We start from the raw sequence: 72089 nt of genomic DNA, 5'->3' as shown, positions 1-72089 counted from the left end.
CCCCTTGAACTTTGCGACCTTTTGCCACATTTCAGGCTTCAAACATAAAGATGTAAAACTGTATTTTTTTGTGAAGAATCAACAACAAGTGGGACATAATCATGAAGTGGAACGACATTTATTGGATATTTAAAACTTTTTTAACAATCAAAAACTGAAAAATTGGGCGTGCAAAATTATTCAGCCCCTTTACTTTCAGTGCAGCAAACTCTCTCCAGAAGTTCAGTGAGGATCTCTGAATGATCCAATGTTGACCTAAATGACTAATGATGATAAATACAATCCACCTGTGTGTAATCAAGTCTCCGTATAAATGCACCTGCACTGTGATAGTCTCAGAGGTCCGTTAAAAGCGCAGAGAGCATCATGAAGAACAAGGAACACACCAGGCAGGTCCGAGATACTGTTGTGAAGAAGTTTAAAGCCGGATTTGGATACAAAAAGATTTCCCAAGCTTCAAACATCCCAAGGAGCACTGTGCAAGCGATAATATTGAAATGGAAGGAGTATCAGACCACTGCAAATCTACCAAGACCTGGCCGTCCCTCTAAACTTTCAGCTCATACAAGGAGAAGACTGATCAGAGATGCAGCCAAGAGGCCCATGATCACTCTGGATGAACTGCAGAGATCTACAGCTGAGGTGGGAGACTCTGTCCATAGGACAACAATCAGTCGTATATTGCACAAATCTGGCCTTTATGGAAGAGTGGCAAGAAGAAAGCCATTTCTTAAAGATATCCATCAAAAGTGTCGTTTAAAGTTTGCCACAAGCCACCTGGGAGACACACCAAACATGTGGAAGAAGGTGCTCTGGTCAGATGAAACCAAAATTGAACTTTTTGGCAACAATGCAAAACGTTGTGTTTGGCGTAAAAGCAACACAGCTCATCACCCTGAACACACCATCTCCACTGTCAAACATGGTGGTGGCAGCATCATGGTTTGGGCCTGCTTTTCTTCAGCAGGGACAGGGAAGATGGTTAAAATTGATGGGAAGATGGATGGAGCCAAATACAGGACCATTCTGGAAGAAAACCTGATGGAGTCTGCAAAAGACCTGAGACTGGGACGGAGGTTTGTCTTCCAACAAGACAATGATCCAAAACATAAAGCAAAATCTACAATGGAATGGTTCAAAAATAAACATATCCAGGTGTTAGAATGGCCAAGTCAAAGTCCAGACCTGAATCCAATCGAGAATCTGTGGAAAGAACTGAAAACTGCTGTTCACAAATGCTCTCCATCCAACCTCACTGAGCTCGAGCTGTTTTGCAAGGAGGAATGGGAAAAATTTTCAGTCTCTCGATGTGCAAAACTGATTGAGACATACCCCAAGCGACTTACAGCTGTAATTGCAGCAAAAGGTGGCGCTACAAAGTATTAACTTAAGGGGGCTGAATAATTTTGCACGCCCAATTTTTCAGTTTTTGATTTGTTAAAAAAGTTTGAAATATGTCGTTCCACTTCATGATTGTGTCCCACTTGTTGTTGATTCTTCACAAAAAATACAGTTTTATATCTTTATGTTTGAAGCCTAAAATGTGGCAATAGGTCGCAAAATTCAAGGGGGGCGAATACTTTCGCAAGGCACTGTATATGCAATGCAATTTCGATAACTTTTGGAAACAAAGCAAGTTTTATAAGGAAGATGGGATCTACCCAAATCATTTGGGTTCCTGGATCCTTTCACAGCACTATAAGGCTGAGTTGAGACAATGACTTATCAATGACCCAAGCCCAGTTTAGATAATCCCTACCATTGTGTTGCTGAGTTGTCATAATTCTTCAGCAAATGTATATTATCACAGGGGCGTTGGTAGACACAATGTAAGTAACCTAATTTATTTCCTTCTAACTGCCCTGAACGCCTCTGCTGGTCCTACAGCTATTGTATGCAGTAATCATGTGCCTATGAACCAGAGTTATACTGTTAGCACTGAGGCGGTGTGCCCAGGTAGGAAGTCCACTGTGTGCAGCTCACCCTGCACTAACAGAAATAACATGAGAATATCTACTTCTGATAAGCTTCCCAGCAAAGCAATGAAAACAATCAAGCATCCCAGAAGAAAAGTACTCAAAATAGCCCACGTTAACATATGTAGCTTAATTAAGAAGCAAGGTTCATGAAATCAATCATTTGCTAGATGACATTCATATTCTATCTCGGACACTCACTTAGACAATACCTTTGATGATACAGTGGTAGCAATACACGGTTATAACATCTACAGAAAAGACAGAAATGCCAAAAGTGGAGGTATTACTGTTTATATTCAGAACCACATTCCTGTAAAGCTTAGAGACGATCTCATGTTAAATACGGTTGAAGTAATATGGCTACAGGTTCATCTGTCTCACCTAAAGCTCATTCGTGTGGGAAGCTGTTATAGACCAGGAAGTGCTAACAGTCAGTATCTGGATAATGTGTGAAATGCTTGATAATGTATGTGATATCAACAGAGAGGTATATTTTCCTGGGTGATTTAAATATGGACTGGCTGCCCACTCAAGAAAAAAGCTTCAAACTGTAACCAGTGCCTGCAACCCTGTTCAGTCAACCTACCAGGGTAGTTACAAACAGCACAGGAATGAAATCATCAACATGTATTGATCACATCTTTTCTAATGCTACAGAAATGAGCTTGCAAGATGTATCCAGATCCATCGGACGTAGTGATCACAATATAATAGCCATATCTAAGAGAACCAAAGTTCCAAAGGCTGGGCCTAATATAGTGTATAAGAGGATTTATGTAAGAAGTTTTGTAGTGAACACTATGTTGTTGATGTAAAGAATATTTGTTGGTCTGTGGTGTGTAATGAGGAGCCAACAGACGCTGCACTTGATACATTTATGACATTTCTTATTCGAGTTATTAATAAGCATGCACCTGTAACCGATGTGAAACGGCTAGCTTAGTTAGCGGTGTTCGCGCTAAATAGCGTTTCAGTCGGTGACGTCACTTGCTCTGAGACCTCGAAGTAGTTGTTCCCCTTGCTCTGCAAAGGCCGCGGCTTTTGTGGAGCGATGGGTAACGATGCTTCATGGGTGTCAGTTGTTGATGTGTGCAGAGGGTCCCTGGTTCGCGCCCGGGTATGGGCGAGGGGACGGCCCAAAGTTATACTGTTACACACCCATTGGGGCGGCAGCGTAGCCTCGTGCTAAGGGCATTGGACTAGTAACCGAAAGATTGCAATAACGAATATCCGAGCTGACAAGGTAAAAATCTGTCGTTCTGCCCCTGAACAAGGCAGTTAACCCACTGTTCCTAGGCCCTCATTGAAAATAATAATTTGTTCTTAACTGACTTGCCTAGGTGAATAAAATAATAATAAAATAAAACAATTACTGTAAAAACAGCTAAATCCCAGTGGATTGATGAGGAATTGAAAAATGGTATGTTTGAGAGGGATGAGGTAAAGGAATGTTAAATACATCTGGCTGCGCAAACGTATTGAGAAATGATGTGACTAAACTGAATAAAAAGAAGAAGAAACTACACTATGAAACAAAAATAAATGACAAAGAATAATAGTAAAAAGCTTTGGAGCTTCAATGAAAAGTCAGACTCAGGTCCATCCTTCATTAAATAAGATGGCTCATTCCTCACAAAACACACTGATATTGCCAACTACTTTAATGATTTTTTTCATTGTCAAGATTAGCAAATTTAGGCATGAAATGCCAGCAACAAACGCTGACACTACACATCCAAGTATATCTGACCAAATTATGAAAGACAAGCATTGTAATTTTTAATTCTGTAAAGTGAGTGTGGAAGAGGTGAGCATGTTTTGTTGTATATCAACAATGACAAGCCACCGAGGTCTGACAACTTGGATGGAAAATGACTGAGGATAATAGTGGAAGATATTGCCACATCTTCAATCTAAGCCTACAATAAAGTATGTTCCCTCAGGCCTGGAGGAAAGCTAAAGTCAATCTGCTACTACTGTTCAGTAGTGTGGTCAGGTGCCACAAAAAGTGGACTTAGGAAAATTGCAATTGGTTCAGAACAGGGCAGCACGGCTCAGAACAGGGCAGCACGGCTGGCCCTTGGATGTACACAGAGAGCTAACATTAGTAATATGCATGTCAATCTGTCCTGGCTCAAAGTGGAGGAGAGATTGACTTCATCACTACTTGTATTTGTGAGTGGTATTGACGTGTTGAATGCACCGAGCTGTCTGTTTGAACTACTGGTGCACAGCTCAGACACCCATGACTACCCCACAAGACATGCCATCAGAGGTCTCTTTACAGTCCCCAAGTCCAGAACAGACTATGGGAGGCGAACCGTACTACATAGAGCCACAATTACATGGAACTATTCTACATCAAGTAACTGATGCAAGCAGTAAGAATGTGATTTTAACCCTTGTGTGGTCTTAACATTCTGTATACTCCCCTTGTGTAGTCTTAACATTCTGTATACTCCCCTTGTCCTAAGCGTCAAAAATTTACCCACCTTCACTAAACCCCTAAAAAAAACAACCTGTCATTCATCACAAACTTAGTGAATATCTGTGTTTTCCCTCTTCACGATGCAGACAGACTGCATTTAATCAGTGGACACTACTCATTTATATTACAACACACCTGTCATAATAGTTTTCTTTACTAAAGTAGAGGTTTATTGTTATTATTGCTAAATGTACTGCATAGGTGTAAACATACATTCTTTTGCAAGAGATCGCCTAAGAACACTTGTATCGCCTAAGAAAGTAGCAGAAATGTGCAGAAAGTAGTTTTGAATGCATTTTATTGAAAGGGAAACAATAACAGTCTTTTTTTTGGCAAAATAGTGATATATTCTCATATACTGTAATTAATTGTATAACTGCCTTAATTTTGCTGGACCCCAGGAAGAGTAGCTGCTGCCTTGGCAAGAACGAATGGAGATCCATAATAAATACAAAAATGCGTAGGCTTAGCTGAGCAGGGTAATGTGAGAGTGTTTGTTGTGGCTGTTCTCTGACTCCAACCCTGTTCTCCAGGTTATATAAGCTTCATGACAAGAAGTGTGAGCCCATCGCCATGACAGTACCTAGAAAGGTAAGCCTCTATCTCTTTCTCTCTCCTCATCTCCCTCTCTCCCCTCCCTATATTTACAGCTTGTTAAAACTTTCCCTCCCTCTCTTCCCCCTCTCCTCCGCATCACTATCTCTCTCTCCCCTTCCTACCCCTACCCTCCCTCTCTCTCCCCCTCCACCCTCTCCTCCTCCCTCCATCCTTACCTTCCCTCTCCTCCTCCCTCCATCCTTACCTTCCCTCTCTCTCCCCCTCCATCCTTACCTTCCCGCTCTCTCCCTCTCCATCCTTACCTTCCCTCTCTCTCCCCCTCCACCCTCTTCCTCCTCCCTCTCTCTCCCCCTCCATCCTTACCTTCCCTCTCTCTCCCCCTCCACCCTCTTCCTCCTCCCTCTCTCTCCCCCTCCATCCTTACCTTCCCTCTCTCTCCCCCTCCACCCTCTCCCTCCTCCCTTTCTCTCCCCCCTCCATCCTTACCTTCCCTCTCTCTCCCCCTCCCCCCTCTCCTCCTCCCTCTCTCTCCCCCCTCCATCCTTACCTTCCCTCTCTCTCCCCCTCCACCCTCTCCTCCCTCCATCCTTACCTTCCCTCTCTCTCCCCCTCCCCCTCTCCTCCTCCCTCTCTCTCCCCCTCCATCCTTACCTTCCCTCTCTCTCCCCCTCCACCCTCTCCCTCCTCCCTTTCTCTCCCCCCTCCATCCTTACCTTCCCTCTCTCTCCCCCTCCACCCTCTCCTCCTCCCTCCAGTCAGACCTGTTTCAGGATGACCTGTATCCAGACACGGCGGGTTCAGACCCGGCTCTGGAGCCAGAGGAGTGGCTGGAGGGGCGAGACGAGGACCCCACCCTCCAGTCCTTGAGAGATGGCTACGTTCCCCCTAAGAGCCGCGAGCTCAAAGTGGCCAAGAAGAACGTTCTGGACTCCAGACCCACCACCAGACGCAGCATGTCCTCCTGCGACGGCTCAGCCAACCTGCCTGTGAGTCACACTCTGTCTGTCTGTCTGAACCTAACCACCAACCTGCCTGTGAGTCACTATGTATATAATCATCCCTTTATCAACCCTCATTCTCCAATGTCTCCTCTCCCTCTCTCTCTAATTTCTCCTCTCTCTCGCTCTCATTAGGCCTCATTCTGATCTTTAGAATTTCTGACTACTGTTATTTTCCTGTTGTTTTCCTGTAGCTGCCTGTTGCTTTGCTGTTGTTTTCCCATAGATGCCTGTTGTTTTTCTCCTTTAGCTGCATGTTGTTTTCCTATAGTTGCATGTTGTTTTCCTGTTGTTTTCCTATAGCTGAATGTTGTTTTCCTGTTGTTTTCCTGTAGCTACATGTTGTTTTCCTGTAGCTGCATGTTGTTTTCCTGTAGCTGCATGTTGATTTACTGTAGCTGCATGTTGTTTTCCTGTTGTTTTCCTGTAGTTGCATGTTGTTTTCCTTTGTTTTCCTATAGATGCATGTTGTTTTCCTGTAGCTCCATGTTGTTTTCCTGTAGCTGCATGTTGTTTTCCTATAGTTGCATGTTGTTTTCCTGTTGTTTTCCTATAGCTGCATGTTGTTTTCCTGTTGTTTTCCTATAGCTGCATGTTGTTTTCCTGTAGCTGCATGTTGTTTTCCTGTAGCTTCATGTTGTTTTCCTCTACCTGCCTGTTGTTTTCCTCTACCTGCCTGTTGTTTTCCTGTACCTGCCTGTTGTTTTCCTGTAGCTGCCTGTTGTTTTCCTGTAGCTGCCTGTTGTTTTCACCTACCTGCCTGTTGTTTTCCTCTACCTACCTGCCTGTTGTTTTCCTCTACCTGCCTGTTGTTTTCCTCTACCTGCCTGTTGTTTTCCTCTACCTGCCTGTTGTTTTCCTGTAGCTGCCTGTTGTTTTCCTCTACCTGCCTGTTGTTTTCATGTAGTTGCCTGTTGTTTTCCTCTACCTGCCTGTTGTTTTCCTCTACCTGCCTGTTGTTTTCATCTACCTGCCTGTTGTTTTCCTCTACCTGCCTGTTGCTTTCCTCTACCTGCCTGTTGTTTTCCTCTACCTGCCTGTTGCTTTCCTCTACCTGCCTGTTGTTTTCCTGTAGCTGCCTGTTGTTTTCCTGTAGCTGCCTGTTGTTTTCCTGTAGCTGCCTGTTGTTTTCCTGTAGCTGCCTGTTGTTTTCCTCTACCTACCTGCCTGTTGTTTTCCTCTACCTGCCTGTTGTTTTCCTCTACCTGCCTGTTGTTTTCCTCTACCTGCCTGTTGTTTTCCTCTACCTGCCTGTTGTTTTCCTCTACCTGCCTGTTGTTTTCCTGTAGCTGCCTGTTGTTTTCCTGTAGCTGACTGTTGTTTTCCTGTACCTACCTGTTGTTTTCCTGTACCTACCTGTTGTTTTCATCTACCTACCTGTTGTTTTCCTGTAGCTGCCTGTTGTTTTCCTCTACCTGCCTGTTGTTTTCCTCTACCTGCCTGTTGTTTTCCTGTACCTGCCTGTTGTTTTCCTGTAGCTGCCTGTTGTTTTCCTGTAGCTGCCTGTTGTTTTCATCTACCTGCCTGTTTTCCTCTACCTACCTGCCTGTTGTTTTCCTCTACCTACCTGCCTGTTGTTTTCCTCTACCTGCCTGTTGTTTTCCTCTACCTGCCTGTTGTTTTCCTGTAGCTGCCTGTTGTTTTCCTCTACCTGCCTGTTGTTTTCCTGTACCTACCTGTTGTTTTCCTGTAGCTGCCTGTTGTTTTCCTGTAGCTGACTGTTGTTTTCCTGTACCTACCTGTTGTTTTCCTGTAGCTTCATGTTGTTTTCCTCTACCTGCCTGTTGTTTTCCTCTACCTGCCTGTTGTTTTCCTCTACCTGCCTGTTGTTTTCCTCTACCTGCCTGTTGTTTTCCTCTACCTGCCTGTTGTTTTCCTGTACCTACCTGTTGTTTTCCTGTAGCTGCCTGTTGTTTTCCTGTAGCTGACTGTTGTTTTCCTGTACCTACCTGTTGTTTTCCTGTAGCTTCATGTTGTTTTCCTCTACCTGCCTGTTGTTTTCCTCTACCTGCCTGTTGTTTTCCTGTAGCTGCCTGTTGTTTTCCTGTAGCTGCCTGTTGTTTTCCTGTAGCTGACTGTTGTTTTCCTGTACCTACCTGTTGTTTTCCTGTACCTACCTGTTGTTTTCCTGTACCTACCTGTTGTTTTCCTGTAGCTGCCTGTTGTTTTCCTCTACCTCCCTGTTGTTTTTCTCTACCTGCCTGTTGTTTTCCTGTAGCTGCCTGTTTTCCTCTACCTGCCTGTTGTTTTCCTCTACCTGCCTGTTGTTTTCCTCTACCTGCCTGTTGTTTTCCTGTAGCTGCCTGTTGTTTTCCTCTACCTGCCTGCTGTTTTCCTCTACCTGCCTGCTGTTTTCCTCTACCTGCCTGTTGTTTTCATCTACCTGCCTGTTGTTTTCCTGTAGCTGCCTGTTGTTTTCCTCTACCTGCCTGCTGTTTTCCTCTACCTGCCTGCTGTTTTCCTCTACCTGCCTGTTGTTTTCCTCTACCTGCCTGTTGTTTTCCTGTAGCTGCCTGCTGTTTTCATCTACCTGCCTGTTGTTTTCCTCTACCTGCCTGCTGTTTTCCTCTACCTGCCTGTTGTTTTCATCTACCTGCCTGTTGTTTTCCTGTAGCTGCCTGTTGTTTTCCTCTACCTGCCTGCTGTTTTCCTCTACCTGCCTGCTGTTTTCCTCTACCTGCCTGTTGTTTTCCTCTACCTGCCTGTTGTTTTCCTGTAGCTGCCTGCTGTTTTCATCTACCTGCCTGTTGTTTTCCTGTACCTGCCTGTTGTTTTCCTCTACCTGCCTGTTGTTTTCCTCTACCTGCCTGTTGTTTTCCTCTACCTGCCTGTTGTTTTCCTCTACCTGCCTGTTGTTTTCCTCTACCTGCCTGTTGTTTTCCTCTACCTACCTGTTGTTTTCCTCTACCTGCCTGTTGTTTTCCTCTACCTGCCTGTTGTTTTCCTCTACCTGCCTGTTGTTTTCCTCTACCTGCCTGTTGTTTTCCTCTACCTGCCTGTTGTTTTCCTCTACCTGCCTGTTGTTTTCCTGTAGCTGCCTGTTGTTTTCCTCTACCTGCCTGTTGTTTTCCTCTACCTGCCTGTTGTTTTCCTCTACCTGCCTGTTGTTTTCCTCTACCTGCCTGTTGTTTTCCTCTACCTGCCTGTTGTTTTCCTCTACCTGCCTGTTGTTTTCCTCTACCTGCCTGTTGTTTTCCTCTACCTGCCTGTTGTTTTCCTCTACCTGCCTGTTGTTTTCCTCTACCTACCTGTTGTTTTCCTCTACCTACCTGCCTGTTGTTTTCCTCTACCGGCCTGTTGTTTTCCTCTACCTGCCTGTTGTTTTCCTCTACCTGCCTGTTGTTTTCCTCTACCTGCCTGTTGTTTTCCTGTAGCTGCCTGTTGTTTTCCTGTAGCTGCCTGTTTTCATCTACCTGCCTGTTGTTTTCCTGTAGCTGCCTGTTGTTTTCCTCTACCTGCCTGTTGTTTTCATCTACCTGCCTGTTGTTTTCCTGTAGCTGCCTGTTGTTTTCCTCTACCTGCCTGTTGTTTTCCTCTACCTGCCTGTTGTTTTCCTGTAGCTGCCTGTTGTTTTCCTGTAGCTGCCTGTTGTTTTCATCTACCTGTCTGTTGTTTTCCTGTAGCTGCCTGTTGTTTTCCTCTACCTGCCTGTAGTTTTCCTCTACCTGCCTGTTGTTTTCCTGTAGCTGCCTGTTGTTTTCCTCTACCTGCCTGTTGTTTTCCTCTACCTGCCTGTTGTTTTCCTCTACCTGCCTGTTGTTTTCCTCTACCTGCCTGTTGTTTTCCTCTACCTGCCTGTTGTTTTCCTCTACCTGCCTGTTGTTTTCCTGTAGCTGCCTGTTGTTTTCCTCTACCTGCCTGTTGTTTTCCTCTACCTGCCTGTTGTTTTCCTGTAGCTGCCTGTTGTTTTCCTCTACCTGCCTGTTGTTTTCCTCTACCTGCCTGTTGTTTTCCTCTACCTGCCTGTTGTTTTCCTGTAGCTGCCTGTTGTTTTCCTCTACCTACCTGTTGTTTTCCTGTACCTGCCTGTTGCTTTCCTCTACCTGCCTGTTGTTTTCCTCTACCTGCCTGTTGTTTTCCTCTACCTGCCTGTTGTTTTCCTGTAGCTGCCTGTTGTTTTCATCTACCTGCCTGTTGTTTTCCTGTAGCTGCCTGTTGTTTTCCTGTAGCTGCCTGTTGTTTTCCTGTAGCTGCCTGTTGTTTTCCTCTACCTGCCTGTTGTTTTCCTCTACCTGCCTGTTGTTTTCCTCTACCTGCCTGTTGTTTTCCTCTACCTGCCTGTTGTTTTCCAGTTTTTTTCCTGTAGCTGCCTGTTCCTGACCTATCTTTCCTCTTTTTCCTTGTTTCTTCCTTCCTTTCCATCTCCTACCCTTTTCTCCCCTTCCTTCTTTCCCTTCCTACCTTCCTCTTTCCCCACTCTGCCCCTCCCTTACCCCTCCCTCCTTCCCTACCCCTCCCTCCTTCCCTACCCCTCCCTCCTTCCCTTACCCCTCCCTCCTTCCCTACCCCTCCCTCCTTCCTTACCCCTCCCTCCTTCCCTTACCCCTCCCTCCTTCCCTACCCCTCCCTCCTTCCCTTACCCCTCCCTCCTTCCCCACCCCTCCCTCCTTCCTTACCCCTTCCTCCTTCCCTTACCCCTCCCTCCTTCCCTTTCCCCTCCCTCCTTCCCTACCCCTCCCTCCTTCCCTTACCCCTCCCTCCTTCCCCACCCCCTCCCTCCTTCCCCACCCCTCCCTCCTTCCTTACCCTTCCCTCCTTCCCTTACCCCTCCCTCATTCCCCTACCCCTCCCTCATTCCCTTACCCCTCCCTCCTTCCCTACCCCTCCCTCCTTCCCTACCTCCTCCCCTACCCCTCCCTCCTTCCCTACCTCTCCCTCCTCCCCTACTCCTCCCCTACCCCTCCCTCCTTCCCTACCTCTCCCTCCTCCCCCCTACCCCTCCCTCCTTCCCTACCTCTCCCTCCTTCCCTACCCCTCCCTCCTCCCCTACCCCTCCCTCCTCCCCTACCCCTCCCTCCTCCCCTCTCTCCAGCCTCAGTTGTTAGAGCGGTTGTTGGAAGAAGTTCAGAATCTCAAGGCAACAGTTCTGTCTCAGGAGAAGAGAATCTGTGACCTTGAGAATAAACTCTCCAAGTACACCAACGGCACAGCCTAACACACACACACACACACACACACATACACATACACCACGACAACACTCTGTAACAGCCCACACACACAATTCCACTATCCACATACATCGCCACACCCCTACACAATAGCCTTACTGCCTTACATACACAGCCAGGCCAACATTCAATCTAAGCTGTTAGCAACAAGCACACTGCACTTGACTTTTAAAGGTAATTTACGATTAAGGTGAAATCCACGGGTATATACCATGAATGTGATCTCCGTGAACAACTGTGAAATTGTCTTTTGAAAGGTGCATTGTCGTTTGTGTAGTTCGCAGCTCTGCAACCTGCCTTTGAATAAATTCCACGCTAGCAACCCCAATAACTCCTAACTTCAAACACATATAACCCCCACCCCCCTACACACACACACACACACACACACACACACACACACACACACACACACACACACACACACACACACACACACACACTCACATGCACTCACAGACACACACACAACCCCCTCCCCCCAAACAAATGCTCAGTACCTAGAGAGAGTGTCAGTTAAAAAATGATGTTTGAGTCGGGTTGTGAGAGAGTGAATTGTTAGTAGGATTTCTGGAAAACTTTGACATTTTGTGAAAGTTACTGGAATTTTGAAAACCTAGTTGAGAGTACAAACAGTATCATAGGCTACACACACGCACTGTCCCCATCCCTCCATCCATCACCGACCAACACTCAGTAATAACCATCTCTGGATCTCAGTCAACCTTCTCAAAATGTAAATAGTGCGATAAAGCGAAAAAGTGTGGGGGGGGGGGTTTTAAAAATACCCACATTTGTGAAAAAAAATCTAATCTAAGAAGACTTTAGTGTGTTCTGTAAAGGATTATAGATGAGACACATGATGACATCAATTAAAACAATCTTTTTTTTTAACGGGTTGGACTCAACTTTTCCTTTTCTTGTGCCATGGAGCTGCTTTTATTTTCTATGTAATGTTTTCTTGGTGTTTTACAAATGTTCCATCCTGAGAATAAATCACTCTTTTCCCTGTGCAACCTGTTATTTCCCACCAAAACCGTAAGTGTAATTCTAAAGCATACAAAGCATATAAATATCTCTGGATTTGATTTCAACTGATCAGAATTAACATTCAAGCCCGATGCTACCTGAGCCAAATGAGCCCTACATTAGACATTTTATGAGCCCTACATTAAAGCCAAAAAAAAAAAAAAAATGATTGTGCCATTATGCAATACATACAGTATCATAGGTTACGACACCAAAGAAAAACATACAATTATTCTCTCTTGGGTAAATAAATGAAACAAGCTCCAGTAATATTTTCGACTGGGAGCTGTATTATATGGACTGGAATTACACACCTCGTTCAAACTATGAAGCTGGGAGAGAAGATGTGATGCTGGTGCAGGACACAACCTACAATTTTATATTTTAAAACATATATAATAGGGCATATTTTACATTTTATAATTAGTAGACTGATACATGAGTCTACCTTTCATCATATTTCCCCTAATGTTATTAGCATGCCTTTCATCATATATCCCCTAATGTTATTAGCATGCCTTTCATCATATTTCCCCTAATGTTGTTAGCATGCCTTTCATCATATTTCCCCTAATGTTATTAGCATGCCTTTCATCATATTTCCTCTAATGTTATTAGCATGCCTTTCATCATATTTCCCCTAATGTTATTAGCATGCCTTTCATCATATTTCCCCTAATGTTATTAGCATGCCTTTCATCATATTTCCCCTAATGTTATTAGCATGCCTTTCATCATATTTCCCCTAATGTTGTTAGCATGCCTTTCATCATATTTCCCCTAATGTTATTAGCATGCCTTTCATCATATTTCCTCTAATGTTATTAGCATGCCTTTCATCATATTTCCCCTAATGTTATTAGCATGCCTTTCATCATATTTCCCCTAATGTTATTAGCATGCCTTTCATCATATATCCCTTAATGTTATTAGCATGCCTTTCATCATATTTCCCCTAATGTTATTAGCATGCCTTTCATCATATTTCCCCTAATGTTATTAGCATGCCTTTCATCATATTTCCCTTAATGTTATTAGCATGCCTTTCATCATATATCCCCTAATGTTGTTAGCATGCCTTTCATCATATTTCCCCTAATGTTATTAGCATGCCTTTCATCATATATCCCCTAATGTTATTAGCATGCCTTTCATCATATATCCCCTAATGTTATTAGCATGCCTTTCATCATATTTCCCCTAATGTTATTAGCATGCCTTTCATCATATTTCTCCTAATGTTATTAGCATGCCTTTCATCATATATCCCCTAATGTTATTAGCATGCCTTTCATCATATTTCCCCTAATGTTATTAGCATGCCTTTCATCATATATCCCCTAATGTTATTAGCATGCCTTTCATCATATATCCCCTAATGTTGTTAGCATGCCTTTCATCATATTTCCCCTAATGTTATTAGCATGCCTTTCATCATATTTCCCCTAATGTTATTAGCATGCCTTTCATCATATTTCCCCTAATGTTATTAGCATGCCTTTCATCATATATCCCCTAATGTTATTAGCATGCCTTTCATCATATTTCCTCTAATGTTATTAGCATGCCTTTCATCATATTTCCCCTAATGTTATTAGCATGCCTTTCATCATATATCCCCTAATGTTATTAGCATGCCTTTCATCATATTTCCCCTAATGTTATTAGCATGCCTTTCATCATATTTCCCCTAATGTTATTAGCATGCCTTTCATCATATTTCCCCTAATGTTATTAGCATGCCTTTCATCATATTTCCCCTAATGTTATTAGCATGCCTTTCATCATATATCCCCTAATGTTATTAGCATGCCTTTCATCATATTTCCTCTGTTATTAGCATGCCTTTCATCATATTTCCCCTAATGTTATTAGCATGCCTTTCATCATATTTCTCCTAATGTTATTAGCATGCCTTTCATCATATTTCCCCTAATGTTATTAGCATGCCTTTCATCATATTTCCTCTGTTATTAGCATGCCTTTCATCATATTTCCTCTGTTATTAGCATGCCTTTCATCATATTTCCCCTAATGTTATTAGCATGCCTTTCATCATATTTCTCCTAATGTTATTAGCATGCCTTTCATCATATATCCCCTAATGTTATTAGCATGCCTTTCATCATATTTCCCCTAATGTTATTAGCATGCCTTTCATCATATATCCCCTAATGTTGTGCGACGTGTATTTTACCTCCTTCATTCCTTCCTTGCTCTCCACAATTACAATTGGAGTCAGATGTTTGCATACACCTTAGCCAAATACATTTAAACTCAGTTTTTCCACAATTCCTGGCATTTAATCCTAGTAAAAATTCTCTGTTTTAGGACAGTGTGGATCACCACTTTTATTTTAAGAATGTGAAATGTCAGAATAATAGTAGAGAGGATGATTTATTTCATGATTTATTTCAGCTTTTACAGAAGTTTACATACACTCAATTGGTATTTGGTAGCATTGCAATTTAATTTTTTTAACTTGGGTCAAATGTCTCAGGTAGCCTTCCACAAGCTTCCCACAATAAGTTGGGTGAATTTTGGCCCATTCCTCCTGACAGAGCTGGTGTAACTGAGTCAGGTTTGTAGGCCTCCTTGCTCGCACAAGCTTTTTCAGTTCTGCCCACAAATTTTCTATGGGATGGAGGTCAGGGCTTTGTGATGGCCTCTCCAGTACCTTGACTTTGTTGTCCTTAAGCCATTTTGCCACAACTTTGGAAGTATGCTTGGGGTCATTGTCCATTTGGAAGACCCATTTGCGACCAAGCTTTAACTTCCTGTTTGATGTCTTGAGATGTTGCTTCAATTTATCCACATAATTTTACTGCCTCATGATTCCACCTATTTTGTGACGTGCACCAGTCCCTCCTGCAGCAAGGCACCCCCACAACATGATGCTGCCTCCCCTGTGCTTCACGGTTGGGATGGTGTTCTTTGACTTGCAAGCCTCCCCCTTTTTCCTCCAAGCCATGGTCATTATGGCCAAACAGTTCTATTTTTGTTTCATCAGATCAGAGGACATTTCTAAAAAAAAAGTTTTAAAAAACGATCTTTGTCCCCATGTGCTGTTGTAAACCGTAGTCTGGCTTTTTTAATGGAGGTTTTGGAGCAGTGGCTTCTTCCTTGCTGAGTGACCTTTTAGGTTATTTCGATATAGGACTCATTTTACTGTGGATATAGATACTTTTGTTTCCTCCAGAATCTTCACAAGGTCCTTTGCTGTTGCTCTGAGATTGATTTGCAGTTTTTGCACCAAAGTACGTTCATCTCTAGGAGACAACGCGTCTCCTTCCTGAGCGGTATGACGGCTGCGTGGTCCCATGGTGTTTATACTTGCGTACTATTGTTTGTTCAGATGAACGTGGTACCTTCAGGCATTTGGAAATTGCTCCCAAGGATAAACCAGACTTGTGGAGGTCTACAATTTCTATTCTGAGGTCTTGGCTGATTTCTTTTTATTTTCCCATGATGTCAAGCAAAGAGGCACTGAGTTTGAAGGTAGGCCTTGAAATACATCCACAGGTACACCTCCAATTGACTCAAATGATGTCAATTAGCCTATCAGAAACTTCTAAAGCCATGACATCATTTTCTGGAATTTTCCAAGCTGTTTAAAGGCACAGTCAACTTAGTGTATGTATACTTCTGACCCACTGGAATTGTGAGACAGTGAATTATAAGTGAAATAATCTGTCTGTAAACAATTGTTGGAAAGATTACTTGTGTCATGCACAAAGTAGATGTCCTAACTGACTTGCCAAAACTATAGTTTGTTAACAAGAAATTTGTGGAGTGGTTGAAAAACGAGTTTTAATGATTCCAACCTAAGTGTGTGTAAACTTCCAACTTCAACTGTAAATAGAATACCCTTTGTTATCCTAATCTTCTTCATTGTAATGACATGTTTGCTTGAATAATATAGGACTAAATTAGATGCAGACGGCTTTCACTTCTATTCAACGAGAATGAATGCTTATGGGTCGGACTAAATAACTAAATAACGCCATCGCGTGTTCTCTTCTTTCAAACTCCCCGCCAGCTCTTTGGCTGCTGTATTTAACACAAGAGCAGGATTGCTTCCCTCTTCCTATTAGTATAAGAAATGCAAGAAGAATAAAAAAGTCCAAGCTATTCCAGTGTATCTTTTCCTGGGACTCCACAAGAGCTTAGGAGAGAAGCCAGTGGAGAGCAGGCGTCTATTGCGCAAGAGTGAAGACAGAGGCTAAGTTTGGAGCTTATGCATATCAACCCATCATTCGTTTGCTAAATATCAGGCTAATACTGCATTGGATGTATTACCTAAAAGAGGTAAGCTAGGACATCATATATACTGTAGCTATATATCTATAGTAACAGTCAAAAGTTGGAATACACCTACTCATTCAGGGTTTTTCTTTATTTTGACTATTTATACATTGTAGAATAATAGTGAAGACATCCAAACTATGAAATAACACATATGGAGTCATATAGTAACCAAAGAGAGATTCTTCAATAAAGTCAACCTTTGCCTTGATGACAGCATTCTCTCCACCAGCTTCATGAGGTAGTCACCTGGAATGCATTTCAATTAACAGGTGTGCCTTGTTAAAAGTTAATTTGGAGAATGTCTTTCCTTTTTAATATTTTGAGCCAATCAGTTGGGTTGTGAGAAGGTAGGGGTGGTATCCAGAAAATAGCCTTATTTGGTAAAAGACCAAGTCCATATTATGGCAAGAACAGCTCAAATAAGCAAAGAGAATCAACAGTCCATCATTACTTTAAGACCTGGAGGTCAGTCGATGCGGAACATTTCAAGAACTTTGAACGTTTCTTCAACTGCAGTCACAAAAACCATCAAGCGCTATGATGAAACTGCCTCTCATGAGGACCGCCACAGGAAAGGAAGACCCAAAGTTACCTCTGCTGCAGTGGATAAGTTAATTATAATTACCAGCCTCAGAAATTGCAGCCCAAATAAATGCTTCACAGAGTTCAATTAACAGACACATCTCAACATCAACCATTCAGAGGAAACTGTGAATCAGGTCTTCATGCCCTTTGGTCTGATGAGTCCAAATTGGAGATTTTTGGTTCCAACCGCCATGTCTTTGTGAGACACAGAGTAGGTGAATGGATGATGTCCGCGTGTGTGGTTCCCACCGTGAAGCATGGAGGAGGAGGTGTGATGGTGCTTTGCTGGTGACACTGTCAGTGATTTATTTAGAATTCAAGGCACACTTAATCAGCATGGCTACCACAGCATTCTGCAGCGATACGCCATCCCATCTGGTTTGAGCTTAGTGGGACTATCATTTGTTTTTCAACAGGACAATGACCCAACACTCCATGCTGTGTAAGGGCTTTTTGACCAAGAGGGAGGGTGATGGAGTGCTGCATCAGATGACCTGGCCTCCACAATCACCTGACCTCAACCCAATTGAGATGGTTTGGGATGAGTTGGACCGCAGATTGATGGAAAAACAGCCAACAAGTGCTCAGCATATGTGGGAACTCCTTCAAGACTGTTAGAGAAGCATTCCAGGTGAAGCTGGTTGAAAGAATGCCAAGAGTGTGCAAAGCTGTCATCAAGGCAAAGGGTGCTACTTTGAAGAATCTAAAATGTAAAATATATTTTGATTTGTTTAACACTTTTTTGGTTACTACATGATTCCATATGTGTTGTTTAATAGTTTTTATGTCTTCACTATTATTCTACAATGTCGAAAATAGTACAAATAAAATAAAAACCTTGACGGGGCGGCAGGTAGCCTAGTGGTTAGAGCTTTGAACTAGTAACCGAGAGGTTGCAATATTGAATCCCTAAACTGACAAGGTAAAAACAAGGCAGTTAACCCACTGTTCCTAGGCCGTCATTCAAAATAAAAATGTGTTCTTAACAGACTTGCCAAGTTAAATAAAGGTACAATTTAAAAAAAATGACTAGGTGTGTCCAAACTTTTGACTGGAACTAAATATTGTATATCTATGAACAGGATTATCTATTTTGGATGCAATTTGAATGGAATTGATGGAGAGAGAGAAAGACAGAGAGTGGTCACATGCGCACTGATTTAAAGCAACGAAATTCGAGTGAGAGGCATTTTTAAAACTCTGCAGCTGCAATTAAAAAATAAATGATCTTTACATTTAAAAAATTATGTGACCTCTGAAAGCCAGATGGAGATGTGTAAATGAGGAGATGTGCTTTCAAACATATGATTCCCTTTTGCTGTAGCATAGGCCATGAAATGTGCTATCTGTCCCCACCCTTAGCGTTGATGAGATTATCCATTCATTGTCCTCGCTCGCTATGAAATGTGCTATCTGTCCCCATCCTTAGCATTGATGAGATTATCCATTCATTGTCCTCGCTCACTATGAAATGTGCTATCTGTCCCCACCCTTAGCATTGATGAGATTATCCATTCATTGTCCTCGCTCGCTATGAAATATGCTATCTGTCCCCACCCTTAGCGTTGATGAGATTATCCATTCATTGTCCTCGCTCGCTATGAAATATGCTATCTGTCCCCACCCTTAGCGTTGATGAGATTATCCATTCATTGTCCTCGCTCGCTATGAAATATGCTATCTGTCCCCACCCTTAGCATTGATGAGATTATCCATTCATTGTCCTCGCTCACTATGAAATGTGCTATCTGTCCCCACCCTTAGCGTTGATGAGATTATCCATACATTGTCCTCGCTCGCTTGGAAAGGGCTATCTGTCCCCACCCTTAGTGTTGATGATTGATCATGCAGATAGCAGAGCAGGCCGTAGAGAAGACAGATTTAGACATTGCATATCATTTAACAGTTCCATTTCACATCTTACTTTTAATATAAATATTTTATTATAATTTAACTGTTTTCTCGCAGTTATTTATCCGGGGAAACTGGAGTGAGTTTGGGCGGAAAATCTGTAAATTTCGATAACCTGGTTCCTGCTATTAAAACCCTTTCCTGCAGTCCAATGACCAAATCACCCTCTAGTGGTCTCATGTGTGGAATGTTATTAATATTTTTCATAATTAATAAACATTAAAAAAAACAATTATGACAAAAATCCGGTGTTTCTCAAAATTTGAACTGTATATCTGACATGCTACAGGTGTCTTCTTTTTAATCCCATAACCACGTGTGTGAGGTGTATACTGTTGTTTCAAAATAGATTTGTTTAAGACTTCCAAGAAACACTGATTTAGCCGCTCACTGGAGTTAAAGGTTAAATCCTGCTGGCTATTTGTGTAGGTATTAAGCCAGAAGGGGGCACCAAACCACCTAGTATCTCTTTTCTACTCCCCCCTGTTACCGTAGCAAATGTCGGCCGACCTGTCTGTCACAAGACAAAAAGTGACCATGATGAGCTGATAGGTCTACATGCATTGTGAACTGCGCTCCATACTGAGATGGTCTGTTCTCACCCTGAGCGTTGATGATTCATCATGCAGATACCGTGGAGAAGACAGATTTAGACATCAGCATATCATTTCACAGTTCGTTGATGATTCATCATGCAGATACCATGGAGAAGACAGATTTAGACATGGCGTATCATTTCACAGTTCGTTGATGATTCATCATGCAGATACCATGGAGAAGACAGATTTAGACATGGCGTATCATTTCACAGTTCGTTGATGGTTCATCATGCAGATACCGTGGAGAAGATAGATTTAGACATGGCGTATCATTTCACAGTTCGTTGATGATTCATCATGCAGATACCATGGAGAAGACAGATTTAGACATGGCGTATCATTTCACAGTTCGTTGATGGTTCATCATGCAGATACCGTGGAGAAGACAGATTTAGACATGGCGTATCATTTCACAGTTCGTTGATGGTTCATCATGCAGATACCGTGGAGAAGACAGATTTAGACATGGCGTATCATTTCACAGTTCGTTGATGGTTCATCATGCAGATACCGTGGAGAAGACAGATTTAGACATGGCATATCATTTCACAGTTCCATTTCACGCCATGCTGTTCATATAAATAATTTACTATAATCTTCCGGTTTCTTGTAAGTTATTTATCCCGGGAAAAGGGACGGATTTTGAGAAGTAAATCCTGGTAAATCTCAGTAACGAGGTTTCCGCCATTCAACCCAAGACCTGACCTCAGAGCTATTGTAAAGTCCCCGTATTTGTGGACCCTATTTGATTTGTTTTATTCAGTTTGGTATGAGAACAGTAGCCCCTATCTACAAAAGCAGGGTGTCTGCGGAAAAGATGAGTATCTTGGCTATTGATCGGTGCCTTCAAATCTTACAACTACAGTGCCTTGCGAAAGTATTCGGCCCCCTTGAACTTTGCGAACTTTTGCCACATTTCAGGCTTCAAACATAAAGATATAAAACTGTATTTTTTTGTGAAGAATCAACAACAAGTGGGACACAATCATGAAGTGGAACAACATTTATTGGATATTTCAAACTTTTTTAACAAATCAAAAACTGAAAAATTGGGTGTGCAAAATTATTCAGCCCCTTAAGTTAATACTTTGTAGCGCCACCTTTTGCTGTGATTACAGCTGTAAGTCGCTTGGGGTATGTCTCTATCAGTTTTGCACATCGAGAGACTGACATTTTTTCCCATTCCTCCTTGCAAAACAGCTCGAGCTCAGTGAGGTTGGATGGAGAGCATTTGTGAACAGCAGTTTTCAGTTCTTTCCACAGATTCTCGGTTGGATTCAGGTCTGGACTTTGACTTGGCCATTCTAACACCTGGATATGTTTATTTTTGAACCATTCCATTGTAGATTTTGCTTTATGTTTTGGATCATTGTCTTGTTGGAAGACAAATCTACGTCCCAGTCTCAGGTCTTTTGCAGACTCCATCAGGTTTTCTTCCAGAATGGTCCTGTATTTGGCTCCATCCATCTACCCATCAATTTTAACCATCTTCCCTGTCCCTGCTGAAGAAAAGCAGGCCCAAACCATGATGCTGCCACCACCATGTTTGACAGTGGGTATGGTGTGTTCAGGGTGTTGAGCTGTGTTGCTTTTACGCCAAACATAACGTTTTGCATTGTTGCCAAAAAGTTCAATTTTGGTTTCATCTGACCATAGCACCTTCTTCCACATGTTTGGTGTGTCTCCCAGGTGGCTTGTGGCAAACTTTAAACGACACTTTTTATGGATATCTTTAAGAAATGGCTTTCTTCTTGCCACTCTTCCATAAAGGCCAGATTTGTGCAATATACGACTGATTGTTGTCCTATGGACAGAGTCTCCCACCTGAGCTGTAGATCTCTGCAGTTCATCCAGAGTGATCATGGGCCTCTTGGCTGCATCTCTGATCAGTCTTCTCCTTGTATGAGCTGAAAGTTTAGAGGGACGGCCAGGTCTTGGTAGATTTGCAGTGGTCTGATACTCCTTCCATTTCAATATTATCGCTTGCACAGTGCTCCTTGGGATGTTTAAAGCTTGGGAAATCTTTTTGTATCCAAATCCGGCTTTAAACTTCTTCACAACAGTATCTCGGACCTGCCTGGTGTGTTCCTTGTTCTTCATGATGCTCTCTGCGCTTTTAAAGGACCTCTGAGACTATCACAGTGCAGGTGCATTTATACGGAGACTTGATTACACACAGGTGGATTGTATTTATCATCATTAGTCATTTAGGTCAACATTGGATCATTCAGAGATCCTCACTGAACTTCTGGAGAGAGTTTGCTGCACTGAAAGTAAAGGGGCTGAATAATTTTTTACGCCCAATTTTTCAGTTTTTGATTTGTTAAAAAAGTTTGAAATATCCAATAAATGTCGTTCCACTTCATGATTGTGTCCCACTTGTTGTTGATTCTTCACAAAAAAGTACAATTTTATATCTTTATGTTTGAAGCCTGAAATGTGGCAACAAAAGGTCGCAAAGTTCAAGTGGGCCGAATACTTTCGCAAGGCACTGTATATGGGCATACTTTATTTTTTATTTATTTTTACCTTTATTTTACTAGGCAAGTCAGTTAAGAACAAATTCTTATTTTCAATGACAGCCTAGGAACAATGGGTTAACTGCCTGTTCAGGGGCAGAACGACAGATTTTGTACCTTGTCAGCTACGAACATATAAGGGAAAGCCGAGCCGATGACCTCATTTCAAGACGGCTGCAACCTACATCCGGGTTTTCGTTGTGAAGCATAAACAAACACGGACTATCTTGATACACACCGAAAGCCGGGCCTCCACAGATCATGAGGAGATCTTACTTGTCTGCCATTATTGATCATCACACTATTATTTTACACAACATTTTCACCAAACAGCAAACATTTTCCGAGGTACGATTCAGTTTGGTCTGCTTTGGATCAATAGCTACATGGGGGGTATCAAATGAATCCCGAGGTTGGTAGGAACAAATCTAGCAATTTGTTATCTGATGATGTATGACTTAATAAATGGCAACATCAAATGTCTACCGAATGACTAGGTTGACAAAACACTTGGATATCAACTGTATGTCCTCTGCCACCATCACGATGTTTAAGAGAGGTTGGTGTTGTAGAAATGTTGTTTTTATAGTGAACAATAACTTTTAGGCACATCCAGTGTGCAAAAACAGTGCAATTACCTCATTCAGACACTTTGGAGAGGTTGAAAGGACACTTGAATGCACCCTGGATACCCCATAACACCACCACAATGTTTGAGTGAGGTTGATATAGTAGAAATTGTATTTTTATGCAGAGCAAATAGCATTCAGGGATTTCAAATACGCAATAGCCCTGGAAAATATAATTTACAGACATGCCACTTTGGAGAGGTTGAGGGACACTTGAAACGTCCCATGACCACACCTGACACCACTTACTAAAACATCTGCCCATTTCTAGTAGTTAGGTCTATCAATCTCATGTATATACAGTACCAGTCAAAAGTTTGGACACACCTTTTCTTTATTTTTACTATTTTCTACATTGTAGAATAATAGTGAAGACATCAAAACTATGAAATTACACATATGGAATCATGTAGTAACCAAAAAAGTTTTTAACAAATCAAAATCTATTTAACATTTTAGATTCTTCAAAGTAGCCACCCTTTGCTTTGACAGCTTTGCACACGCTTGGTATTATCTCAACCAGCTTCACCTGGAATGCTTTTCCAACAGTCTTTAAGGAGTTCCCACATGTACTGAGCACTTGTTGGCTGCTTTTCCTTCACTCTGCGGCCCAACTCATCCCAAACCATCTCAATTGGGTTGAGGTTGGGTGATTGTGGAGGCCAGGTCATCTGATACAGCACTCCATCATTCTCCTTCTTGGTAATATATCCCCTACACTGCCTGGAGGTGTGTTGTGTTGGGTCATTGTCAGGATGAAAAACAAATGATAGTCCCGCTAAGCACAAACCAGATGGGATGGCGTATCGCTGCAGAATGCTGTGGTAGCCATGCTGGTTAAGTGTGCCTTAAATTCCAAATAAATCACAGACCGTGTCACCAGCAAAGCATCATCACACCTCCTACTCCATGTTTCATGATGGGAACCACACATGTGGAGATCATCCATTCATCTACTCTGCGTCTCACAAAGTCACAGTGGTTGGAACCAAAAATCTCACATTTGGACTCAGATCAAAGGACAGCTTTCCACCAGTCTAATGTCTTTTGCTCGTGTTTCTTGGCCCAAGCAAGTCTCTTCTTCTTATTGGTGTCCTTTAGTAGTGGTTTCTTTTCAGCAATTCGACCATGAAGGCCTGATTCATGTTGAGATGTCTGTTACTTGTATTTGGGATGCAATTTCTGAGGCTGGTAATTCAAATGAACTTATCCTCTGCAGAAGAGGCAAATCTGGGTCTTCCTTTCCTGTGGCAGTCCTCGTGAGAGCCAGTTTCATCATAGCGCTTGATCGTTTTTGTGACTGCACTTGAAGACACTTTTGAAGTTCTTGAAATTTTCTGGATTGACTGACATGTCTTAAGTAATGATGGACTGTTGTTTCTCTTTGCTTATTTGAGCTGTTCTTGCCATAATATGGAATTGGTCTTTTACCAAATAGGGCTATATTCTGTATACCACCCCTACCTTGTCGCAACACAACTGATTGCCTCAAACGCATTAAGGAAAGAAATTCCACAAACTAACTTTTAAGAAGGCACAACTGTGAATTGAAATGCATTCTAGGTGACAACCTCACGGAGCTGGTTGAGAGAATGCCAAGAGTGTGCAAAGCTGTCATCAAGGCTACTTTGAAGAATCTCAAACATAAATTATATTTAGATTTGTTTAACACTTTTTTTAAAAGTTACTATATGATTCCATATGTGTTATTTCGTAGTTTTGATGTCTTCACTATTAGTCTATTAAGTCAGAACAATAGGCTAAGTTATAAGGGGGAAAGGGACCAAATTAATAGGTTGAGGCACATGGGCTACGAACAGCTTACTTCACAACATTCACTTATGTATACTGTAGCTAAGAAAGTAATACTATCTCCCTGGCATATTACATAATTTACCGAAAGGTTGCAAGATCGAATCCCCGAGCTGACAAGGTACAAATCTGTCGTTCTGCCCCTGAACAGGCAGTTAACCCACTGTTCCCAGGCCGTCATTGAAAATAAGAATTTGTTCTTAACTGACTTGCCTGGTTAAATAAAGGTAAAAAAAATAATAATAATCAGCTAAGAAATAACTGAGGCATAATACAAGATTGCAGTAAGACTTTGCACCAACAGCGTCGGACTGGTCTATTCCAGGTGCTCCTGACGACCCAGACAGAGGTGAAGGTCCAGAGGTCTTCGTGGGTTCACGCCAGCTACTGCAGGATGATGCTCCACAATCCAGACAAAGATGTACCAGCTGATGGATCGTCATAGGCGACCCCAGTGGCCATGGGAGGACCAAGACCAGACTCTACGCATCATGTTTTTTTGGCTTTCGTGGTCAGACTTCTCATTGCTGCTGTTGTATGGGCCCCGGGACAAGAGATGATGTGCAGGAGCTTCCTGCAGGAAGTTGTAGTCTTGCTGAGGTCTTCTCTGTTGCTAATTAGCATTTTTTTTTATTAGAGTAAATTGAGGCGAATACACTGATAAAACTCCCCTTGTCCGAGAGAGAATTCGATGGTTATCAAAACGTCATGCCAGGGTAAGCATACACCAAACACAGACCTTATATGAAGTAGTTTAAAATCCCAGATGCAAAAATGGTGAAAAAAAACTATTGGAACCATTACTGGGTTTCACTGCTAGGTTTTAAATGGTACTATGATGCGTCCACTGTGCCGAACTATTCAGAATTGTTTAGAATTTTTGGTTCGCTGCAAGGTGTTATGGGATAGCCTCCCTGGAAAATTCATTTAGCAGACACCCTTATCCAGAGCAACTTACAGGAGTAATTAGGTTTAAGTGACTTGCTCAAGGGCACATCAACAGATTTTTCACCTTGTCGGCTTGGGGATTCAAACCAGCTACCTTTTGGTTACTGGTCCAACACTCTTAACCGCTAGGCTACCTGTCACAATACTACAGACCAACCACAGATTACTGCAAGATTGTTCTCATATTTGCACAACAATAAAGACAACTTTAACACAAGAGCTAGAAATAGTGTGTCATCAAATTGTGTGCCTAAAAATCTAGACGTATGGACCAAATAAGATCATGATGACAGTATAAAGAAACCACACCATTCACATAAGGAGAACAGGGTTTACTTCCATTTTTTAATACAGTTGAGAATTTCATTTCATTCTGTTTGGCAATGAAAAAAACTGTCCATAGAAACCATAAAATAACCCGTTCCAGGCAGTTAATTTTAATGTGACGACAACCTTGTTAAATTATCACGTAATTTAGCAGTCAGTGACGTTCAAAGCTTTCAGTTACAGCTATACTGTATCCTTAGAATTCAAATTCAACTTATAGTTGATATTGACAATCCAATCAAATATATTTATAAAACCCTTTTTACATCAGTAGTTGTCATAAACTGCTTACACAGAAACCGAATCTAAGCCAGAGAGCAAGCCATGCAGATGTAGAAGCACGGTGGCTTGGAAAGACTCCCTAGAAATGCTGGAACATAGGTTTCTTTCTATGTTATTAACGTTGGTTATTAAATTATGGGTGCGGCTCTCCATTTTTCTTATACATTTTCAATAACATCAAGACGAGTGGACAACATATGGAGGTTATTAAAAAGAAAGCAAATTGAAAAATAAAAGACCAAAAAAAAGACATGCTTTGAAATCAATGAAAAAAGAAGAACGCAACAACGCAGGCTCTTTCAGGAAGAAGACAGACAAGCTTCACTCTCACCCCTTTGATTGGGTACACAACTAGGAAGGAGTTGTGTGATTGGCATAGAGAGAGAGAGGTCTCGTCTTTGTACCTGTGCCATTATAGCGTCTTTGACAGCATGGGCTGAGCCATTGAGCAAACTAAAAAAAATTCCTTTGTGATTGGCTGATCCCTCCTGATGACCCGGTTGAACATGACTCACTGGACACTTTAATAGATGGATCACTAGTCACTTTAAACAGTGCCACTTTCGTGATGTTTACATATCCTACATTACTCATCTCACATGGATATACTGTTTTATACCACCTACTGCACCTTGTCTATGCCGCTCGGCCATCGCTCATCCATATGGGTCGGGGCGGCAGTGTAGCCTAGTGTTTAGAGCGTTCGACTCGTAACCGAAAGGTTGCAAGATCGAATACCCGAGCTGACAAGGTACACACATGTCGTTCTGCCCCTGAACAAGGCAGTTAACCCATTGTTCCTAGGCCGTCATTGAAAATAAGAATTTGTTCTTAACTGACTTCCCTAGTTAAATAAAGGTAAAATATACATACATATTCTCATTCACCCCTTTAGATTTTTTGTATTAGGTAGTTGTTGGGGAATTGTTAGATTACGTGTTGGATTTGTGTGTATTAGGTAGTTGTTGGGGAATTGTTAGATAACTTGTTAGATATTACTGCACTGTTGGAACTAGAAGCACAAGCATTTCGCTACAGTCACATTAACATCTGATAACCATGTGAATGTGACCAATAACAATTGATTTGATTCCACTCCAACCAGGTCATCGGAAGGGTTCAGCCAACGAAGTTGAAAGTCCCACCCAATTGACTACATTAAAATGGTCTAAGTCCTCAAATGGCACTGTTTAAAATAATCTGTTTGAATAGCTTGGGTGTTATTCTGAAATTGCTTTTATGCGACTTGAGCTTGGCTTAGCGTTATTAAATAAATGGAGAAACAGTCCAGCACCCAGGCTATTCGAGCAGAGCAAAAACCAAAACATGCTATGCTGCTACCAAAACAAGCCCTTCGAGGAAGAATGAGGCGGAAGAAAATGGCACAACCACAAAGCAAAAGTAGCAGACCAACATCCTAAAGAACAACAACATGGGTAGTTTGAGGAATGTAATGACAGCATCAACAGCCTGGGTTCGAGATGGGAGGATTGAACAGCACACCTATACAGGACTTTGTGTCTTTGACCACTCGGGTGAAAAATTCCAGTTGGTCCAGAACAGAGCGGTACGTATTGCACTTAGATGTACACAGAGGGCAAATGTCAGTGGTACGCATGTCAGTCTCTCCAGGCTCAAAGTTGAGGAGAGATTGACTGTATCGCAACTATTGGTCTTTGTGTTAAGGTGTTGATGCGTTAAAATGTACCAAACTGTCTGTTCAAGCAGTTGGTACACAGGTCGGACACTCAGTACAACAGAAGACATGCAATCAGAGGCCTCTTCACAGTCCCCAGGTCCTGAAGAGAGGCTGGGAAACGCACATAGAGCAATGATGACTACATGGAACTCTGCCAACCCAGGTAACTCAAGATAGCAATAGAAAAAGACTTTAAAAACCCAGATAAAAGAACATCTTACGGCATGATGGTTACTGTGAAGAGACAGACTTTTTTAATATATATATTTTGCATTGTATTATGTAGTACTAGTGGTGGAACTTGAAATGGTAGTTGCCGCCGGACTCAAGTGGAAGTGGAAGGGCCATCCCTGGCCACCCTGACCCCCTCCTCCACCCTGCAGGCTCACTGGGTCCAGGGATCAAACTTCTGAGTCAAACTTCTTACGCATTTCTACAGGGGAATGGAGAGACATGCGAATAAACAACAAGTTTTTCTTGTTTCCGGCTATGCTTTCAACACATTTTGATTGCTGAAAACTTTTGACAGGATGTCCTCATACTCCAAACAGGTCACAGCTTCCTAAATACAATCATACTAGGCTTGATCAACATTATCAGGTGCATATACATTACAGTACCTGGGTCAGTGAGCACCTTTCTTGCAGAGGTGATGTCAATGAACCTTTTCCCTGCCTTCCTCTTCTCCCAATCCGTTCTGTACTTGTCAGGATGCCACTTTGTGGCCTGCTGCCTGTATGCATGGATTATTTCCTCTTTGTTGGCACTCCTGGAGAAAAATAACATAAAGGTAAAAGCTTGTTTGATTACAAGGAGGAAATGCATTCCAATATCCCTGAAGTGATCACAGGAGGTTGGTGAAAAGCATAGCATAGAATTTCAAAAGAATGAACTTTTCCCTTGTCAAATCGCTTGTAGATCACAGAGACAGATCACATAGAGACAAATCACACAGAGACAGATCACATAGAGACAGATCACATAGAGACAGATCACATAGAGACAGATCACATAGAGACAGATCACATAGAGACAGATCACAGAGACAGATCACATAGAGACAGATCACACAGAGACAGATCACAGAGACAGATCACAGAGACAGATCACACAGAGACAGATCACACAGAGACAGATCACAGAGACAGATCACAGAGACAGATCACAGAGACAGATCACAGAGACAGATCACAGAGACAGATCACATAGAGACAGATCACATATAGATTGGAATTGTGTTTTGAAGAAGTATTTGAACACGATTCCATTCTCTAGGTCAGACATACCTTTCAACACCTAGGATCTTGTAATAGTCTTTCTTTGGGGTGAACTTGAGCAGTTCCTGGGCTCGCTTTAAACCATCCCTGATCTCATTGTTCTCCATGTCAAACTCCATCGCTTCCTCGTAGTCTTCCACCGCTAAGGAGGGGTAAAGAAAAATAGGCAGAGAATTTGGCTGTGCAGTAATTAGGACTTACATTTACATTTTAGTCATTTAGCAGATGCTTTTATCCAGAGCGACTTACAGTTCAATTAATCTATGTGGTTGTCTCAGCATTCATCAGGAGAGACAACCACATACTGTATCACGGTCAGAGTAAGTACATGTTTCCTCAATAAAGTAGCTATCAGCAAAGTCCGAGCTCGTCAGGGTGGAAAAAAAGTCAAGTGCAAGTGTCAGTTCAGGCTCCTGGTTATAAACACGGGGTTACATGGCAAGTGTGGGAGTCCCTGAGCTACAACAAGCCCACAAGTAAATAAAGCCAGAGTACTTGAGGATAGTTAAAAACAATGTGACAAAGTGCTTTCATTCCATGTCATCGTTCCCTATGCTACAGTGATAGCATAGTGAAAGTACCTTCACCGTAGTCCCGGTTGAGGATGAAGGCCTCAGCTCTGTCTCGAAGGATGTTGATGTTGCGTGGATCTCTCTGGTGGGCTTCAGAGCAGATGTCTATTGCCTTAGCAGCCATCTTTTTCTGGTGGAGAATAATGGAGCAACGTACGTATATAAAGCATTATAACTGGGTGGTTCGAGCCCTGAATGCTGATTGGCTGACAGCCGTGGTATATCAGACATGTATTTTTACTGCTGTAATTACGTTGATAACCAGTTTATAATAGCAATAAGGCACCTCGTGGGTTTGTGATATTTGGCCAATATACCACGGCTAAGGACTCCGTGAACACTCCCTCCCCGTCGTGCTTAAGAACAGCCCTTAGCCGTGGTATATTGGCCATACTATATACCACACCATCTCGGGTCTTATTGCTTAATTATTAGTGGTTCCCAGTCCATTTGTAATTACTTAATCATTAAGTAATATAATTTAAAAAATGTTTTTGAAATCAGGAGCTGTGAAAGTGGTTCTGAGAATTTGATCACACTATCAATTAATTTCTGAATTTAGAACAGGCCAAGCTATTTCTATCAAATGACTATGGCTGAGGCCATAGCAACAGCACAATCCATCTGTTTCTATGTGATGGGACCCACCTTGACCAGGCAGAAGCAGATCCTCTCTTTTGCCTTATTGGTGTAGTAGGGGACATTAGGTTCTGTCTGCATCACTGACTCATAGCTGGATATGGCCATTTGATAACTGAGAACAAAATATTCAATAGTACATTTTCATTTTAGGGCAAGAAGAATTAAACAATAGTCATAACTAAAAATCAATCAAAGCGGATACAAATAGAATAAGTTTAGTGATAAAACTGTCAAAGAAACCTGAGAAGAAACCTAAAATATAAAACTGTCAAAGGAACAAAAAAATAACTGAAATATAAAACTCACATAGGGACTGACACACAAGTCCACATTTAGGGTGGCCCTATCGCCTGGGGCAAGTGAACTGAGCAGTCATGGAATTTGAGCCTGCTCTGACGTTGCCCCATTGCGTAGGTGTAAAAAATAAAATAAAACGAGTGAAAACAACCAAACTGCAAAGAATTCCAGTAGCCTTAAAGGGATACTTCGGGATTTTGGCAATAAGGCCCTTTATCTACTTACCCAGAGGCAGATGAACTGATAGGCACCATTTTTTATGTCTCTGTGTCCAGTATGAAGGAAGTTGGGACATATTTTTTTGAGCCAATGCTAACCAGCATTAGCACAATTACTGGAAGTCTATGGGCATCTAGCATTGGCTCGTAAAACTACCTCTAACTTTCTTCATACTGGAAACAGAGACATAAACATTGTTAAACTGATCTTTCTGGTTCTTCCCCATTCTTCAAGTGAAAGACAAACAACATATGGCATTTATGGCAGTCGGGGAAGAGTTTCGTCAGATAAAAAGAACTCCAGTTTTGATCTTTCCTATTTCTCCCCTATGTGTAGGTGAAAGGCAGAGCGTGTTGTACATTGACTGTACAAAACATTAAGAGCTTTCCATGACAGACTGACCAGGTGAAAGCTATGATCCCTTATTGATGTCACTTGTTAAATCCACTTCTATCAGTGTAGATGGGAGGAGACAGGTTAAAGATGGATTGTGTATGTGTGCCATTCAGAGGGTAAATGGGCAAGACAAAAGACCAGTGTACCGGTTAGAGTTTGTCAAGAACTGCAAGGCTGCTGGGTTTTTCACACTCAACTGATTCCCGTGTGTATCAAGAATGGTCCACCACCCAAAGGACATCTAAACAACTTGACACAACATTTTCGGGCAAGTGATCATACTCTTCAGGCAACCAAAAGACAACTGAAATGTCCATACTAGATGCAGTAGTACGGACCTCTCCTCCTTGATATGCTCCTCGGCAGAGTGCAGCTGCTTGATGAGCTTCTTCACCTGTTTGAAGTGGGACAAACACTTCTTGTCATCCTGTTTCAGCTTCAGACACTCCCGGACGTGACTGCAGAAGGAGAGGAAAGAGATTTACACAATGTACACTAGTGTTCAAAAGTTTGGGGTCACTTAGAAATGTCCTTGTTTTTTAAAGTAAAGCACATTTTTTGTCCATTAAAATAACAGAAATACAGTATAGGCATTGTTAATGTTGTAAATGACTATTGTAGCTGGAAACGGCTGATTTTGTTATGGAATATGACCTGATTATTATTATTTGACCCTGCTGATCATCTATGAATGTTTAAACATCTTGGCCATGTTCTGTTATAATCTCCACCCGGCACAGCCAGAAGAGGATTGGCCACCCTTCAGATCCTGGATCCTCTCTAGGTTTCTTGATAGGTTCCAGCCTTTCTAGGGAGTTTTTCCTAGCCACCGTGCTTCTACACGTGCATTGCTTGCTGTTTGGGGTTTTAGGCTGAGTTTCTGTACAGTACTTTGTGACATCGGCTGATGTAAAAAGGGCTTTATAAATACATTTGATTGATTGATTAAGGGTACATGTCAAATTTCAGTAAAAACAAAATACATTTGCAAACATTTCTAAAAAACTGTTTTTCCTTTGTCATTATGGGGTATTGTGTGTAGATTGACTTAAATGTTTTAAATTTAACCTTTATATAACTGGGTAAGTCAGTTAAGAACAAATTCTTATTTACAATGACGGCCTACTGGCCGAACAGTGAGTTAACTGCCTTGTTCAGGGGCAGAACATCAGATTTTTATCAGCTCGGGGATTTGATCCAGCAACCTTTCGGTTACTGGCCCAACGCTCTAACCACTAAGCTTCCTGCCGCCCCAAATTGATAAGGGGGAAAAAAACAATTTAATACATTTTAGAATAAGGCTGTAACGTAACAAAATGTGGAAAAAGTCTAATGCACCGTTTTCGAAAGACAGTGTGCATTCTTTACCAACTGTCAAACTTCAAGTGTCCCAAAACCTCTTAATTTATATGTATTTTCTTGATAAATGTGGGTGGTTGTTTGTTTAATCACTCTTCCCTATTACTAATACAAATTCCTAGTGAGCGTACTCTAATGACTCCTTGTTCTCCCCCAGGCTATAATGCAGGGTACTGAGCTTGAGGAAGGCAGCACGGTTGTCATTCCTCAGCCAGGCGGTGGGAGTCAGGTCCTGGATGGCCTTCCTGGTGTTTCCCAGGTGGATGTAGCATTCAGCCCGGAGCTCCAGAGACTCAGGGTCCCAGGGGGACAGCTTTTGGAAAAAGGAAGGTAGGGTCAGTGGTGTGAATTTGACCTTTTTATAATTTGATACAAAGACTGTTGAAGTATAATACAGCACTGTTTGATGATGAAGGTATTGTTTAGGAAAATAGGCCTTACTTTCCATCCTCCGACGAGGCCCTGTGTCTAACCTGTACCTCCACCACCAGGCCCAACGACTAGGCACTGTGGCAGAGCTAACGCCTACCTCCATGACCAGGCCCAATGCCTAGGTCAACGCTAACCTGTACCTCCACCACCAGGCCCAACGACTAGGCACTGTGGCAGAGCTAACCCCTACCTCCATGACCAGGCCCAATGCCGAGGTCAGCGCTAACCTGTACCTCCACCACCAGGCCCAACGACTAGGCACTGTGGCGGAGCTAACCCCTACCTCCATGACCAGGCCCAATGCCTAGGTCAGCGCTAACCTGTACCTCAACCACCAGGCCCAACGACTAGGCACTGTGGCGGAGCTAACCCCTACCTCCATGACCAGGCCCAATGCCTAGGTCAGTGCTAACCTGTACCTCCACCACCAGGCCCAACGACTAGGCACTGTGGCAGAGCTAACCCCTACCTCCATGACCAGGCCCAATGCCTAGGTCAGCGCTAACCTGTACCTCCACCACCATGCCCAACGACTAGGCACTGTGGCGGAGCTAACCCCTACCTCCATGACCAGGCCCAATGCCTAGGTCAGCGCTAACCTGTACCTCCACCAGCAGGCCCAACGACTAGGCACTGTGGCGGAGCTAACCCCTACCTCCATGACCAGGCCCAATGCCTAGGTCAGCGCTAACCTGTACCTCCACCACCAGGCCCAACGACTAGGCACTGTGGCGGAGCTAACCCCTACCACTAAAACCCGATCCAACACATTGATGGTGGTCTTGTAGTCTCTTTTGTGGTGGGTCGCGTGGGCCTTTTCCTGCAGCTCCTCCAGCTCGTTGGTCCTCATCAGCTGGTGCCGCACCTCATCCTGGTCAGGGGAGCGCAGCAGCTGAGGAGGAGAAAAATAAAAAAAGGTCAAGTTTCTGAAGCAAATATAAATAAATACATAATAGCACACAACTCATATATCAAGTTTCATATAACCCTTCAGATTTCCTTTACTTTGCCCACATCACATAACTGCAACTACAAAAGGATAATGAATGAGAAAAAAAATGACAGGCAATATGAGACAGCAAGAGGATGTGATGGTGGTATGAGCATTGGAAAAAATATACAGCGGGGAGATTTTGATTGACAGAGGGATAAGGTGCATCTAGACATAGAAAAATAATATTATTCTAGTAGTACCATTCTAGTAGTTCTATTTCTATGTATCAAGACTTACCACAGCCTGAAAGTTCTCCCGGGCCTTCTGGGTGTTGCCCATCTTTAGGTGGATATTCCCCATCTGCAGTCTGGCCTGAAAACATGGAGAGGGGGAGAAATAGAGAGAAAAAGAGAGGTGGTAGTGGTAGTGGTGGTAGAGGCAGTAGTAGTGGTAGTAGGGGTAGTGGTGGTAGTAGTTGTAGTGTTGGTTGTAGTAGTAGTAGTAGTAGTGGTAGTAGTAGTGGTAGTGGTGGTATTAGTGGTAGTTGTAGTAGTAGTATTATTATTAGTAGTAGTGGCAGTAGTAGTGGCAGTAGTAGTAGTAGTAGTCATAGTAGTAGTAGTAGTGGTGGTAGTAGTAATAGTAGTGGCAGTAGTAGTAATGGTAGTGGCAGTAGTAGTGGTAGTAGTAGTAGTAGTGGTAGTGGCAGCGGTGGTAGTAGTAGTAGTAGCGGTGGTAGTAGTGGTAGTAGTGGTAGTAGTGGTGGTAGTAGTAGTAGTAGTAGTGGTGGTAGTAGTGGTGGTGGTAGTAGTAGTAGTAGTAGTAGTGGTGGTAGTAGTGGTGGTAGTGGTAGCGGTGGTAGTAGTAGTAGTAGTAGTGGTAGTGGTAGTAGTGGTAGTAGTAGTAGTGGTGGTAGTAGTGGTAGTAGTAATAGTAGTAGTAGTGGTAGTAGTATTGGCAGTGGTGGTGGTAGTAGTAGTGGTAGTGGTGGTGGTAGTAGTAGTGGTAGTGGTAGTAGTAGTGGTAGTGGTGGTGGTGGTAGTAGTAGTAGTAGTAATAGTAGTGGTAGTGGTAGTGGCAATAGTAGTAGTAGTAGTAGTAGTATTAGTAGTGGTAGTAGTAGTAGTGGTAGTGGCAGTAGTAGTAGTAGTAATAGTAGTGGCAGTAGTAGTAGTAGTAGTAGTAGTAATAGTAGTGGCAGTAGTAGTGGTGGTAGTAGTGGTGGCAGTAGTAGTAGTAGTAATAGTAGTGGTAGTGGCAGTAGTAGTAATAGTAGTGGTAGTGGCAGTAGTAGTAATAGTAGTGGCAGTGGTAGTAGTAGTAGTAATAGTAGTAGTAGTGGTAGTAGTAGTAGTGGTAGTAGTAGTAGTAGTGGTAGTGGCAGTAGTAGTAGTCGTAGTGGTAGTAGTAGTGGTGGTGGTAGTAGTAGTAGTGGTAGTGGCAGTGGTAGTAGTAGTAGTGGTAGTGGCAGTAGTAGTAATAGTAGTGGTAGTGGCAGTAGTAGTAATAGTAGTGGTAGTGGCAGTGGTAGTAGTAGTAGTGGTAGTGGCAGTAGTAGTAGTCGTAGTAGTAGTGGTAGTAGTGGTAGTAGTAGTAGTAGTAGTAGTAGTAGTAGTAGTGGCAGTAGTAGTAATAGTAGTGGTAGTGGCAGTAGTAGTAATAGTAATAGTAGTGGTAGTGGCAGTAGTAGTAATAGTAGTGGTAGTGGTAGTAGTAGTAATAGTAGTAGTAGTAGTAGTAGTAGTAGTAGTCGTAGTAGTAGTGGTAGTAGTAGTAGTGGTAGTAGTAGTAGTAGTGGTAGTAGTAGTAGTAGTAGTAGTATTAATAGTCGTGGTAGTGGCAGTAGTAGTAGTGGCAGTGGTGGAAGTAGTCGTAAAGTGAGTGAGTGAGTGAGTGAGTGAGTGAGTGAGAGAAAGACAGATACAGGTAAAAAGGCAGAGATAGATGGAGAAAGAGCGTTAAATAACAATACCACAACATAGTTGTCCATAACCGTGACTTGTCATGAAACAGAGATTACGTTATTGTTGACAATTGTCCATGTCCACTCACAATGAGGTCATCTGGTTTGAGTCGGATAGCTCTGGTCAGGTCCGACAGGGCTGACTTGGACTTCCCCATTGCCAGAAACACAGCTGCCCGCTCAAAGTAGGTCAGGTAGAGATGTTGGATCTTGATATGAACCATTTCATTGCAGGAGGAAATTGATCCTGCAGCAGGAGGATTTTAACGGTCTATTTAATATTTAGAATCACGGCTAGGGAGCTGCTGTAAGTGATGTTTTACAGGTCCACTGGGCATCAGTTCAAGTAGCCTATGTAGGCTACATGTGTCTCATGTGAATTAAAATAAGGGGTAGGAGGTATTTTTCATTAGGGATTTGTTTTTTTGTTTTTTTTTGTACAATTGGTTTATCATATGTTCAAGGCAAGCAATAGGCAAAATACATGAATACGTGTCTCAGTCCCTGAGTGGTCCAGTGGGTACAGTCAATGACAACGGCACACATATGTCAGGGTATGCATGGGTTCGAATTCGAATCGGGCCCACTGCCCTTTTTGGAGGAACTAGTACTTTTCTAGTTACTCTCAGTGGGCTGTACTTGTACTCTTATGTAATTTATGAAGGAAGTAACTTACCTTTTACTCCGTTAGATTTGACCAAATCACTTCAGTTTCATAGATTTCTATTATTATACCATTGCTGTCGGATGAAAACCTTTTTTTTTTTTTTCATGAATCGATACTATTGTCCCCTTTCCGTCTACATGAATGTTTCGCAACGCCTTGACCAATGAAATGGATTATAGCTTTTAATAGCTTTTCAAAACTTTTAAGTCCATTGGCTCGCAAAGTTGTCAGTCAACCCCAGTTTTTTGACGTGAAGCACATCATATTTTTGTCTTAATATGTTTGTCTTGGGTTCTTAGCCAGAGACACTTTAATTATCTTCTGCCTTTGTAATACTATATTTCTGGAGTAAGATAAGTATTTATAGATATAATTCTGCTCTAGAAATTGTGTTGAGGACAAATACAAATCAAATCCTTCACGACTGGACTAAAATGTCATCTGCTCGAGGGGGTACTCAACTGGCCTCTCCATCACGACTTCCCATGATTGCCCATCTGCTAGCCGCGGCCCGCTAGCTGCTAGCCGTGGCCTGCTAGCTGTCTAGAGAACATTGGACTGTCAGCTGTCAGCTGTATAGATCCACCTGCCAATTTCTTTGACCACTAAACCTATTTTGCCAATTGGACTTGGACCCCTCTGCTACTCGGAACCCTACTAATCCATGGTCTATCGACGTCACCGCACACGGAGGCTAAAACAGACTTTCTTCCGTCGAGACGTCCCTCTAAGGCGCTTCTGCTGGCTTGCTAGCCCAGGCCTGCTAGCTGTCTGAATCGCTGTGTCTCCAGCCAGCCCAACCACTCACTGGACCCCTATTGATCTCCCTAATATCAATATGCCTTGTCCATTACCGTCCTGGTTAGTGATTCATGTCTTATTTCACTGTAGAGCCTCTAGCCCTGCTCAATATGCCCTAACCTACCATTTAGTTCCACCTCCCACATATGCAGTGACATCACCTGGTTTAAACATCTCTAGAGACAATATCTCTCTTATCATTACACAATGCACAGGTTTACCTCCACTGTATCCACATCCTACCAAACCTTTGTCTGTATATTATGCCTTGAATCTATTCTATCGCGCCCAGAAACCTGCTCCTTTTACTCTCTCTTCTGAACGTAATAGACAACCAGTTCTGATAGCATTTAGCCATACCCTTATCTTACTCTGTTTCTCTGGTGATGTAGAGGTTAATCCAGGCCCTGCAGTGCCTAGCTCCACTCATACTCCACAGGTGCTCTCATTTGTTGACTTCTGTAACCGTAAAAGCCTTGGTTTCATGCATGATAACATTAGAAGCCTACTACCTAAGTTTGTTTTATTCACTGCTTTAGCACACTCTGCCAACCCGGATGTCCTAGCAGTATCTGAATCCTGGTTTAGGAAGACCACCAAAAACCCTAAAATTTCCATCCATAACTATAACATTTTCTGACAAGATAGAACTGCCAAAGGGGCGGGTTGCAATCTACTGCAGAGATAGCCTGTCTTCCTATCCAGGTCTGTACCCAAACAATTCAAGCTTCTATTTTTTAAAATCCACCTTTCCAGAAACAAGTTTCTCACGGTTGCCACTTGCTATAGACCACCCTCTGCCCCCAGCTGTGCCCTGGACACCATATGTGAATTGATTGCCCAACCATCTAACTTCAGAACTTGTGCTGCTAAGTGACCTGTGACATGCTTAACACTCTGGGCCATCCTACAATCTAAGCTTGATGCCCTCAATCTCACACAAATTATCAATGAACCCACCAGGTACAACCCCAAATCCGTAAACACGTGCACCCTCATAGATATCATCCTACCCAACTTGCCCTCCAAATACACCTCTGCTGTTTTCAACCAAGATCGCAGAAATCACTGCCTTATTGACCGCCCCTCATCACTGTCAAACGCTCCCTAAAACACTTTCAGCGATAAGGCCTTTCTAATCAACCTGGCCCGGGTATCCTGAAAGGATATTGACTTCATCTTGTCAGTAGAGGATGCCTGGTTAATCTTTAAAAGTGCCTTCCTCAACATCTTAAATAAGCATTCCCCATTCAAAAAAATGTAGAACCAGGAACAGATATAGCCCTTGGTTCCCCCCAGACTGACTGACCTCGACCAGCACAAAAACATCCTGTGGCATTCTGCATTAGCATCGAATAACCTCCGTGTTATGCAACTTTTCAGGGAAGTTAGGAACAAACATACACAGGCAGTTAGGAAAGCTAAGGCTAGCTTTTTCAAGCAGAAATGTGCATCCTGAAGCACAAACTCAAAAAACGTTCTGGGACACTGTAAAGTCCATGGAGAATAAGAGCACCCCCTCCCAGCTGCCCACTGCACTGAGGCTAGGAAACACTGTCACCACCGATAAATCCACTATAACTGAGAATTTCAATAAGCATTTTTCTACAGCTGGCCATGCTTTCCACCTGGCTACCCCAACCCCGATCAACACCACCTAAAGCAACTCGCCCAAGCCTCCCCCATTTCTCCTTCACCCAAATCCAGATAGCTGATGTTCTGAAAGAGCGGCAAAATCTGGACCCTTACAAATCAGCAGGGCTAGACAATCTGGACCCCCTCTTTCTAAAATGATCTGCCGAAATTGTTGTAACCCCGATTACTAGCCAATTCAACCCCTCTTTCGTATCGTCTGAGATTCCCATAGATTGGAAAGCAGCTGCGGTCATCCCCCTCTTCAAAGGGGGAGACACTCGAGACCCAAACTGCTACAGACCTATATCTATCTTACCCTGCCTTTCTAAGGTCTTCGAAAGCCAAGTTAACAAACAGATTTCCGACCATTTTGAATCCCACCGCACCTACTCCGCTATGCGATCTGGGTTGCGAGGTGGTCATGGGTGCACCTCAGCCACGCTCAAGGTCCTAAATGATATCATAACCGCCATCGATAAGAGACATTACTGTGCAGCAGTATTCATCGACCTGGTTAAGGCTTTAGACTCTGTCAATCACAAAATTCTTATTGGTAGACTCAACAGCCTTGGTTTCTCAAATGATTGCCTCACCTGTGTCACCAACTACTTCTCTGATAGAGTTCAGTGTGTCAAATTGGTCGGGCTGACTCTTTTCTTTGTATATATCAATGATGTCGCTCTTGCTGCGTGTGATTCCTTGATCCATCTCTACGCAGACGACACCGTTCTGTATACATCTGGCCCTTATTTGACATTGTGTTAACAAATCTCCAAACGAGCTTCAATTCCATACAACCCTCCTTCCGTGGCTAGACTGTAAACATCCTTCCAGACTCATATTAAGCATTTCCAATCCAAAATTAAATCTAGAATCAGCTTCCTATTTCGCAACAAAGCCTCCTTCACTCCCATTTCCAAACATACCCTTGTAAAATTGACTATCCTACCAATCCTCGACTTCGACGATGTCATTTACAAAATAGCCTCCACACTATATTCAACAAATTGGATCCAGTCTATCACAGTGCCATCCGTTTTGTCACCAAAGCCCCATATACCACCCAAACTGCGACCTGTATGCTCTCGTCGGCTGGCCCTCGCTACATATTCGTCGCCAGACCCTCTGGCTCCAGGTCATCTACATGTCCATGCTAGGTAAAGCTACGCCTTATCTCAGTTCACTGGTCACCATAACAACACCCACCAATAGCATGCGCACCAGCAGGTATATCTCACTGGTCATCCCCAAAGCCAACACCTCTTTGGCCGCCATTCCTTCCAGTTCTCTGCTGCCAATGACTGGAACGAATTGCAAAAATCGCTGAAGTTGGAGACATATCTCCCTCACTAACTTTAAGCATCAGCTATCTGAGCAGCTTACCGATCGCTGCAGCTGTACATAGCCTATCTGTAAATAGCCCATCAAACTTCCTACCTCAAACCCATATGTTTTTATTTACTTTTTTTGCTCTTTTGCACACCAGTAATTCTACTTGCACATCATCATCTGCACATCTATCACTCCAGTTAATTTGCTAAATTGTAATTACTTTGCTACTATGGCCAATTTATTGCCTTTTCTCCTTATGCCATTTGCACACACTGTATTGACTATGCTTTTGTTTATTCCATGTGTTACTCTGTGTTGTTGTTTTTTGTCGCACTACTTTGCGTTATCTTGGCCAGGTCGCAGTTGTAAATGAGAACTTATTCTCAACTGGCCTGCCTGGTTAAATAAAGGTTAAATAAAAAATAAATAAAATATATATAGAGAAAAGAGTAGGCCTGAGAATTGAACCCTGTGGCACCCCCATAGAGACTGTCAGAAGTCCGGACAACAGGCCCTCCAATTTGACACACTGAACTCTATCTGAGAAGTAGTTGGTGAACCAGGCGAGGCAGTCATTTGATAAACCAAGGCTGTTGAGTCTGCCAATAAGAATGTGGTGATTGACAGAGTCGAAAGCCTTGGCCAGATTGATGAAGACGCCTGCACAGTACTGTCTTTTATCGATGGCAGTTATGATATCGTTTAGTACCTTGAGCGTGGCTGAGGTGCACCCATGACCAGCTCTGAAACCAGATTGCATGCATAGTGGAGAAGGTACAGTGGGATTCAAAATGGTCAGTGATCTGTTTGTTAACTTGGCTTTCATGTGTGTTGGTGTGTGTGTGTGTCTCTCTAAATGTCAATCTGTTTTCATGACATGTTTTTGTGTCTTTCAATTTACAGCATCACAACCGAGAGGGGAGGAGACAAGAAAAGAGAACACCCTTTAAAGTGGAAAGGAGTGGTTCAGAACAGGAGGGTCAATCCGGTTTTGTTTAGAAGGGATACAGCTTTTGTCAAAAATGTACTTTTAGCATTAGGTTAGGAGAATTAACGTAGCAGGTTAGGAGGAGTAGGTTAAGAAAAGGGTTAGGGTTAGTTGAAATACAACAAAAACATGTTTCTACATCAATTTAATTCCATTGTCTGATTTACATACTATTAACAGGATCGATAGTCACATTTCAGGAGTGATCGTTTGACTGTTGTAACACTTACCTGTTCATTCTGATTTCAACAATGTAACGTCACACTTGGTGTATATATTTTTTAATGCATTCACCATCACAGGTACTTGAAATTATAGTGACATTTATTGTCAATAATTGTTATTGAAATTGTACAATTATTCCAATGTCTCAAATACCATATACCTTTTTATGAAATTGTGCTACTGGCATATCCTTATTAATCCTTGTCATATGAAGATAATAATGAAGAGAAATTAGAGAAAAAACGTATCAGTGCTCATCGGCTATAAACATTACACAACAAGTTGGAAATCGCAAATTCAACAATGAATGGTTTGGAAGGAATCAGTGGCTAACTGCAAGCATTGCAAAGCAATAACTAGCTTGCTATTCAGTGGGAGTGGCTGTGTGGTCCCAAATCTGGGAATAAGGGTATCTTTTCCAAGCTTAAAATGATAAACATTCAACATTGGCCATGCTGTCAATGAAGCATGATTTGTGCCGTGTTCAAAACAACTGTAAACTCTGAACTGGGAAATCTGACTGCAGTGTGTTCAAGACAACTGGGAACTTGGGAAAAAGCAAGCTCTGACTGGGAAAATACATTTTGACAACTCAGAATTCTAAAATCGGGAACACTGGCCTCTTTTTAGAGCTCCGACCTGAAGATCACTGACGTCATCATGATTCCACCTTGTTTTTTTTCCTGAGTTTCCAGTTGTCTTGAAAGCACCAAAAATACAGAGAATGCCAGACATTGATTCCAAAGTTTTATGACAAAATTTGCCCACGAAGGACCGCCGTGCCACCTTCCTGTTCAAGTGAGCACAGCACAACAAGGTGAGTCCAAACTTGTATTCTATGCTGCTGCATAAATTATGTAATATGCCAGGGAGATAGTATTACTCTCTCCACTACAGTATACATAAGTGTATGTTGTGTAGTAAGCTGTTAGTAGCCCATGTGCCTCACCCTTATAATTTGGTCTAGTTTCCCCTCTTCATTTTGCCCCCCCTCCCTTAATTTTGCCTACTTCTGACTTGCTGGTGCACATGTAGCCTATAACCTGTTTTAGAGAAATGTAATCATTGAATATTGTAAGAGCTTTCATTGTCTGCTTATATGCCCCCTTTATTTATCCTACGGTTCTGACTTGGTGTACAGGGAGAATGGCCCATGTTCTGAATTCTGTAGCTGTACATTTCAAAAGTGCTTAACAAATAGTTATATTGACTACGTCCTTCCTAGCTCGCTCATTAATGTCTTAATCCAAATTACGGATTTCATCTTGTCCTCTCGTCGTCCCCTTATGCCATAGTTTGTACATCTCAATAGTCAGTAGAAACCACATTTGTTTAAGCAATTCAGCCATATCAGCTATGTTTTTTTAAAGGCAGTAAATGAGGCTAAAATGTTTCACTGCCAGACAAGGCTCTGCTGAAAAATCTAATGTATTTATATAGCCCTTCTTACATCAGCTGATATCTCAAAGTGCTGTACAGAAACCCAGCCTAAAACCCCAAACAGCAAGCAATGCAGGTGTAGAAGCACGGTGGCTAGGAAAAACTCCCTAGAAAGGCCAAAACCTAGGAAGAAACCTAGAGAGGAACCAGGCTTTGAGGGGTGGCCAGTCCTCTTCTGGCTGTGCCGGGTGGAGATTATAACAGAACATGGCCAAGATGTTCAAATGTTCATAAATGACCAGCATGGTCAAATAATAATAATATACATTATGCCAGGTGCAGCAGTGATAAGTGATACGATGTTGGGACTGCTGTTGGTCTCTGCTGTTGGGACAGCTTCACAGTAACAGTTTGTGGGCACCGTTTGTCACCGTTATAGTGCAATTGATGTATTGTTAAGTGTTGTGTAGTGGCTTTGCTGGCAATCATCCCACATTTGGTTGTTTATGCCCCATCAAGATGTACATGCTAAAATCACCACAGGTGTCTGCTATGGTAATTTGTTATAAAGAAAAAAGATATATTGTCACGGCTTTCGTTGTGGGAAGGAGGAGCGGACCAAAATGCAGCGTAGTTGTGACTCATTTTATTGAATACGGAAACTATACACGATAAACTAACAAAATAACAAACCTACGAAAACCGAAAATAGCCCTATCTGGTGCAAAACACAGAGACAGGAACAATCACCCACAAACACACAGTGAAACCCAGGCTACCTAAATATGGTTCCCAATCAGAGACAATGACTAACACCTGCCCCTGATTGAGAACCATATCAGGCCAGACATAGAAATAGACAAACAAGACATCCAACATAGAATGCCCACTCAGATCACACCTTGACAAACCCATACCGACAAAGTAGGCCTATATGTACATGCTGAAGGCAGTGGTCCTAACTGCTAGACTAGACCATCCCAGGGCAATGATTGAACTACATTTTGACAGTTCATTTACAACCTTAGGATACACTAGACACGTATGTCGTAGCCTAGTGGAGACCAATAACAATGGGAAAGTCATTCTGCTTTGAAAGTTGATAAACTTGTAAGCCAACTTTTGAGTAAAGGGCCATTCTATGTTTTGGTAAACCTACTGGAGAAATCTTTGTCTCCACCCATTCAGCATCGTTCCCACCCTCTTAAGCCTCAGCCCCGCCCATCTCTTTAAGGATTCACATGTGAGGCCATGTACTAAACAACCAAAGATGTCAAGAAGAAACGTGGATTTATACTAAGTCTATTATACCACCCCCATCTACTATCTCAGCCAATCACGGCTAGCGGGAAGGTTGCTGTCTTTTTCCGTGGCTAAACCAACTAGGATCCTAATTTAACCATTTTATATGTATTTACAGACGGCATACAAGTTTCTTATTAAGGCACATAAAAGTTAACATGTTCCAAAAGGAATTTCTGTGAAAAAAACGCAATTTGATTTAAAAAATTACGTTTATGTTCAACTGCCTCTCCTGTGAGGTAGTGACGCGCGACATACTCCTAGTTTCCTGAAACGAGTCACATTTTTGTAAATTTGAAGTTGCAGTAATAGGACCTAGGCCTATAGCATTTGTGGGAGCAAGAGAGAACATTATTTTAAGATAGCGAATCCTGATCCCAATCCCACTCGACTGCCCCCGAATAGAGAGAAAGAGAACTGCTCATTTGAATTTCCAGATGCACGAGGAAAATTCTCCTCACACAAAAGAGTGATAAAATTAAGATCCAACATCTGTAGTTTTAAGTCTCCCTCTGAGGGAAGGCATAGGGTTAAACACAGTAGGTTATCACATAGTTTTTATATCTAGCTATTTTCATGTAGCTATATTGATTATATGGCTATCCATCGACTGAAAGTGTGTAGGTTTAAATGTTCAATGTGTTTATCTAAGTGAATAGATGAGAGTGAAGGGAGAAAGACATCAGAAAGGGATGCATGAAAAAGTCAATGTACAATGATCCATCCTTTGGAGAGACTTATGCAACACGGTAGCAGCCCGAGAGCGTACAGACCGAGGGAGAGAGGCACAAACAGACTACAAGCAGACATCTGAAGACGTTGGCGCTATGATGATGTGTGTCTGATTGGTAACCTTACCCACTGCAGAGTGGTAGTGGGACAGGGCCCCAGCAAGTTGACCAGATTCCAACAGTTTACGGCCCATCTCACGGTGTTTCTCAATCTCCACGTTGTCCCCCGAGACACCTGAAACACAATAGTTTGTGTGAGCCTCTTTGGAAGCCCACAAAGCAACACATATAGCTAGTCCAGCTAACCACATAGAAACAGACTTTAATGCAGGAAACATAGTGTGTTCTGGAAACCTATTGCCATTTTAACTGTAGACATGCATTCTTCCCTCTAGATGTAAATCAAGGGCTTTGTTTGTAAAGGGAATATTCAAAAGACAAGTGGAAAAACAGCAATAGCAAAAGGGTTTGGGTAAAGTTAGTAGCAAGCAATGAGGGCACACAGCTAGCTTTGGGACGCAACATCGGGAGTCTGTGTATTGGTTTGACTCGCCGAGTTCTGCATCGTTCTGGTGTGTGGCAATGAAAAACAACCCTACCAAAACATACCCAGCTTCACCAACAAAAAAACATTTCCTGTCAACAAATGCATATGTATAATCTCTGGAAACTCTACTTGCCAGACGTAAAGTGAAATGTGTCCCTCGCTATCAAATAAACATTTGAATACAACTTCTGTCCAAACCACATTCCTGCTGTCTAAACAAAGGTAGGAAGTCTCGTGAGTAGTCTAATGACAGCCCACTGTCTCACTGTAGGTGTGGTTCGGAGAAAACTTGGATTCTGACGTTTATTTGATAGCGAGATTATACATATGCTTTTGTTGACAGGACATTTTTTGGTGCAGACGTCTATATTGTGGTATGGTTATTTTCAGTGGTGTAAAGTACTTAAGTAAAAATCTTTAATGTACTACTTCAGTAGGTTTTTTTTGGTATCTGTACTTTACTGTTTATATTTTTGAAAACATATACTTCACTACATTTTTAAAGAAAATAATGTAATTTTTATACCATACATTTTCCCTGACAACCAAAAGTACTCGTTACATTTTGAATGCTTAGCAGGACAGGAACATTGTCAAAGTCCCGCACTTATCAAGAGAACATCCCTGTTCATCCCTACTGCCTCTGATCTGGCAGACTCACTAAACAGAGAACATCCCTGTTCATCCCCACTGCCTCTGATCTGGCAGACTCACTAAACAGAGAACATCCCTGTGCATCCCTACTGCCTCTGATCTGGCAGACTCACTAAACAGAGAACATCCCTGTTCATCCCTACTGCCTCTGATCTGGCAGACTCACTAAACAGAGAGCATCCCTGTTCATCCCTACTGCCTCTGATCTGGCAGACTCACTAAACAGAGAACATCCCTGTTCATCCCTACTGCCTCTGATCTGGCAGACTCACTAAACAGAGAACATCCCTGTTCATCCCTACTGCCTCTGATCTGGCAGACTCACTAAACAGAGAACAACCCTGTTCATCCCCACTGCCTCTGATCTGGCAGACTCACTAAACAGAGAACATCCCTGTTCATCCCCACTGCCTCTGATCTGGCAGACTCACTAAACAGAGAACATCCCTGTTCATCCCTACTGCCTCTGATCTGGCAGACTCACTAAACAGAGAACATCCCTGTTCATCCCTACTGCCTCTGATCTGGCAGACTCACTAAACAGAGAACATCCCTGTTCATCCCTACTGCCTCTGATCTGGCAGACTCACTAAACAGAGAACATCCCTGTTCATCCCCACTGCCTCTGATCTGGCAGACTCACTAAACAGAGAACATCCCTGTTCATCCCTACTGCCTCTGATCTGGCAGACTCACTTGTGACGAACCGGCTCAAAGCCCGTAACAAAGGGAGACAACGTGGAGATAAGGAGTAACAAAATATATATTTATTAACCAAAGCAACTAAGGAAAATATACAATGGTGTGTGTAATCAGTAATCAGTAGTGTAAGTGAGTGTTTTGCATGCATGAATGTGATAATGCAGGGTATTGAAAGGTGCCAATGCAAACAAACAAAAGGCCACCAAGAACCACAACACAATCTACAAAGGTGTCTGCATGGAGAGAGTCTCTTCCATGAATGTAGAAGAGGTCTATTTATCCTGGGACACACCTGGCCCAGGTGTTTCCCATGTAGCTGACGACCCTCCCCAACTCCGCCCACCGGTATCCTAATAAGGAAACAAGAACAAAGACAATACGGCAGACAGAGTGGGAGGGTCGTCACTCACTAAACAGAGAACATCCATGTTCATCCCTACTGCCTCTGATCTGGCAGACTCACTAAACAGAGAACATCCATGTTCATCCCTACTGCCTCTGATCTGGCAGACTCACTAAACAGAGAACATCCATGTTCATCCCTACTGCCTCTGATCTGGCAGACTCACTAAACAGAGAACATCCCTGTTCATTCCTACTGCCTCCGATCTGGCAGACTCACTAACAGGGTTGTCATGTCTAGCTACATTTTGAGACCAATGACCACTCAAAACCCACCCAAAAAGCCTGAAAACTAGACCAAATCAACAAAATAAATCACAGCAAGAGTTGCCATATTTATACAATAAACTCCTTTTTCGTTATTAAGAAGGAATATATAACGATGTTAGAAGCAAAATGTGGATTTAATTAAAATAAATATTGCTGGCTATGAGATGATGTAATGAAGGAACTTGAATATGTCTCAAGATAAAAGATAATTCACCCTTATTAATTCTTAAAAGTCTGTTTTAAGATAGCTAATTGATCCATAGTATGACTTGTTTGATTTGAATTTTAGGACCCCTTAAAGAATAAAAAATATATATTTATGCAGTACCAGCAAGCAAAGTAGTGTGACAAAGAACAACAGAGTTACACAAAAACAAACATACAGTCAATAACACAATATATATTTTTTTATATATATACAGTGTGTGTAAATGCAGAAGAGTTGGGAGGTAAAGGCAAAAAATAGACCCTAGAGGTGAAAATAATTACAATGTAGCATTAATACTGGAGTGATAGATGTGCAGATGATGATGTGCAAGTAGAGATACTGGGGTGCAAAAGAGAAAGAGGGTCAGTAATAATATGGGGATGAGGTAGTTGGGTGGGGTATTTACAGATTGGCTGTGTACAGGTACAGTGATCGGTAAGCTGCTCTTACAGCTGATGCTTAAAGTTAGAGAGGGAGATATGAGTCTCCAGCTTCAGGGATTTTTGCAAATCGTTCCAGCCATTGGCAGCAGAGAACTGGAAGGAAAGGCGGCCAAATTAAGTGTTGGCCTTGGAGATGACCAGCGCACTATACCTGCTGGAGTGCGTGCTACGGGTGGGTGTTGCTATGGTGACCAGTGAGCTGAGATAAGGCGGGGCGTTACCTAGCAAAGACTTATAGATGACCAGTAGCCAGTGGGTTTGGCGACGGATATGTAGGCCAGCCAACGAGAGCATGCAGGTCGTAGTGGTGGGTAGTATATGGGGCTTTGGTGACAAAACGGATGGCACTGTGATAGACTGCATCCAGCTTGTTGAGTAGAGTGTTGGAGGCTATTTTGTAAATGACATCGCCGAAGTCAAGGATCAGTAGGATAGTCAGTTTTACTATGGTATTGTGACAAAAACCGAAAAGGATCAGCACACTCCCTCTACATGGGAAGACAACTCTGCTACAGGATATCCAGGGGACCTCATGGAACCATGGACTACACCTACTGATACTGGACACCAGGGGGAGACAAAGGAGACACCAATCATAGACTTCTCTCAGCTGAGACTTGAAACACCACCCCCAACAGTGGAAACAACCAGCTGGTATCACCAAGTGGAATCTATCAGAACACGGAAGCAGAGCTATGGGCGTCAGTACTCTGTGACTTAGACTTAGAAGGGTGAATCAGAATGATGTAACAAGAGAGCTATGAGTGTGCAGTCTAACAGAGCTAACATTGTGCAGTGTTGTCCAGCACTTTGCAGACTTCCCCCGTAAAAAGGTATATAAAGAGAGCAAAGCTCATAAGGAGGCATGAATCTCACTGACATATGAGACAGACCACATATGGAGAATCATCACAGGTAAATGTACTATTGCACTATACTCTCTTTGACAGACTTAAACAATATTCAAGAACTGGTTACATGTTGCTTAAGTATTAATTGGATCACTAACTGCCTGGTTAAGCTCTGTGAACCCGAAACTGAGTCTCTGAAACACAGGGGTCTAGACACCTCTTGATCACAGACAAAGCGGCATTCGCACAGTGACACATCAGGTCCAGAAGTGATTAACAATTTAAAGAAACGGCCAAATACCAGTCATAGTAATATTGAGTCTATACACAGAGTTGGAAGTGAATAGTGGTAAGGGATTGGAATTCAGAATCTAGTATTATTACGGAGAGAATACCAATCACGGGAAAGTGGCCAAGGGACTGAGCATTTAAGGTAATTGAACTATTTTTGCTATTTAGTCAATATTATTAAAAGTGTTAACGCATTTAATGTTTTGCAATATTATCTGGCATAGGGGCGGCTAGCCTAGTGGTTAGAGCATTGGACTAGTAACCGGAAGGTTGCAAGTTCAAACCCCCGAGCTGACAAGGTGCACACATGTCGTTCTGCCCCTGAACAGGCAGTTAACCCACTGTTCCTAGGCCGTCATTGAAAATAAGAATTTGTTCTTAACTGACTTGCCTAGTTAAATAAAGTTTAAAATATATATATATATAGCATTATAGATTGATTGAGCATTATTGTTGTATTAAGAAACTGTATAACCATTGAATTGTATTGTATAAGACAAAAAAACAGAGTGACTTAATAAAAGCTTGAAACTTTGACAACTAGGCCAGATTAACGGTTGAAGAGCATGCATTTAGTTCTACTAGCATTTAAAAGCAGTTGGAGGCCACGGAAGGAGTGTTGTATGGCATTGAAGCTCGTTTGGAGGTTTGTTAGCACAGTGTCCAAAGAAGGGCCAGATGTATACAGAATGGTGTCGTCTGCGTAGAGGTAGATCAGAGAATCAGCAGCAGCAAGAGTGACATCATTGATATATACAGAGAAAAGAGTCAGCCTGAGAATTAAACCCTGTGGCACCCCCATAGAGACTGCCAGAGGTCTGGACCTAGGCCCTCCGATTTGACACACTGAACTCTATCTGATAATTAGTCGGTGAACCAGGCGAGGCAGTCATTTGACAAGCCAATTGACAGTCCCACAAACCCAAAACAGATGGGATGGTGTATCTCTGCAGAATGCTGTGGTAGTCATGCTGGTTAAGTGAACATTGAATTCTAAATAAATCACTGACAGTGTTGCCAGCAAAGCACCCCCACACCATCACACCTCCTCCTCCATGCTTCATTGGGAACTACACATGTGGAGATCATCCACTCACCTACTCTGCATCTCACATAGACCCGGCGGTTGGAACCAGAAATCTCCAATTTGGACTCCAGATCAAAGAACAAATTTCCACCGATCTATTAACCATTGCTCATGTTTCTTGGCCCAAGTAAGTCTCTTCTTCTTATTGGTGAGCTAACTCTGGGTCTTCCTTTCCTGTGGCAGTCCTCATGACAGCCAGGTAACTCTAATGAACTTATCCTCTACAGTAGAGGTAACTCTGGGTCTTCCTTTCCTGTGGTGGTCCTCATGACAGCCAGGTAACTCTAATGAACTGATCCTCTGCAGTAGAGGTAACTCTGGGTCTTCCTTTCCTATGGTGGTCCTCATGACAGCCAGGTAACTCTAATGAACTGATCCTCTGCAGTAGAGCTAACTCTGGGTCTTCCTTTCCTGTGGTGGTCCTCATGACAGCCAGGTAACTCTAATGAACTGATCCTCTACAGTAGAGGTAACTCTGGGTCTTCCTTTCCTGTGGCAGTCCTCATGACAGCCAGGTAACTCTAATGAACTTATCCTCTACAGTAGAGGTAACTCTGGGTCTTCCTTTCCTGTGGTGGTCCTCATGACAGCCAGGTAACTCTAATGAACTTATCCTCTACAGTAGAGGTAACTCTGGGTCTTCCTTTCCTGTGGCAGTCCTCATGACAGCCAGGTAACTCTAATGAACTTATCCTCTACAGTAGAGGTAACTCTGGGTCTTCCTTTCCTGTGGTGGTCCTCATGACAGCCAGGTAACTCTAATGAACTGATCCTCTACAGTAGAGGTAACTCTGGGTCTTCCTTTCCTATGGTGGTCCTCATGACAGCCAGGTAACTCTAATGAACTGATCCTCTGCAGCAGAGCTAACTCTGGGTCTTCCTTTCTTGTGGCGGTCCTTATGACAGCCAGGTAACTCTGGGACTTCCTTTCCTGTGGTGGTCCTCATGACAGCCAGGTAACTCTAATGAACTGATCCTCTGCAGTAGAGGTAACTCTGGGTCTTCCTTTCCTGTGGCAGTCCTCATGACAGCCAGTTTCAACATAACGCTTGGTGGTTTTTGTGACTGCACTTGGAAGAAACTTTTAAAGTCCTTGAAATTTTCTGGATTAACTGACCTTCATGTCTGGACTGTCATTTATCGTTGCTTATTTGAGCTGTTCTTGCCATAATATGGACTTGGTCTTTTACCAAATAGGGCTATCTTCTCTATACCAGCCTTACCTTGTCACAACACAACGGATTGTCTGTCCTACCCTACCAGCTAACGATGTCATTCTTCTGTGAGCTGCTCCATGCAGCAAACTCTTGCTGGCTGCAGACGATATTCCGCTGAAACAGGGCTGTGTGCTGCACTCATTTGAATATATTTCACGCGCTTTTTGATTCTGTAGGCGACTTTTGTGTATGATCTCTATTGTACTACATAATTAATAAGTAGTAAACCTCCACTACACTACTTTGTTACGCAACAGAAGGGATTAAGAAGTGAGTATAGGCAATGCCCACTGAAAAAAAGTGGGTATAGGGTGTATACAATGGTGGAACAAACTCCCTCACGACGCCAGGACAGCGGAGTCAATCACCACCTTCCGGAGACACCTGAAACCCCACCTCTTCAAGGAATACCTAGGATAGGATAAGTAATCCTTCTCACCCCCCTTAATGATTTAGATGCACTATTGTAAAGTGGCTGTTCCACTGGATGTCAGAAGGTGAATTCACCAATTTGTAAGTCGCTCTGGATAAGAGCGTCTGCTAAATGACTTAAATGTAAATGTATAACTGCTTATAGCTTCCACCACACCACTGGCCCTTTGTGTTTTACAAAAAGTGCACTCTCCTCCGTCATTGCGCTGTTATTATGGTTGCTGTCAGTGTTGCCAATTTAGCGACTTTGTCGCTGTATTTAGCGAGTATTCAGACCCCTCTAGCGACACATTTTCAAAAAAGTGACTAGCGACCAATCTAGAGACCTTTTCTGGTGTTATTGGAGGCTTTTGGAGACTGATGTGAAAGCACGTATCGTTCTTACTCTTCTCAGCAAGCAGAGGGTGCTGCCGTGGGCCCCACCCGTCCCAAAGCACTCACAGGTGGCCCAGTCCCAGAAGAAAGTTCATTTGTAGTTCTAAACATATTTAGGGTGTTTTTACTCACTTTCTGTTTCTCCCACGACCTTACTCCTCTCTCCTACAGAGTCCATCACAATTACATGGCCAATTCAGGAAATTAGGCGATGAAGTGGTTTAGCAACTTCTAGCGACTTTTAGGACTGCCAATAGCTACTTTCCTTACTGAGGAGTTGGCAACGCTGTCCTTTCAGTATCACGAGCCTGGTTCAATAGGTAGGTTCGCTACTGCGCAAACAGGTCTTCCATTAATTAATAGTGAGCGCGCAACTTTACAGCAATTTGCCACACTCTTCCCTACCAATTAGTCAAGGCAATTCGGACAAAGTTTGAGGTTATTTATTAATTAAAGTAAAGGACTGTAGCCTAATGTTACGAGTAATATAGAAATCCCACGTTTCAATAGGCGTTAAGAACATTGTTAAAGAAAGGAGTGAATATATTTTACCTGGGCCCCGAGTCCATACAAGACCGAGTAGAAATCTATCCGACACAGAGTTAAGACCGAGACACTCAATACTGCTGGTCCTGTCTTACCGTCCAACTGGAAGTCCAGAATGACACAGAGCAGTGAAAAGTAAAATTGGACCCAGCTGAGACCTTTCCTTCGACCCGGCTTCATAGTTCACTGTACTTCACTTCTCCACGTCTCTGTCGTGATGGGACGATTGACACCGGAGCTCCGATGCCAATAGATCCCGTTTTCAAAGCACTAACGTTACAATACGACAACGTATTGATAGTGAAGTTATGTTTGATACCGGAGCTCCGAGGCATGCGTCGAAATCGCTAAGCAGTTTATTTCAAAGCAGTGTGCTGATGCATGTATCTGCTTTATCAGAAGTACGTTATAAAAGACCAAAGTTTCGTTTCGTCAAACCAATTAGGTGGTGGTTCGGAATTGGTTTCGGTAGAAGACAAGGCTACACAATAATTTTGACAACCAGGTGTCACTAGTGCAGTGATTCTCAACTGGGGGGTCGCGACCCCCATGGGGGTCATGGGATAATAATAATAATGCCACAAAGAACGTTTACATATATCGCGCATTACTCATCTCATATGTATATACTGTATCCTTCACTAACTATTCTTTACAATCTGTTGCATCTCAGCCGCTCTGTCACTGCTCATCCATATATTTTATATTTTTATATTCCCATGCCATTCCTTTACTAGATTTTGTGTATTAGGTTTTGAGGTGGAATTTGTTAGATATTAGGTTTTGTTGTGTACACTTGCAATAACATCTGCTAACCATGTGTATGTGACCAATACAATTTGGGATGATTTTAAGGGGTCGCAGGACTTTTGCAAGAATATATATGTATATATTTTTAAACATTATTTTGAAAAGGTAACCACCGCACCGAAACTTTCATTTTGAAAGAATACCACTATTGTTGCTGACTTAACACATCCAGTGCGTCCGCAGTGGTGAAATGGCAAGCTATGTTCGGACTCCGAGGCTTTTCGCGCTGCACTCACTCACTGACCAATACAATAACGTTCTCGCCACACACACACACACAATGAAATTACAGATTTCTCGACACACACACACACATTTCGCTACACCCGCAACAACATCTGCTAAATATGTGTATGTGACCAGTAAACAATTGGTTTTGACACATTGATCCAATAAAAGAAAATCATTCTGTAACATTGTTTTGTTTGAAATGTGACACGTCCAATCAGATAATACAGCTCTTCTTCTGACAGCTAGCTTGATTGACAGCTACCTATGCAGATGTGTTCTGCAGGCATTGCACATGTGGATAGTCAGCGGTCATTTAACATATGTAGTCTAGCTGTCAGAGTAAAATCATGGGCCTGTTTTTATAACTTGCAGCTCCCTCTTCATCTACTGCTGCTTCCAACGTCAACAACAAGGCAGACAACCCGGTCTCTGTCAAGAAGAGAAAATACCACCCAGACTTCATAAAATATGGTTTTACATATATAGAAGACAGGCAGGGTGAGTGTAGACCGCAGTGGGTCCTATGCAACAAGCTGTTTAAGCATAAAACCCTCCAAAATTAAAAAGCATCTGGGCACCAAGCATCCAAGCCACAAAGGTAAGACAGCTGACTTTTAAAAGGACATGTCAATATCTGGAGGCCTCACAATATTCATTGAACAACGTATGCACGGTACAAGAAAAGTCACTTTGCGCATCATACCTTGTGGCCCTGCGTATTGCTAAGCGCAAATAAGACCACACCAGCGCAGGGGATCTCGTACTCCCTGCCGCGATTGATATGTGCACTGAAATAGTGGGAGAGTCAGCTGCCAACAAACTTTAAACCATACCCCTATCCAATGACACCATGAGGAAAATAATCCAGAGCATGTGTGAGGACATACACTACCAGTCAAAAGATTTAGAACACATACTCATTCAAGGGTTGTTCTTTATTTTGACTATTTTCTACATTGTAGAATAATAGTGAAGATGTCAAAACTATGAAATAACACATATGGAACCATGTAGTAACCAGAAAAGTGTTCAATCAAAAGATATTTGAGATTCTTCAATTCGCCTTGATGACAGCTTTGCATACTCTTGGCATTCTCTCAACCAGCTTCAACTGGAAAGCTTTTCTAACTGTCTTGAAGGATTTCCCACATATGCTGAGCACTTGTTCGCTGCTGTTCTTTCACTCTGCGGAACGACTCATCCCAAACCATCTCGATTTGGTTGAGGTCAGGGGATTGTGGAGGCCAGGTCATCTGATGCAGCACTCCAGCACTCTCCTTCTTGGTCAAACATCCCTTACACAGCCTGGAGGTGTGTTGGGTCATTGTCCTGTTGAAAAAGAAATGATAGTCCCACTAAGCCCAAACCAGATGAGATGACATATCGCTGCAGAATGCTGTGGTAGTCATGCTGGTTAAGTGTGCCTTGTGTCCTAAATAAATCACTGACAGTGTCACCAGCGAAGCACCCCCACACCATAACACCTCCTCCTCCATGCTTTACTGTGGGAAATACACGTGGCGATCATCCGTTCACTCACACTGCGTCTTACAAAGACACGGCAGTTGGATCCAAAAAATCTCCAATTTGGACTACAGACCAAAGGACAAATTTCCACCGGTCTAAGGACCATTGCTCTTGTTTCTTGGCCCAAGCAAGTCTCTTCTTCTTATTGGTGTCCTTTAGTAGTGGTTTCTTTTCAGCAATTCGACCATGAAGGTGTGATTCATACAGTCTCCTCTGAAGAGTTGATGTGGAAATGTGTCATTTATCTTTGCTTGTTTGAGCTGTTCTTGCCATAATATGGACTTGGTCTTTTACCAAATAGGGCTATCTTCTGGCTTAGCTTTTGCTCTGACGTGTACTGTCATCTGTGGGACCTTTAATAGACAGGTGTTTGCCTTTCCAAAACATGTTCAATCAATTGAATTTACCACAGGTGGACACCAATCTAGTTGTGGAAACATCAAGGATGATCAAAGGAAACAGGATGCAACTGAACTCAATTTCGAGTCTCATAGCAAAGGGTCTGAATACTTACGTAAATAAGGAATTTGTTTATTTTAATACATTTCTAAAAACTTGTTTTTGCTTTGTCATTATGGGGTATCGTGTGTACTGTAGATTGCTGCATATTTTTATTGATTTTATCAATTTTAGAATAAGTTTGTAACGTAACAAATTGTGGAAAAGGTCAAGGGGTTTGAATACTTTCCCGGAGGCATTGTATGCAGCACCCCATTGGTTCCTGCATGAACTGGAGCTGTGTGATAAGATAAGCTCTGCTTGCTAGCTGCTAACAAGCTATTTTGGTTAGGTCAAAGATCTGTGGTCAGATAGGTGCTTATGAAAATTTGCTAGATAACCACCAACTGTAGTTACTGTAGTTACATGTACAACGCATGTTACCATCCTTACAAGTAAAAAGAAAACCTGCATAGGCTAGCATAATGATTATTTTGACCTTTTTGTTGACAAGTCTTTAGTATAGTAACTTTCTATGTGGTGACTTGCTAGCTAGCGTGAGCCCACCAGGAAAGGGATATTTAGCTAGCTAGTTAACTTTAATTCATCGTTCGTGAAGTCAGACTTGCTAGCTAAAGTTAGGCCAACACCATGGCAAGGATTGTTGGTTAGCTAGCATGGCACCACTTAGAAGTCTGACTACATGAATGGTGAGCTAATGTTAACTAACTAACTAGATAAATATTGCCGGGTGGGCACCTCCATTCCAGGAGAAATGTCCCATCCCCATAGTAGGATTTTAGATGTGCAGAAAGACCAAAGACCAGTCTATTGTACCGTTACTATAGTCAAGTCTGTGGGTTATGGCATTTTAATATAGGATTTGTTACCATTTTAGTAAATCAAATGTTTTTTTTAAAGTATTTCAGATGGGCGACCAGAAACCCAGTGACAACATTCAGGTCTGGAGCCACACACAAGCCTAAGATCACCATCCTAACAGTTGGCATTATGCATTGGGGCAGGTAACGTTCTCCTGGAATCCGCCAAACCCAGAATTGTGCGTCGGACTGCCAGATGGTGAAGCGGTTAGCTTTACACCACTCCAGACGACGCTTGGCATTGCGGTCTTAGGCTTGAATGTTGTCACTGTGATTCCGTTCTGCCCATCTGAAATACTTTTTTAATATTACCTTGTGGCTTGGTTTTTCCTCTGACATGCACTGTCAAATGTGGGCCCTTATATAGACAGGTCTTTACAAATCATGTACAATCAATTGAATTTACCACAGGCGGACTCCAATTAAGTTGTATAAACATTTTAAAGTTGATGAGCTCAATTTTGAGTCTCATAGCAAAGGGTCTCAATACATACGTAAATAAGGTATTTGCTAACATTTCTAAAAACCTGTTTTCACTTTGTCATAGTCTAGTTGATCAAGACTCATGACATCATTTAGGTATTTAATAATAATAATAAGTGTTGTGTTCGAGACCACCTAAAGCCAGACCGATTCAAGACGAGCGAATCAAGTCTGAGTCAAGACCGAGTCAAGACTCTGACCGGGAGGGGGGAGGGGGACAAGAGGTCCGAGACAGAGTCAAGAACCAGACCAGAAAAATTGCGAGTCCAATTCAAGACCATGACTGTAATTTTGTCAAATCATCACCATAATAGTTAAACATGTCCAGTATTTCTGTGTTCATATTTCAGAAGAATTCTTTAGACATTTAGAATGGTGGAAAAAATGCATGCTGAGGGAAAATAGAGCCAATACAAATGTTTAATATCCCTAACACAGTGGGGAACAATGGGGTCGTTTACGCTTTCAGAGAAAGGCTAAGGATTTGTAGCAAAAGCTAGCCAAATAGCCATTTACTGGTTGGAGTTGAAGTGTTTAAAAAAAAGTATAATGCAGTTGATTTGCGATGATGACACAAACATTATATTAAGCAGAACATTCATATGAGCCTTAAAATCCAATTTTAATCGAAAATTAGTGTGAAATGCACTCATAAGCAACATGTAAATAGAGGCTTTTTTTTGCTGCTATCCTATAAGAACACCCCCTTGTTCTGCCACCAACTTGCGGGCATCGCACTCTTGCGTCAATATTTGCAAACACAGAAAGGGGTCTATGCAGTGGTGTCTGGAGAAGGGGGTCCTGTGTGAACAATCCTATGTTTTCCAAACTTTACACTCAAAAATAACACTTAAAAAAATATATAAAAAAATATGATGTTCAAAGTCTACAACAATGCTTAAAACACACCAGGAGACCATTTTTGAGGTCTGGGAAAAGGAAAAGAGCAGTAGCATCTGAAAATTGACTGATATTTAGATCTTTACCAAAAATACATATCCCTTTTCAATTCTTAGATGTTAAGAAATATGGCTAATAAATCTGTGGCTACAATAAATAAAAGAGGTGACATTGGACAACCCTGTCTAATTCCTCTAACAATAGAGAAACAAGGGGATATTCCATTACTCATAGCCACTGAACTGCTAGTATCATTATACGGGCCATTCTGCCGATTCGGTGCTTTTTCCGTCCCCAGGACATTACATGCATAGATATTCATGAAAAATCTGTATAATACTATAATACTAATACTATAATTATATTATCAAGCAGTGTCCTGCACTTTGTCCTAAATGCAATTTTAAGATGCATCATGTAAAACCTTAATGAAAACTACCGAGAACACTGAATTTTTTATTTTAGTCCATCCCCACTAACACTACACTTCACCATGAAATATTATGGATTAGAATCCTTAAGAAATCTTTTTTGTGTGTTATTGTGTGACTCTATTTCCAATTTAGACATAAAATACATTTTCTCATTGGAAATTCAGAATATAGTTCAAATTGACATTTTAGTCGTGTCCCCAAGTTTTCAGTGAGAAGTTTGAATGAAATAGCCATTTTAAATGTGTATCTGATAGTCACATTGATAAATTATAATTACTATTCTCTTGGTTTTTAGTTAAACAGTTGGAATTACTGAAGGTGTTTTCAGTTTTACATCGTGAACACATTACTTACAGGGAGCCAATCGATTAAGTGCTGCAGAGGAGCAGGGGCGCTGTCATACTCGACGTGATGCTGAGCCAGAAATGAGAGAGATACTTGAAGAAGGAACAGCAGAAGTACAGGGAGGACAGCATCAGGCAGGAAGAAAACATAACATTAGTAAGAAGGAAAAGAGCAGACGTCACAAAAAGTAAAAGGAGACTTACCACAGGATCAAGTCCAGGGAAGAAGCCATAAAGCACCTCACCACACCTCTAGGTAGCCCTACAGCACCTCACCACACCTCTAGGTAGCCCTAAAACACCTCACCACACCTCTAGGTAGCCCTACAGCACCTCACCACACCTCGAGGTAGCCCTAAAACACCTCACCACACCTCTAGGTAGCCCTAAAACACCTCACCACACCTCTAGGTAGCCCTAAAACACCTCACCACACCTCTAGGTAGCCCTAAAACACCTCACCACACCTCTAGGTAGCCCTACAGCACCTCACCACACCTCTAGGTAGCCCTAAAACACCTCACCACACCTCTAGGTAGCCCTACAGCACCTCACCACACCTCTAGGTAGCCATACAGCACCTCACCACACCTCTAGGTAGCCCTAAAACACCTCACCACACCTCTAGGTAGCCCTAAAACACCTCACCACACCTCTAGGTAGCCCTAAAACACCTCACCACACCTCTAGGTAGCCCACAGCTTTCACCAGACAGAGTAGATCATCCAGAGCCAAGCAGTTCAAGGTCAGGATGAGAGTTAGTGCTTGTGTGTTAAATGGATTATGTGTAAAATGATTGATGGCTGGTTAATAGGGCATATAGGGTAACATTATATTATAGCCACTTCTTAATTTAATTTACTACAACTACTGTGATGTACTTGTGTGTTTTAGGCAAAAGGATGAAGGGCTTAAAAGGAAGTGAAAGACAGAGAAGCTCCGGAAACAAACTGAAGAAAAAGCAGCTACAGACACAAACCCGAAAAAAAGGAGAGGAAAAATAAAAAAATTCAGTGTATGAAACAGAATTATCCATCTCCACGTACACAAGTTGACAAACAAATGAGACCGCTACCACTCGCTACAATGCAAAAGACCCTTCTCTTCCATGACACCTTAGTGGAGGACATCCGACAGAGGCACAGCAACTCATGGGGATCAAGGGAAATGCAACTCATCTCAAAGATAATGACAGGACCAAGAAATGTATTGCCTTGAAATGGAAATTGGATTCCTCCCTGCCAGTTGCAATGTGGCTTTCGGAAGTTAATAGTTGTATCCCTTTGGAGAAAATCACTTACTGCTTGAGGAATAAGTTAAAGACATTTTACAGAGTTTGGCAACCTTTTATTGACTATATGGAGAATCTCCCCCCACATCTCATTGATTGAATCTCTATATAATCCTCACATAATGTTTCACACGTAATGTATAATATGTAGCCTACGGCAGGTGATCCAATGTCTCGTTATTATTTTTTCTTATTGTATGTTTGTATATATAATTATTTATTTTTGTTACGCTCGTCTGTTACTGTCACTTTGTCCTTTCGTTGTCTAATATCTTTTCACTTTTGTTTTGAATGTTCTTTTTAATTGGAAAATGTAAAAATAAAATATTCAAAAAACAAAAAGATAGTGACAGGAAAAATTGTCCAAAAAAAACATAGGCTGCAATGTCTTTCCCAAAGTTTGTTTGGGTTTTCAAAGAAAATGTGGTTGATGAATGCAGCACTAAACTTAAACTACCAAAGGAAGAGAAACAATAGGGTTGTAGATGGCTTCATAAAGTCTGAGATTTTTACACCAGGGCTGATGTCAGAGGCAGACGCCTCACCAGGGCTGATGTCAGAGGCAGACGCCTCACCAGGGCTGATGTCAGAGGCAGACGCCTCACCAGGGCTGATGTCAGAGGCAGACGCCTCACCAGGGCTGATGTCAGAGGCAGACGCCTCACCAGGGCTGATGTCAGAGGCAGACGCCTCACCAGGGCTGATGTCAGTTGAATAACGACTGGGAAGAGGCAGACGCCTCACCAGGGCTGATGTCAGAGGCAGACGCCTCACCAGGGCTGATGTCAGAGGCAGACGCCTCACCAGGGCTGATGTCAGAGGCAGACGCCTCACCAGGGCTGATGTCAGAGGCAGAGGCAGACCCTGACCCAGAAGAAAATCAAAAATCAGAAGAGGTTCCTTTTGGACACAATGAAAAATCTACATGTGAAGTTTTTGTCAGAACATGATGGGTTTCTCATACTCCCTCTTCTGCTCACTGAGCCCCTTTTGGGTTGTTCACCAAACTCTAAGTGACCAGGAAACTTGCATGTGCAAACAGCATGAAAATCTCAGTTTTATCGTACAGAAACTGCACCACCTGAAGATGGCTTGTGTCCCCCTCCAGACAGAAGAGCACACCAGCAATCTGGCACCACTTGTCACCAGTGCTTGATTATGTGCAGAGTGCACATCCAGAGGTTACCACTATCCATTTTCACAGTGATGGCCCCTGCACTCAGTACAAGCAGCGAGGGAATGTTTTCCTGTTTTGTACTGAGCTGTTCAGAAGAAGATTACCACTGGAATGTGGAACTTCTTTGAGGCAAGCCACGGCAAGGGTGCCCCGGATGGAGTGGGCAGGGCCCTGAAGAGGACGGCTGACAGTCTTGTCAACAAGGGGACAGATGTCCCTGATGTTCAGTAACCCTAGGCCATGGAGAGCTGACCTACAGTGACGTCAGCTGCTTGTTCACAGCAAAACAACATCTGAGCTGTGAGCGCTTTAATGCAAAGCATTTCATATTCAATCGACAGAAGGCTGACACAACCACAGGAGATCAGTGGCAAAGTTCTGAGGTTGTTGGCAAATGGTGTGTGCTGAAGTAGAATGGTCAACTTGAGACACGTCAAGGTTCGTTGAATGAAAAGGATTGGGGCCAACAGGTTTTGCTGGCCAGCCCGCGAAGACATCCTTTCGTACCCGTTTCAAGACATCCTGTGTACCATCCCACGAGCGAGGCAAGTCACAGGTCGTTACATGGAATTTGACAACGAAGTCTGGGACAAACCAGACTGTTTCTTAGAAAAGGCAAGGAAAGTTTTTGTTCATTAATTTATTGCAATTCTATATGAAATACAAATTGTATGTCACGTTTGCAAGTGAATGTTGTTTTATATGCAGAAAATACATTTCAAGTTAATATTAGATACTGGTAGTCAATGCAGAGATATGAGGATCTGCTTAATAAGCTTAGCTTTTTGAATTTGTCTCTCTTGCCTTTTGTAGAGGAAGATGGAGAACCCATACTGTGCAGAGGCAGGCTGCAGGGGGAGGAGCAATTCTCACACCTCTCTCCACTGCCCACCACCACACACTTATATATTTATTTTATTTCACTTTTATTTAACCAGGTAGGCCAGTTGAGAACAAGTTCTCATTTACAACTGTGACCTGGCCAAGATAAAGCAAAGCACTAAGATAAAAACAACAACACAGAGTTACACAAAACAAATGTACAGTCAATAACAGAATATAAAGAAAAAAATAAAATAATAAGTACAGTGTGTGTAAATGTAGAAGATTAGGGAGGTAAGGCAATAAATAGGCCATAGAGGTGAAAATAATTACAATTTAGCATTAATACTGGAGTGAAAGATGTGTAGATGATGATGTGCAAGTTGAGATACTGGGTTGCAAAAGAGCAAAAAGATGTATAACAATATGGGGATGAGGGAGTTGGGTGGGCTATTTACAGATTGGCTATGTACAGGTACAATGGTCGGTAAACTGCTCTGACATTTCATGCTTAAAGTTAGAGGGAGATATGTCTCCAGCTTCAGTGATTTTTGCAATTTGTTCCAGTCATTGGCAGCAGAGAACTGGAAGGTAAGGAGGCCAAAGGAGGTGTTGGATTTGGGCATAACCAGTGAAATATACCTGCTGGAGCATGTGCGTGCTGCGCATGCTATAATTTTAGATTGGAGATGTTTAATACGAGTCAGGAAGGAGAGTTTACAGTCTAACCAGACACCATGTATGTGTAGTCGTCCACATATTCTAAGTCAGAACATCCAGAGTAGTGATGCTAGTCGGGCGGGCGGGTGCGGGCAGCAATTGGTTGAAGAGAATGCATTTAGTTTTAGGCCACGGAAGGAGTGCTGTATGGCATTGAAGCTGGTTTGGAGGTTTTGCTAACATAGTGTCCAAAGAAGGAATTTGTGTGTTTTTGTTTGTCTCTTGAGGATTGACCACAAGTTCTCAATGGGATTAAGGTCTGGGGAGTTTCCTGGCCATGGATCCAAAATATTGATGTTTTGTTCCCTGGGCCACTTAGTTATCACTTTTGCCTTATGGGAAGGTGCTCCATCATGCTGGAAAAGGTATTGTTCGTCACCAAACTGTTCCTGGATGGTTGGGAGAAGTTGCTCTCGGAAGATGTGTTGGTACCATTCTTTATTCATGGCTGTGTTCTTATGCAAAATTGTGAGTGAGCCCACTCCCTTGGCTGAGAAGCAACCTCACACATGAATGGTCTCAGGATGCTTTACTGTTGGCATGACACAGGACTGATGGTAGCGCTCACCTTGTCTTCTCCAGACAAGCTTTTTTTCCGAATGCCCCAAACAATCGGAAAGGGGATTCATCAGAGAATGACTTTACCCCAGTCCTCTGCAGTCCAATCCCTGTACCTTTTGCAGAATATCAGTCTGTCCCTGATGTTTTCCCTGGAGAGAAGTGGCTTCTTTGCTGCCCTTCTTGACACCAGGCCATCCTCCAAAAGTCTTTGCCTCACTGTGTGTGCAGATGTACTCACACCTGCCTACTGCCATTCCTGAGCAAGCTCTGTTCTGGTGGTGCCCTGATCCCGCAGCTGAATCAACTTTAGGAGATGGTCCTGGTGCTTGCTGGACTTTCTTGGGCGCCCTGAAACCTTATTCACAGCAATTGAACCGCTCTCCTTGAAGTTCTTGATGATCTATTAGTGTGGGCTCAATAGCATCTCATTCGTGTGCAAGATCTTGAGAATCAGCTGTACATGTGACGGAAGAGTGCACTGCACATGTGATGGAAGAATGCACTGTTCATGCAGAGGGTTGCAATTCCATTGACCAAGAATTACCTTGTGTATCCCACAAAAAAGGTTCACTGTTATAAACTAACCGATTTGATGTATTTAATGAATTTAAGCAACACTCCTATTTTTATTTTTTATTTTACCTTTATTTTACTAGGCAAGTCAGTTAAGAACAAATTCTTATTTTCAATGACGGCCTAGGAACAGTGGGTTAACTGCCTTTTCAGGGGCAGAATGACAGATTTGTACCTTGTCAGCTCGGGGATATGAACTTGCAACCTTTCGGTTACTAGTCCGACGCTCTAACCACTAGGCTACCCTGCCGCCTCTACGCTCTAACCACTAGGCTACCCTGCCGCCTCTACGCTCTAACCACTAGGCTACCCTGCCGCCTCTACGCTCTAACCACTAGGCTACCCTGCCGCCTCTACACTCTAACCACTAGGCTACCCTGCCGCCTCTACGCTCTAACCACTAGGCTACCCTGCCGCCTCTACGCTCTAACCACTAGGCTACCCTGCCGCCTCTACGCTCTAACCACTAGGCTACCCTGCCGCCCTTAACTTCCCATGGAACATTTCCAGAAATTTACCGGAACGTTTCCGACCCTTTGCAACCCGAGTCCTCACTGTCTGAGACTGAGTCCATACAAGACTAAGTACATATCAGACACCGGGACGAGACACTCCATGTGTGGTCTGGAGTGCTGACTTGTGTACTACAACACGTAGTAGTAGTAGTGAAAATAAAGTCTAGACCAGATTACCCCAAATGTTTAATTATCATAATTTATACGAACCCTCAAGTTATACATACTCTTTTACATACAGTTAGGTTGGAGTCATTAAAAACTTGTTTTTCAACCATTCCACACATTTCTTGTTAACAAACTATAGCTTTGGCAATTCGATTAGGACATCTACTTTGCGCAGAACACAAGTAATTTTTCCAACAATTGTTTACAGACAGATTATTTCACTTATAATTCACTGTATCACAATTCCAGTGGGTCAGAAGTTTACATACACCAAGTTGACTGTGCCTTTAAACAGCTTGGAAAATTCCAGAAAATGATATCATGGCTTTAGAAGCTTCTGATAGGCTAATTGACATCATTTGAGTCAATTGGAGGAGTACCTGTGGATGTATTTCAAGGCCTACCTTCAAACTCAGTGCTTCTTTGCTTTACATCATGGGAAAATCAGCCAAGACCTAAGAACATTTTTTTAAATCTTCCACAAGTCTGGTTCATCCTTGGGAGCAATTTACAAAACGCCTGAAGGTACCACGTTCATCTGTACAAACAATAGTACGCAAGTATAAACACCATGGGACCACGCAGCCGTCATGTCTCCTAGTGAACATACTTTGGTGTGAAAAGTGCAAATCAATCACAGAACAACAGCAAAGGAACTTGTGAAGATGCTGGAGAAAACAAGTAGAAAATTATCTATATCCACAGTAAAACAAGTCCTATATTGACATAACCTGAAAGGCCTCTCAGCAAGGAAGAAGCCACTGCTCCAAAACCGCCATAAAAAAGCCAGACTACGGTTTGCAACTGCACATGGGGACAAAGATCGTACGTTTTGGAGAAATGTCCTCTGGTCTGATGAAACAAAAATATAACTATTTGGCCATAATCACCATCGTTATGTTTGGAGGAAAAGGGGGAGGCTTGCAAGCCAAAAAACACCATCCCAACCCGTGAAGCAGGGGAGTGGCAGCATCATGTTGTGGTGGTGCTTTGCTGCAGGGGGGACTGGTGCACTTCACAAAATAGATGGCATCATGAGGGAGGAAAATATGTGGATATATTGAAGCTCAAGACACCAGTCAGGAAGTTAAAGCTTGGTCGCAAATGGGTCTTCCAAATGGACAATGACCCCAAGCATACTTCCAAAGTCGTGGCAAAATGGCTTAAGGCCAACACAGTCAAGGTATTGTAGTGGCCATCACAAAGCCCTGACCTCAATCCAATAGAACATTTGTGGGCAGGACTGAAAAAGTGTGCAAGCAAGGAGGCCTACAAACCTGACTCAGTTACACCAGCTCTGTCAGGAGGAATGGGCCAGAATTCACACAATTTATTTTGGGAAGCTTGTGGAAGGCTACCTGAAACATTTGACCCAAGTGTAACGATTTAAAGACAATGCTACCTAATACTAATTGAGTAAATGCTAAAAGTAGTAACCCAGTTATTCATGCATGCAAACAAAAATACTGAATAGCAGTTTGGTAGGAAATGCGGACAACTGCGAATGCGAACAAAGTAGAAGCAAAATACCAGATTGATAAAGGCATTACAAAATCTATATTTAGTTTTAGCTTGTGGAAGGATACCTGAAACGTTTGAAGGCAATGCTACCAAATACTAATTGAGTGTATGTAAACTTCTGACCCACTGGGAATGTGATGAAAGAAATAAAATCTGAAACAAATCATTCTCTCTAGTATTATTCTGACATGTTACATTCTTAAAATAAAGTGGTGATCCTAACTGACCTAAGACAGGACATTTTTACTGTCAGGAAGTGTGAAAAACTACGTTTAAATGTATTTGGCTAAAGTGTATTGTAAACATCCAACTTCAACTGTAAATGAATGGATCAATTGATAGCGACAGAATCACACATTGTAGAAGATTACTTCCCCAAACAAAGTCCAGCTTTTGAATGTCATAGAGACAAACCAAAGTCAGTCCCATGTGCATCAGAGTCAAGTCTTCCTTGGTAAATGTACCACTTGTATCGAGCCTGAAAGCAACAAAGTGCCCCCTAAGTTGAAACCCTCTAGGTCAGGTGTTCTCAAACTTTTTTGCTTGGTGACTACCAATTGAGGTGTTTTTTGAGCCACTGTCATGATGTGGCCCTTTCTGGGTGTAGATTGTGGCTTCCCCCGCTCTCTCACGCTCTCCTAAACCCAGGTTTTAGTGTCTCAGGTCGTAAATTCCTGGCAGAGACTCTCTCCCCGTGGTCATGCAGAGAGAGCACAGAGACTGCAGTATTTTGAAGAGGCGCAACAACCTCAAGAGGCTGAAGAAATTTGTCTCGTCACCAAAAACACTCAAACTTTTAAAGATGCATAATCGAGAGCATCCTGTTGGGCTGTATCACCGCCTGGTACGGCAACTGCTCCGCCCACAACCGCAAGGCTCTCTAGAGGGTAGTGAGGACTGCACAACGCATCACGGGGGCTAACTACCTGCCCTCCAAGACACCTACACCACCTGATGTCACAGGAAGGCCAAAATGATCAAGGACAACAACCACCCGAGCCACTGCCTGTTCACCCCGCTATCATCCAGAAGGCGAGGTCAGTACAGTTGCATCAAAGCTGGGACCGAGATGCTGAAAAACAGCTTCTATCTCAAGGCCATCACTAACATTCAGTGGCTGCTGCCAATATACTGTCTCAAATCTCTAGCCACTTTAATAATAAAAAATTGGATGTAATGCATCACTAGTCACTTTAAACAATGCCACTTTATATAGTTTACATTCCCTACATAACTCACTCATATGTATATACTGTACTCTATACCATCTTGCCTATGCCGTTCGGCAATCACTCATCTATATATTTATATATACATATTCTTTTTCACAACAATTATAAAACCCACTCCTGATGAAATTCACCTCACACTAAGCAAACCCCAGCGTGAGCAGAGGTTGCAAATGGTTGAATTTCTGAGACCAAAACATGCCGGGTGATGCTGGTGTGCGAAGTGGTTGAAACTTAAACTCTACCAAAGGACAAGACTATTCCACGTGGCTACACGGCTGGAAATGGTTCATCTGAGACTATCGATCCCTACAGAATAAGAGCAAATCTTAGACACAAATTACTAGTCTGCAGCTAGAAATGACGTAAACCGATGACGAGAATACAGACAACCGCCGAAACATCTATTCTATGAGAACATTTCTGAACGGTACTCTGAAGTATCCATTCCAACCACTAAATACTTTGATCTTCGGGGAAACGTGACCAGAGAGAGACTGATCAACTCTCCAGCAGACAGCAGATGGACCGGATTCCAACAGACAATGACATACGGGTGTAAATATATACCAATCATTCTCGAATGAGCAGCCGTATATGTGTGAAGGATTAGCATTTCAATGTATAGAACTACAGACTGTGCGTAATGAATCCTTTGGTCTTTCCCGCTCTTTCTCAGTCCCACACCTTTCCCTTTGTCCACCAAGCCGTCCTATCAGCTTAGCCCACTAGGGACTCTTTCCTGTCATTGTTAGTAACCAATATCTACTGTTTGGTTTATATCTTCTTTGATTAAAGATAAGGATTTATATCCATCTACTGTCATTGAGTACTAATAACTCAATATTAAACTGATTGTCATGTAAAACACCTTACTCTGCTGATCTTAAGCGTACACCGGTTAAAACTTGGTTTTCTGAGCAATCTTTCAAATGATTATTATTATATAAAATAGGCTTCCCAAAAATACAAGTTTATTTCAACTGGCGATTTTCTGCATTTATCAAAGTCCCATCAGGTAGTCTGATTTCAGATGTGTCCATGGAAAACAGGATTATTTGGGAAATCGTTATTCTTGCAAAGCATGTAAACGTTTAAAAATCAGAACATTCACAATAATCGTATTATTGTGTGCATGTAACCCATACTCTTGCGGTTTCTAAATAAGCAGTGTGCATACTCACGATGAAACCCCCCACTAGACCGACAGGACACAGAAGAACTAAAAGAACTTTATTACAGTGGAATCTTTGTTCAGTAGCCCTCTGCCAAACAAAATAAGTCATTACAAACTAAATATTACATTTGTCTCCTAAAACATTCTTTCTCAATTTCTTTTAAACATTTTTAAAATCACTTTTTCTATAATTGTATATATTCTTTCTATGTAAGACATTCATCTTTTTTTGCTCAACCTGTCCAGTTTAATACAGATCGCATGGCGTGGGAACGGTTCCAGTAACTCTACTGATCAGACCGTAGAGATCCCGTCTCTCCAAGGATGAACCAGAGTGGATCTCTTATTTTAATCTGACCATTCAGAGTATAATCTAGACGTCATCATAATCTGACCAACTGAATTACATCAATCGATGTAGATAAAAACCAACCATTTCTCTCGATAAGAGAAATTAAAACCATTAAAAGGAAGAGGAGTACAGCACATCCCCCTCAGTTTGGGGAGAGACCTGAAGGTTCTTTGCAGAAAGAATGAGTGGTCAAGAGAAGATGGAGAATAGTTCACAGGTCGGCAGCGAGTCTGAACAAGTAGAGACAATAGAAACCAACAGAATTTAATGGGATCCAACGGAACTCAATAGAACCCCAACGGAATCTAATAACACTACTGCAGGACCACACGGTGTGTGTGTGTGTGTGTGTATGTACAAGGTGTTGTTGATCATGTTTTTTCATTCATTTCCTTGTTTCAAAGCATTGGTAAAGACCATGTCAGTTATCACAGAGATGTGTGTCATCACAATACAAGCAGTTAATTGGTCTCAACTTGGATTTGTTTTTAAATGTCAATTTGTTTTTCAATTCTAAAAATGTACAATATTAACACATTATTTCCTATACATCCCACATGAAATTGCTGTTAAATCAACTATTTATATATATATTCTTTTACCACACCTCCCCCCCACCTTATATGAGAGGGGTCTGTCTGTCTATTTGAGGAGGGGGTCGGGGGGTAACGACAGGGGGCGGTGCAGGAGCAACAGCAGCATCACCACCCACCCAAAAGGACATTCAGCAGTCATAAACCAACACCTGTACTGTTCTGTACTATAGTCTGTATGGCATACTGTAGTGTACTACACCTGTACTGTTCTGTACTAAAGTCTGTATGGCATACTGTAGTGTACTACACCTGTACTGTTCTGTACTAAAGTCTGTATGGCATACTGTAGTGTACTACACCTGTACTGTTCTGTACTATAGTCTGTATGGCATACTGTAGTGTACTACACCTGTACTGTTCTGTACTATAGTCTGTATGGCATACTGTAGTGTACTACACCTGTACTGTTCTGTACTATAGTCTGTATGGCATACTGTAGTGTACTACACCTGTACTGTTCTGTACTATAGTCTGTATGGCATACTGTAGTGTACTACACCTGTACTGTTCTGTACTATAGTCTGTATGGCATACTGTAGTGTACTACACCTGTACTGTTCTGTACTATAGTCTGTATGGCATACTGTAGTGTACTACACCTGTACTGTTCTGTACTATAGTCTGTATGGCATACTGTAGTGTACTACACCTGTACTGTTCTGTACTATAGTCTGTATGGAATACTGTAGTGTACTACACCTGTACTGTTCTGTACTATAGTCTGTATGGAATACTGTAGTGTACTACACCTGTACTGTTCTGTACTATAGTCTGTATGGAATACTGTAGTGTACTACACCTGTACTGTACTATAGTCTGTATGGAATACTGTAGTGTATAGTATGTTTACCCCCAGACAACCTCCACCATTCTAGAACTCTCCTTTGAACATTCTGTAAACCCCACAGTTCTTATTCAGTAACTCTCAGATCCTCACTTCCACCCATCTTCCTTTAAATCCCTCTATGACTTGACCTCAACTTCCTGTACCAGTTCTATAACGCCACCCTCTCGTATCACTCTGTTCACATACACCATGCCCCATAGGTGGGAGGGTCAGGGGGGGGGGTATTTGAGGGATGGAGATAAAAAGGTGAAGGAGAGCGAGAAAAGGTAAGAGAAAGACATGGTGAATATGGATCCTGTGAGATCCACTTTCATGGAAGTGTGTGTTTACGTCTGTTTGTACAGTAAGTGCCAGCATCCCTGTGAAGTCACATGATCACGGCAAAGTGCTGTTGTCATTGGATCAAAATGGCCATCCAGACCAGAGACTGACAGGGACGTGACTGATTAAAACCCAAGAGAAGTTTTCTGCAATGTTCCAAACTAGCATACGGAACAACTCCCTGTTAAATGTGTCCGTCACGTTCTGAAATCAGTGGCGAACACAACTTATTATAAGCATCCTGTTTCAGGTTCGTGACATACTGCATAAAGACTAAATCAAGTAAAGGATTGACAAATGTAAAGTGCTTAAAAAAAATAATAAAAAAGTGACTAAGTGTGTGTGTGGATGTCAAACAGCATGACATGAGCAGACGTGGTTTGCCACTATTAGACTATGGCACAGCTACAGTACGTTCTAGCACAATCTCCTGTCAGTACGTTCTAGCACAGTCTCCTGTCAGTACGTTCTAGCACAGTCTCCTGTCAGTACGTTCTAGCACAGTCTCCTGTCAGTACGTTCTAGCACAATCTCCTGTCAGTACGTTCTAGCACAGTCTCCTGTCAGTACGTTCTAGCACAGTCTCCTGTCAGTACGTTCTAGCACAGTCTCCTGTCAGTACGTTCTAGCACAATCTCCTGTCAGTACGTTCTAGCACAGTCTCCTGTCAGTACGTTCTAGCACAGTCTCCTGTCAGTACGTTCTAGCAGTCTCCTGTCAGTCGATACCAAGGACGGGCAACTTTAACGGGGTGGGGGGCCAAAATAAAAACAACAGAACTCATCATGAGGGGCCACAGTGCCTTGCGGGTTTACGTACCCACATCCATAAACACATGCAGTAAGAGATATTGGTTTCCCCTATGACTCCCAACCTAGTGTGCTGTATCCACTGTGTATGATACCTGTATATGTATGGCTGTGTGACAATGTATGAGCTGGGCCTGCGTGTGTGTGCACGCGTGTTTGGTCAGGTGTATGAGAAGTGTGTTTGGTTAAGTGTATTACACTCCAGCTGTGGGTGTTTGTGACTCTCAGATGTGTACACACACACACAAACACACACACACACACACACACACACACACACACACGTGTATCATAGCTTTCTGATGAGAACCCTGTATTCCCATCTCCAAAACAAGACACTTCA

General features: G+C 42.4%; 3 protein-coding genes across 4 annotated transcripts in view; 1 reads left to right on the top strand and 2 right to left on the bottom strand.

Annotated features, from left to right (window-relative positions):
* The window catches only part of LOC135544063 (coronin-6-like), a 44388-nt gene extending 32297 nt beyond the window's left edge, over nucleotides 1–12091 (top strand). The window contains exons 9-11 of one of the 2 annotated variants that reach the window (XM_064971430.1): nucleotides 5001–5058; nucleotides 5781–6011; nucleotides 11056–12091. In XM_064971430.1, coding sequence (XP_064827502.1) covers nucleotides 5001–5058; nucleotides 5781–6011; nucleotides 11056–11178 — 412 coding nt within the window. In that variant the 3' untranslated portion in view covers nucleotides 11179–12091. Of the gene's footprint in view, nucleotides 1–5000; nucleotides 5059–5780; nucleotides 6012–6158; nucleotides 6472–11055 lie in introns of those variants that run through there. The other variant, XM_064971429.1, reaches the window with a different exon arrangement.
* A 13769-nt stretch (nucleotides 12092–25860) lies between these two features.
* Nucleotides 25861–53475, bottom strand: LOC135544062 (dnaJ homolog subfamily C member 3-like). The gene is made up of 12 exons (XM_064971427.1): nucleotides 53115–53475; nucleotides 45122–45229; nucleotides 36023–36180; nucleotides 34268–34342; nucleotides 33785–33928; nucleotides 32736–32917; nucleotides 31584–31703; nucleotides 30340–30445; nucleotides 29701–29821; nucleotides 29129–29261; nucleotides 28463–28611; nucleotides 25861–28275 (listed from the first exon to the last, which is right to left on the bottom strand). Exons 1-12 carry the CDS (start codon nucleotides 53197–53199, stop codon nucleotides 28244–28246), a joined length of 1413 nt encoding a protein of 470 aa, XP_064827499.1. The 5' UTR covers nucleotides 53200–53475; the 3' UTR covers nucleotides 25861–28243.
* A 15388-nt stretch (nucleotides 53476–68863) lies between these two features.
* Nucleotides 68864–72089, bottom strand: part of LOC135544061 (serine/threonine-protein kinase TAO1-like) — a 65536-nt gene continuing 62310 nt past the window's right edge. Inside the window, exon 22 of the mRNA XM_064971426.1 lies at nucleotides 68864–72089. This exon is cut by the window's right edge and continues 13160 nt beyond it. The gene's annotated coding sequence lies outside the window, so the exon portion shown is untranslated.

Source organism: Oncorhynchus masou, chromosome 8, assembly GCF_036934945.1.
Source record: "Oncorhynchus masou masou isolate Uvic2021 chromosome 8, UVic_Omas_1.1, whole genome shotgun sequence".
Classification (NCBI taxonomy): domain Eukaryota; kingdom Metazoa; phylum Chordata; class Actinopteri; order Salmoniformes; family Salmonidae; genus Oncorhynchus; species Oncorhynchus masou.
The sequence above is the reverse complement of the archived record's forward strand: the minus strand, read 5'-3'. Positions and strand labels throughout refer to the sequence as shown.

What these genes read in the sequence shown, in the direction of transcription:
- LOC135544062 (XM_064971427.1), bottom strand. Translation starts at nt 53,199, where the DNA reads ATGAAGCCGGGTCGAAGGAAAGGTCTCAGCTGGGTCCAATTTTACTTT. An exon ending in GGGAGAACTTTCAGGCTGTG is followed by an intron (nt 33,929 to 34,267) that starts GTAAGTCTTGAT and finishes TCTCCTCCTCAG; the next exon opens with CTGCTGCGCTCCCCTGACCA. An exon ending in CAACCGGGACTACGGTGAAG is followed by an intron (nt 29,262 to 29,700) that starts GTACTTTCACTA and finishes ACCCCTCCTTAG; the next exon opens with CGGTGGAAGACTACGAGGAA.